The sequence below is a fragment of the Lutjanus erythropterus genome, chromosome 24 (genome assembly GCF_056507025.1).
Source record: "Lutjanus erythropterus isolate fLutEry1 chromosome 24, fLutEry1.hap2, whole genome shotgun sequence".
Lineage (NCBI taxonomy): Eukaryota > Metazoa > Chordata > Actinopteri > Lutjaniformes > Lutjanidae > Lutjanus > Lutjanus erythropterus.
This window is the reverse complement of record NC_139340.1, coordinates 1,356,037-1,428,125: the sequence shown is the minus strand read 5'-3', so window position 1 is coordinate 1,428,125 and position 72,089 is coordinate 1,356,037. Positions and strand designations below refer to the sequence as shown.

Genomic DNA, 72,089 nt, shown 5'->3' with positions numbered 1-72,089 from the left:
AAAAAAACATTAGGCAGGTGATTGGATGAACCATCTGTCTGTTATATCTAACCTGTGCTAACTTAAACCAGTCAAATCAAACTCATTCACTCTCCTGTTCTGATATAACTGATGCTATCACAGTATCTATGCTAACATCTTCAGTGCTTAAGTGCTGCTAACTGTAGCCGCCATTAGCTAGTTAGCTCACTTATCCACGCAGCTAGCTGACACAGTCTGGACCAGAAAGGCAGCTTGAAGCGCTGCAGGACACCGGTGGAACTAGTCAGACATACAACGGAGGACCAGGACTACAAAATAAAACAGGAAATACGTAACAAAAAAAACCAAACCATTGCATTTCTGTTCTCTTGACTTCCTGCCTTTCTTTTCCCTCCGTTTTTGATTACTGATTTTTTCCCACCCGTTCCAAATTGCCCTCATCTGGGTCTTATTTCATTACCTTTTCTGGACTTTTTATATCTCTCCTGTTGGAACTATTGGTTGCCTTTGTTTGCCCTTTTGCCAGCTGCGTAGGTTTTTGTGATTTGTATTTTTATTAAACTTTTGAACTTCACCACTCTTGTTGCAGTCTGCATTTGGGTCTGTTCACCTGCTTCCTCATTGACAAATTAACAGTTCTGGACCTACAAGGTTTCTGCCCAGCAGTGACAGTAAGTAATGTAATCACAAGAAATGCACGTGTACAGCTGTCCTTAAATTATGGCAGCCCTGTATAAGCCAACTGTGCTGAGAAACTGTACCACAAAAAGTACTTACATTATGTAAATTCTTACATAATGTTGCTTTAACTGTAATCCAGAAATAGAGAGAGCATAATGGGATACACTCACTGTTGGAAGGCAGGGAGGTAGCTGTAGAAGGAGGTGGCACTGAGGTTGTAGACAAACGGCAGGTGTTTACTGATGTCTTCCACTGACCAGCTGCTGAAGAAGCTGTTCAACAGACCCTGGTCCCCTCCTATCAGAAACCAATACAGCGAAAATAACAATTTGTAAAACTACTACTGTAAAGACCAGACCAGACCTCCGCCAAATGTCCTATCTGGCAACGTTAACGAAAAAGAAAAATAATCAGCTCCAAAATGTAATGGGTTCTTCCTTGGCTCATGCTGCACCCTTCCACCAATTTTCATGTAAATCAGGCCAGTAGTTTTTTTCCTAATCCTGCTGAAAAATAACCGGCACAGAAAATATAACCTCCATGGTGGAGGTAAGAACTACCATTCTCTCCTTAAAGGAGCAGTTTGCTGTTTTTCATCCACACAGACGTGTCTATATGTTCTGTCAATTAAAAAAACGATCACATATGATTCCATCAGGATTTGTTCATGTTATGTGGCTCAAGTCCTGCTTCCAACATGGTGAAATCAAATCAACATAACAAACTCAGCTGTGTTTTGTGATGCTGTTTTTATTAGTAGAACCTATGGACATAGGATGACTGAGTGGAGCATCTTATTATGCCCCATATTTATGGACTCTTGTGGTCTTTGACTTTATGAAGGAGCAGTTTAAAGAGTGAGGATGTCCATGTGGGTAGGAATAGGTGGGGTGAATGGATGCGTTAAACACAGGACTTGTGTCCTGTGTGAAACTTAACATTGACTTATTTAAAGTTTGAAGTTATTCAAGTTAAGGTACATCGTTTGTGACAGGTGAATAATGTAACGTAACATAATTTAAATTAATATAGTTGTTTTATCCCAATCCATAATATTTTCTAAACCTAACCAAGTAGTTTTTGTGTCCAAACCTAACCAACCTATGATGGTTTCACAACATTAAGCATGTTTAACATCACATGATTTGTGTCATGTGACTTATGTAACATATGTAATTTATGGTACACCTGTCGCTGGCACTCTACAATGGTCATATATGTGGTTTTAGGAATAATTGGCAATCTACCTACTCTGTCATTTATTTATGAGGATGTGTTGCTTTTAGCTCTGGTTTGGTGTCCACCAACTCCTGATGGAAATATCTGGCTGTTTACCTGCTAAATGTTGTCTACCAGCAACTACTTGGCTAGGTGTAGAAATCATAACTACTTTGTCAGGTTCAGGCACCGAAAACACTTAGTTCAGTTTGGGGAAAGATCACAATTTTGACTTTTATTATTTACCTCATGTGACTTAAGTAACATGATAAATTATTTGAACCCAAACCATATTCTTTTAATATAATTTTAAAGGAATATGTCAACATTTCCAGATCAGGTAGGCGAGAGACCAATGACAGGCTGGTGAGAGTGTTTGATTTATACAGCTGACTGACAAAAATACACCACAGTGACGGAGGGAGGATTAAGAGCCTATGAGCTGATTAATCAATCAGTAATATTCATTTATTTTTAGGTGTTATATGTTGCCAAATGAATGTCTGTACTAATCAATAGAGCATTTTCATTCATGTGAAAAGAGCACAAACACGTCTGTCCTCTTCTTTTAATCCAGTATGAATGTATTCAGTGGTGTTGTCAGTGTTGAGGACACACATCGCTCTCTGCTTGTTAGTCTGACATGCAGTCATGTGTTACCATCAAAGCTGCCGTGCTGCAGGGCGTGATCCAGCAGGCTGCTGTGGGTGTGGAGGGACGGTGTGAAGACAAACACGCCGGAGTTGAAGCAGTCGGGCCAGCCGGGATCAGGAGCCGCCGACAGCTCGTCTCTCTCAAACAGATCGTCCACGTTACACAGGACCTGAGGGGGGACACGTCCACCACGGGTCACACAGGTTAATTCGAGAGCTGGACCGCTGGATGTGAAGGTGTGTGGGGGTGTTAGAGCAGGTAAATGCATTTTGAAGGCTTTTGATACACACATCTTTAGGTTGTGATGGACAAGAGACAAACTGACAGACTACTTTAAAGGGTTAGTTCACCTAAATTGCAGAAAAACAAAAGATTTATATATATTTACATTCAATTCATGAGAAAAGATGATGCTTCCAGACTTATCTTAATGTATTAAGATGTAATAAGTAATGTAGTAAGTATGATGTATTAGAAACACAAAAGAAGTTTTCATCACACATCTTAGCAGAGTTTTAACTCTGACACAATGCATGCTGGGAAGTGCATGTCCAAAGACTTCCTGTTAGAAGAACTCCTCAACATAAGTTCTATTTAAAAAAAAAAAAAAAAGCTTAAATAACTTGAATGAATGATGCTTGTTAAGTTAATGAGAAAAATTAAAATTAGTTGATTCCACTGAATTTCTGTATGATTTTTGGCTCATAGGTCACGTAGAAGAACCCCAAAGCAGAATTCGCTGAGGGACCCCAGGGGCATCAGGACCACTTTGCTCTTTTGTCATCAGAGGATATTTAACCTTGCACATCTTTAGTAGCTGTTACAATAATCTCAGAAAACCTTGTTATATTTACAGTTTGTTGAATGTTATTGATCAAAAGTTGTAGTCTGTGTGCACGCAGATGTGCAACCATGGTAACAACAGAGCCTCCTACATGACAAATCCCAGTTTAACCCCTGAGCAGACACATGTGCATCAGTGCAGGTTTGACCTCGAGGCTCTTTTCATGTGTGTTTACTGAGCTCAGTCCTCAAACACACACATAACATACATATCTACCAGAACATGTTTACACTGACTACACACAGAAACAACCTGTCGTAACATCACGCTTCAAACATGTTACATGATGTCGATAAGAACATGTTTGATCTTACTGACCTGCACTGAGAAGTTGGCCAACAGTTCAGATCGTGTATGGATGACCGTTGAAAAAGTCAACACAGTACGTTGACTTACACAGATAGTTATAGATCGTAACAGATAGAGATGAACAGTTTGATCAGTGACAGTGTGAATATAGTGTGCAGTGTATGTGTTGGTGTAGTATCACTCTGCTAGTGTTTCTAGGATTTATTCCTTTGAGTAGTGACCAAAGCTGGTTTAAAATATGTAAAACAAAGATTTTTAGACACATGAAACCTGTTAGACATTGTTATTCTCCTGGAGTGATACTGGAGGTCCTTGAACAGTTCTGGTAAAACACTTATAATAAGGTCAAGTGCAGTGTAATTACTATACTTTGGTAATTACAGGCATAAAATAGCTTGTGACTATTGAGCTGATTCTGATTCTGTTTCTTTTGAAATATCTGGAATAGAATACAAGGAATACATGTCCTACTGCACACACAACACAGTTAGTGTTCCATCAAACAGAAAATAAGAAGTATTTGCTTTGCATTAGCACTTTAAATCTGAGAATCTATCTTTGGCTGAAGCTACAAGCTGCCATTAGCTTTGTTAGCCGTGTAGCTAGGAGCGCCAACAGGGAGTATTTGTGTTTGCACTGTGGGTAACGGAACAAGGCTCAGCAGCATTTCAGTGGACTGAACGCAACCATCTAAAACTATAAAGGGATCAAACTCCCACCTCTTCAAGCACAAAATGGTTTCTAACAAGACAGCTGGTTAGCATGCTAAATTTAGTAGGTGTCTCTGCAACACAATAGTCTATGTAAACGTCTTGGACATGATGTCCAAACTGTTGCTTCTTCACACTGTGTCTTTTGATTGTTACAAACTGAAATTCTGGGCGTATCTTACAAACTTTAACAGCTCCAAGGTGTTTGTAGTACAGTGGCCAGTTTGCAAAAAATCTGTTTGATGAAAGTAAGAACAAGAAAACAGCAGCCAAACTCCAAACAGCAGAGATTCAGGTACAAACAACATGGCTGGGGTTGGGATCCCAACTTAAATCTAGGCAGGTGGTTTTAACCTTGCTCGGGGAGGGAGCAAGATTCTGGGATTAAGCTAGTTGGAGTCAACAAATGAAACTTAAAAATTGATTAAAGCAGATTTTTTAAAGGAAAACATGGCAAGTCTGACATTTGGACAAATTTTCATAAAAATTTATTTGAAGGGATGTGCATTAGACTGTAATTACACTGCCATAGTCTTGTCATGACACATGTCATGAACATGAAAGAGTCTTTGTTGGCATCACAGGGCATAGTCAGCTATTTAGGTGGCTAGTGCTAACTGAGCTACCTAGGTAATGCCAACGACAGACAGGGGTTGGCCTTATTTTACTTTACAGCTGGCCTGATAACATAATAACTTCTTCATATAAAGTCTAAATGGTAACACTTTATTTAAAGACCAGAAAATTATTCATCACACTGTAAAATAAAAGGGAGTCACATCTTTATGTGTATCTTCATAAGTCCAAAATGTGTCACTTTACTTGAGGTTGAGGAAAACATTCATAACACACTTATAAAGGTCTCATGACAGCCAGTGTCAAAACCAACCACATATGACAGCTTCATGCCATGATAAATCTAAAATGAAACAGTTGCTTGAGTTTGATCAAGTCCAGTTGTCATGATAAAGACACTGATGGTGATGCTCTCTTGGTTAATGGTAACTTGTCATAATAAAGACAACTTTGCATTAAAAATGACAAAAGTGACCAAACGATACAAACGACAACAGTCACAAACATTCATGGTTATGACAGTGTAATACCTGTCTTATGCACACTCTCAAAAAAGTGTCTCCCAAATTTCTCAGTTGTCATGTGTGGTGCTTTACTTTAACTTGACATCAACATATTTTCTTTTATGCTCTATTTAATTGAATAACTACGAATGCTACATGATTACCAACAGGTATGCATCTCATTATTAATGTCACAGGGAAAAAAAAGCGTATTCTCTTTTTCCCTGCAGGAAAATCAATGTAACTCTATTATTGTACAGGGGTAAATGGTCAGAATGTTTGTGGGAGGGAGCAGGCACACACTGTAAATAAAAAGTTGAATTTCAAGGCAACACGCTGCAATAGATTTTTGAGTTTTGAGCCCAACTCAAACTCTTAAGCTCTGAAATAAACTTTAAAAAGTTTTGCTGATCTATAATCTTTAATTGAGATAATTTACTTTTCTTCTTTAGATAAACATGAATCTTTGAGTTTTAGAAACACTGAGCTGCAAACCTGATTTGTCTTTTTTAGTGCCTGAAAAAGTTTTAACATTTACTTTCACTTCAATGATTTTACTCAATATTTTTTTTAAATACAGTCCTAAAAACTGCTGCTAATAATTATTATAATAATGATATACAGAATTTGGCCATAAGCAAACACCATGATTGCAGTCACAAAAACCTTATGTCTTCAGAATAATCTGAAACACTCACAAAGAAATTCTGGGATAGTGAACATACTGTGTGTCTGTGTGCGTTCAGTGGACTCACCAGTGTGTCCGCATCCAGGAAGACACATTTACTGTACTGGGTCAGAGTCCAGCAGTGGATCTTGGTGAAGGTGATGCCAAGCTCAGGACGTCCCAGCAGGGACAGGTGGAGACGGTCCTCACTGTCCATCACATCCACCGTGATAACCTCGTCAAACACATTCTGAAGGGCAAGCCTGATGAGGTATCAAGGTAGTTAGAGGCTGGTGACACAGCCGCCACTCTGGGAACAACATTAAAGAGAAGGGACGAATCACCCACCTGCACTGCTGTGACACGTTTGGTGTGACCATGACGACGATGCTGCGAGTCGTCCCGTGACGCCGTAGACTTCTAGCCACCACTGTAGCTCCCATGCAGTATGAGTCTGTGGTGGCCAGAGTGACGAAGGCCTCACCAGCTAGAGGATGGTCACATGACAAGTGATTCACTGGATCAGATTGCACCAATACAACTTTTTTAAGAAATGACTTAGCAAAGATTTTAGGGATGTGCAAATCAATTGCTTGGAGACATCTGTCCAATCAAGGAAACTAAGAAGGAATAGCTAATCAAGATTCTGGAATAAGACTTTGGTGCCAGTTCTGTTGAAGTTTATGGGAGAAGCACACTTAAACCCAACATATCTACATCTTTGATGAAGAAATGCCTGTAAAAAATGAAAGAACACACTTCAGAGAACAGCATTCTGACTGATTTATCAAACGTGTGCATTCATCGTTTGCTGTTGGTCTTCTGTAGGCCAGATAGCACAAGTGACAGTGCATCTCCCACAAAGAATCTTTGTTAGTGATGTAATGACCCTTCCTCCTTTTTTAATTTCCTTGCGTCCAATAAAGAGCAATCAACTATATAAATGACTAGTCATTCCCTGGCAATGCAAGCTAGCATAATTCCCAAAAATGACAGTTTTACAGGTATAGATTCTTCATATCTTTTGTAAACATAGACTTATAAGATCACACATGTTGTAAATCTGTGTTAAAGGGTTAATACTATTCATAATGTTTAGAATGAGCGGGATGTACTTGATTATGCTAATCTAACAGACAAGTTTGCTCATTTAGTTGAATGCTAATGACATAAAGTTTCATAATTTGAGGCTTGTTGTGTTACTTTATGCAATGTCATTCAAAACTTCACATAATTTATCATGGTTCAATTCAAATATGTTGTCTGCACTCCATATTACCTCTTTTACTCTTCATTTTAAACAGGTCAGATATTAGCACGCTAACTTTGATTCATTTCATTTGATTCGTTTATTTGCTGATCTTTTGTTTGCCAAATAGACCAAATAGAATGACTGACGCTGCATCTCCCGAAAGCTTCGACAGAACAGACACTGAAGACTGTAGTATAGAGTGATATGAATGAGTTATGTAATTGCCCTTCCGTCTTTTTTAGTTTCCTTGCTTCAGCTAAAGAACAATCAACTATGTAAACAGGAAGTCATTCACTGTGCTAGCAAGTCCCAAAAATTACAGTTCTAGAGGTACAGATTATATCTTTTGTAAATGTGGGTATATTGCATTGCAAACATCAGTAAATTTGTTTTATAGAGTTAGTGCTATTCAAATGGTTTAGAATGAGCAGGAAATACCTGATTATGCTAACCCAGTTGACATTTTGCACATTTAGTCAAATGCTGATGATACAGAGTTTTATAATTTGAAGCTTGTTGTCTTTTTTTATGAACTGTCATTCAAAAACTTCAAGAGTCACATCATTTATCATGTTTCAAGTCAAATATGTTGTCTGTACTTTTATGTTTTTCTCCTCTGGTGAGATTTTCTAAACTGGTGAGATATTAGCATGCTAACTTTAGCTTTGTCAGTTGGTTCAGTTAGCTACACAACCATTACAAGGGGGAGAGATGAATCTTTCAGAACTTAAAAACATGTTGTTCTGCACCTATAATTAGCAATGGTGCACAATACTGAATCACACTAACACTGACGACACACTGATGGACAGCAGTAGTTATATTTTAATATCTTGGTCAAAATTATTGCCAGGGACAATTCAGTACGGCTCACTTTTCATTGGAAGTCATGAGTAAAAACACAAGTGGAACTAATGACATCAGTGATGGCTCCATTCCAACATTGCAGGAATTCATGTTATCAGTTGCAAACGTCACAAGTTAAACTGTCTGCTGAAAAAGAAAACAACATTGAACTTCAGTTTTACTCCATTTTTTTTCTTGCACCTGATTCCCAGTTTGGCAACCACTGCTTTATCCACTGGTCATAATAACACTGGTTAAGTTTAGTTAAGCATGCTGATCAGGTAGAATAGGACACTAATCCATTGATATCTCACTTAATTGTAATGCGTTTGCAGTTCAGTCTTTTCCTCCTGGATATTTTTGACCTCAAAACAGAATTCGATTTTATTCCCTTTACTACAAGAAAACTCTTGATAATAAAAGCAGCTCTCAAAAGTCCACATTAGTCCAAACCTACATGATCTAAAGGGTCTTTAACTTCACACACTAACCAATTTTGCTCTTTGAACAATGACTTCCCAAAAGGTCGCTCTTTTAAAGCACGTATTTCCAATATATTAAACCAGTTTTACATGGAGCATTAAGTGTGTAGTCTGGACATTTCCTTTTCCTGGCCTGCAGTCAGATGCAGAAGCATGTAACCTTTTGTCTGCTGCCATCTCTGGTTTCTGCTTTCTGTTGGCACAGTTTGAGCAGAGTGTGGAGGGGCGCATGGTCTATTCTGACTTCAAGTCAAACTGGGTCACTACACTGTGTTCTATATAATTTAACAAGCAGAGAGAATTACTATTCTGCTCCCAAGACTCAGAGCTGAAACCGTGGGGCTATTTAGTAGAGCTGGTCTTTGATTTATTAATCTGTGCAGAGAAGGTCAACCAGCAAACCTTTAACGCCTCAATAGAACTCAACTATTAGGGAGTGATTTTATACTTTTTCAGATCATTTATGTGAAATAAAGTCACCTACCTGACATTGTTGATGTTTTTCTGCCACGTAACTTGACTTATCCACGAAGGTGATCAGGACTTTGATGCAGATGTCCTCTCATACATGCGACTGTGGCATCTTTGGACCAGCTGATACCGGAACCTTAAATACTGAGAGGATGAAATACTGTCCAACGAAGCACGAGGAAGTCACATCCCATTCTGTTTTTATCTGCAGAGTAAAGAGTGGAGCGGAGGCCCGCTGCGTCTGCCCATCTGTTTGTTCAACTGGTCATTCAACTAGCAGGAAAGTGTTGAGCAACAGGGTCAGCCTTCACAAGCTGCCCTCCTGTCCCTCTGTGACGCAATGTGCTAACTTTCACTTTCCACATATCAGTGTACCAGCACCATACACAACACCGAACACTCCTGGAAACCCTTACAATACAGGTGTGTCCTCAAAGTTTTCCTCAGTGAACCATCCGGAGACAGCACACAGCACATTCTTCATTCAATGACACAAATAATCAGATAATCAGACAGGACATCAACATAGAACAAAGACACAAAGTGTCCTTTACAACAATAAATGAGACAAAGTCAATTTTATTTCTATAGCACAAATTCCCCTTGAATTTTAAAGAAAAGACGACTCAAAAAACTCTTTAACAGGGAGGAAATGGAAGAGCAACAGATCCCTCTTTAAGGACAGAGAGGGATGCTATATGTGTGTGTACAGAATACACCAACATTGTAAAATTACAGTATAGAATAGTCAAATTAAAGTATTATAGATCCATAATAAGCAAATATAAACACTACAGGTACAACAGGACTTCATGTAAATCCAGGTGCAGTAACTACAGGTAGGACCCAGTGGTGAACTGTGATATTAGAGCTGAGACTTCAGTTTGGCCAAAACTCAGTCGGAAACACCACAAACGCGTCAAAATGGAAAAAGTTTTCGCTGGAATAAGCAGCAGGCAGCAGGTAGCTTGTGACGTGTGTTTGTAGTGTGTAGTTCTCAGCAAACACCACACAATGATAGCAGAATAAGTAACGTTTTGTCTAGAGTTTCTGTACTTAAACTTGTATTAAACAGTAGATAACTGACCCTTCAGGAAGCCCCACCCTCCTTAGTTACTAGTTAGTTACTATTGAGAAAGAGCTCATGTCTGTCCTTCAGATTATTTATAGCTCCACCCACTGTAAACCAAATGTGATTGGTTAATTCACCTGTCACTTCTAAACAAACACACAGGCTGTGGCCTTCTGTCCCAGTGATGAAGTCCTGACCAATTAGTGAGCCAGCTCTAACCTTTCTCTGCCCAGCAACAACAATAAAAAAATCTGATTGGATAACTCTATTTTGCTGTTTTGAGGACAGTAACCCTTTCCTTTATGAAGCAAAGTTGATAGAAAATTAGGTTGAATTAGAAGACAATATTCTTATATATACAATATAATATAATATATCTAAACATTACATGTGAAATACTGATATGTTAGACTTCTTAAGGCCTAGAAGGCCCTCAGGGTTCCCCTCTAAGACACACAACCACCTCTCTGCTATGAACTAATTACAACTGCAATATCAGTTTGACTTTATTGTCAAACTGATATTTAACTGATATCTACTTTATTCTGAAGGATTGTATTTCAACTGTATTTTCAACATTTCAGCTTTATCCTCAAAATGTTTTTCAACTTTGCTCTCAACCTTGACATTTCTACTTTATTCTTGAAGTACTTTCCAACTTTATTCTCAACATTACTACTTTATTCTCAAAATGGTTTCAGCTTTATTACTGACACATCAACTTTATCGTCGCCATTTCAGCTTTTATTCTTTATGTAAAATTGTTTAATTTTTTCCCTTATGCCTGGCCCTAATAATCCTCCATAGTTACCACAGTTAGGTGGTTTAAGGTTTAGACCTTAAATTGAGATTATTTGGTCATACTCTGATCTCAGGATCAAGAATGAGCTTCCATCCTTGACTGAAATGACTAAATACAAAGCAGGCGATGACAAAGTGACAAAAAGCAGAAAAACTGTACAACGCCACTTTATTGAAAACATGTACACACACCTTAAATCCACTCACAAAAGTAACATTGATCCAATAATTAGATGTAATATACCCAGATTATGTCTATATTTGTAAAACGGAGACAAGTTTGATTACAAAAATACACTTTAAACTGAGATCACTGCAGCAACAAGCCTAAAGCAATAGTCAGCAGGCATCTATACACATTATTCTCAAGTATTTACAGCTCATTTTAATGTTTCAGCAATAACAACAACTCCAACCAGAATCCCCTAATGTATAGTTCTGATTTCATCATACTTTATGTGCTCATTGGGGTAAGTCTGAAGGAAGTGACATGAATAACGTAACACAGAGAACTTGCTGATGATCATAATTGCAGAAGGAGTACATCAGCAAGGCCTCAGAGTGCTGCTGCTCTGCTACGGCAAGCAAGAAGAGCGTCAAAGCTGAGTAATAAATCGGATACAATTAACAGATTGCATCTCATCAGGTCATTTGTGTCTGTGACTGATTCCTAAAATCTTATTTTCTTAAAACATGCAAAAAAAAAATTATTCATTCATATCATTTGAACACTAGGGGGCAGTAGAAAAACATATTTAACCATATAAAGTTGATATGGCAAAAATAATAATAATAATAATAATACATTTCTTCTACTAATTTGGTTTATGTCCACCACTTCCTGATAAAAATATCTGGTACAATGATTGGTGCAGATTTAAGAAAATAAGACTTAATAAGACTCAAAGGACAGACAAAAATGAATTTTGCAGTGCACAAACTTAGGATCAATCTCCAACAAACTGTATGTTACATTTTTATATGTGATACAAAAAATCCTAAGTAATTTCACTTACAATGACACGTCACTAAACTGTGTACACTTAAAGGATGTATACATGTAGTAGGTTTCTGCTTTGTGTTTCATAACCTCCATCAGCTCACACCACAATCAGCATTTTATATTAAAAAGCTCCTTCTGCTGAATTTACATCCAGTTACATGATGATTACGCCATGACATGTTTGTGTTATGCTGTAAAAAGGATAACTGTAAATTCTCAAACAGCAGCCAGAAACATTATTTACCTTGGTGGCAGGAAGGCCTTTATTTGAAGCAGGCCTTAATTTGTAATCGCTCGTCTTTTATAATGTTATTTTACCATTTTTAAATGATCTGCTGTTGATGTTGCGTTCTGTTCATGCAGACTTAATTTCCTTGATGAATTGTACATTTCCACAACACTAATTCAATCAGTACAACAACAATTAATTCAGTTTCTATTCTGTAATAAAATTGTTTTTATGTATTATGTCAAATTGCTTACATTTTACTCTTGTTCTGTAAATTTTTGTTAAGGTGCCATCAATGAAACTGAATACTTCCTGAAACATACATTTCACATTAAAAGCCTCCCAGAAGGTGAAAGGTCAACAGCCCTCCTGTTCCTGGTAGGCTTTTAGTTTGAAACATCTGCAGGAAGTCTTGAGTTTCACACACTATTTGGAAATTTACACCCTAATAGTGAAAATGTTAAGTATGTAAATACCCAACACAGCATTGTTGCCTGGGTTACCCTCAGGTATAAATAGCCACATTGGCCTTGGATGCAAATAGCACTGACTGCTATGGGTGCTCGTCTCTGCTGTGTTAGGCTACACTCGGGTGTAAATAGCCACACTGGCTAATCAACCCAGGGTGTAAAGAGCACTGTTAGCTACTGGCACCTGGGTGCAAACAGCATCTGCCAAAAAAACAAAACAGAAAAAACACAAAACCAATGTTTTCTTGTCAGCCTTAATTAGAGACCCCAGCATTTATTTGTTGGTGCTGGCTCGCCCCTTGTTGTTATTTGAATATCAGCTTTTATTTGAACATTTATGGAAGTCTATATAGTTTAGGCAGACTGTGAGGTGTGCTTTAAAGGGTCGATTCACAAAAACAATGGTGGAGGCAGAAATCGCATAAGAAAAAAACAATGACTAGGTTTAAGGTGCTAAAGAAAATACTCTACATTCTGAACCAAACAGATAAAAAAAACACCTAAGCTTTGTTCGATCCTTCTGAGATGCCAGCTGCAGGGGGGTTAGTTTAACATCTTTTCTGAAACAAACACCTGATTTGAGTTGTATGATGCTGTAACCCCCTACCACATAGCACCTATGTTAAACTAAACACATGTATTTGCAGGTTGAAAAAACATGTAAAGAAAACAAACCAATGTATTCATGTGTACAGTAGTTACACAAAGACAAAGCACAAAAACACAAAGCTCTGTGCAAAACCACCATCTGCTGAAATCATCACTGAAGTAATCAACACAGCTCCACTGACAACACGGATTAGTGAACACAAAAAGAAATGACACTCGACTAACTGGATTTTCAGTTTTCAAATTAACAGACTACAAAAGACCCAGGTGACAAAAGACAAATTGATTGAAAGTTGACGAGTTTGTAGAGAAGGCCACTGACTTGTCCTGCTCATGTGCAGGCGGTGTCTTAGGAAGTCCTGAGCAGGTTGCTGAACACTGAAAATTAAAAGCAAAAAACAGTTAATGCAAAGAGTCGGAGTGGATTCCAGAAACCAGCAATCCCAAGTTTGTCTTTTCACTACCTGCTGTTGACCACTAGATGTCAGCCTACACACACATTTGGTTTGGTTACTTTGCACTTCAGGTACTAGTTTCTCTGGATGATATGTTATTAAAATAAATATCTTTTAAATTCTCATCTCACTGATAGAATGATGCTTACACATGTGTGCATCAATAATGCTAAACATTGAATAATATATTTATCACAGACATCTAATCTGATTAATAAGTACTTTTACATATGATCAGAGGTGGACGTGGATCTCTTACTTAAATAAAAGCAGTAATACCACAGTGTAAAAAATATTCTGTTTAATGTAAAAGTCTTGCATTCAGAAACTTACTGAGGTAAAGGCTCACAAATATTAGTATTTAAATATACTTATTTCACTTTAATCAATTTTAAATGAATTGTCTGTCTGTTTATGAGTTTATGAAATCATTCATAATCTTGTAAATGCTCCTAACTTTTAAATGGCAGGCTGTTAGAGTGTGTATTTTCATTTATTCTAAGAGACACAGGCAAGACAAAGGCGAGATCTTATTTTGAACTTTTCCTTTCCTGCTGGGTGCTGGTTAAATTTACTTTGCTACTTTACTTTTACTTTGTGCTTGTTCTTTCCATATTCTTCAGGAGAACAGCATTCTTATCTTTTTTTGTTTTGTTTCTCTTTGCTGTCCATTTTAGAGAAGCTAGATATCACAATCATGGTACCTGAAGCACACATGTGCAGTATTATGATAGTAACTGCCATGAAAGCCTTCGTCTAAATACTTAAACTTATATTTGAAACTTATTTAAGTAAGGTTTTAAATGCTGGACTTTTACTTGTAATGATGGATTATCTATATCGTGGCCTTACTATTTTTACTTAACAAAATTAAAGTTTTACAGGAAGCATCCTGATGATTTTTTATTTAATTTGAATAAAGAAAGAAACGTACATTGATTATCATTCTGACCACCTTGACGGCCTTTCCCCATCTCTGGATCTGCTCCTCCTGGAAATAAACAACAGCTCATCAGTGATAATAGATACTCTGAGAACACGATTAGAATAAATTAATTTGTGAATCTATTATTGTCTATATTATTGTATATACATGGCATTCTAACATATATAAACTATGTAACTGCATAACAGTATTCGTACCTCCCTGCAGCTTGAAGCAGAGTTTCTTCTTCTGGTAAGCAATGTAACTGGATGCTGCTCCCAGCAGGGCGACTCCTACAGCGCTGACAATTCCTGCGATCTGTCCAGATCCTCCAGCTTCTGGACGAGAAGAAACAAAACCACACACAGTGTTAGAGCAGTCAGAAAGGGACACTAAGACCCCGTTTACACCTGCTATTAACATGTGATCTGTATCCACATACATTATCCAGACTGTTGTATAGATTGTGTTTACACCTGCATAAGATCCAAACACAATACGAGCCGGATTACCTCCAGATATGGCTAGACAGATTCTGTATTAAGACATTTTGCAAAGGAAGAAAAAGAAGGAGAAAGAGGAGGAAGATGAAAAAAAAAGAAGAGGAGGAACACAATGAAGAAATAGAGGGCCACACTAACAGTGATGCAACCAGCAGGGCTGGCAGCTCTTCATGCATGTTCAGACAAATACAGTCTGCACTCTCGAGTACTGAAAAGTAAGTAGTGTGATATACATACTATGTGAGTATAGAACATCCCGACACGGTCGCTGCCAGTTCAGCTACAGCGTTACAGAAACTAATCAAACAAGTTTTTCCTCGTTCATCCACTTTAATCCACAACGTTTTGTGTAGTGGTATACTGGATCAATCATGCATAGGTGGCTCAAAATCCCAAGACACACCTGGACTCAGCACACCATTTGGGAACCACTGCTTTCCATTGACTGCAGTTTCACAATTATACAATTCAGAATATTGTCAAAAATATTGGAGATTTATTTAGTGAGAATCTGCAGTTGCTGTTTCCTGTAAAACATTTTGAAGTACTGTGGCCCCATGTTTTGATCATTCACAGATCTGTCTGGAGGCCCCTGTCCATCTGTTCCAGGCCTGTTTTAGACACATACTGATCACCTCATCAAGACCTGATCAAGACCACCTGCCTAGTACTGCAATACTGTGCAGGTCTCCCTCTAACTGACTGAGGTCTGGACTTCACAGACCTCTGGAGGTGTCCTGTGGTATCTGGCACCAAGACGTAAAGCAGCAGCAGTTCCTTAAATCCTGTAAGTTTGAAGGTGGGATCAGATTTGTTGTTCCAACACATCTCACAAATGCTCAATCAGATTGAGGTCTGGAGAATCTGGAGACCAAGTCAACACAATGTCAACATCAGAACATCTTCTTCTAATGTTCCATCGTCCAGTTCTAATGCTCACATGCCAACCGAGGGCACTGTCACTGGTGGACAGGGGTCAGCATGGGCATCCTGACTTAACTTTTTCAACAGTCGGCGCCCATGACCTTGTCACCAGTTCACAGGTTGCACTTTCTTGGACCACTTTTGCCAGGTACTAACCACTGCATACTGGGAACATCCTAAACAGACCTGCTGTTTCTGCTCGGACGCAGCGTCAGTTTAAATGCATAAAACAAGAAAACTATATCACTACTTAGCTATTAGGAGGCCAAATTCTCTGGCCAGTCAGCACCCTGAGCTGAAAGGAATGGAAATTTAATTAGTGTCATTAGTAACCTGGTTCATGTCTATATGGCTGAGGTGAAAAAGGACCATTTGACCCTTGTCAATGTCACTTAGATCCTCACACTGCTGTCATAAACTGTCATAACCTCAGTTCTCCACAAGGTGGAGGTCAATAACTTTTGATGACAGACAGAATCTACTTGCACTAGTAAAAAGTTCCCAAAACTTCAACTATTGTAAAAGAAAATTGCAGTGAACATGTATTTCAGTCAAAAACAGGATGTAAGCAACACAAAAGCATAATGTGTGGATGTAAACAAATTAAATAACAGAGACAACAGGTCCAGAGAGTGGGATTAAAAGTTAAGAGTGTTAAAAGTGAACACACCCCGGTTCCAGGGCAGGGTGGGGCAACACACACGCAGCACACGAAGGGATAATGACACACACATGCAGCGCGCGCACACACACACACACACACACACAGTCTGCATGAATAATAGAGCTGCTCTTCTGTTAGCTGGCATGACTTTGAACCACAGTGAGTCATGAGGCAGAGGTGTGTCTTGTGATGCTGCAGTGTACTAAAACAGGGCGTTGCCTCCACAGAAAAAAGCAACAGAGGAGAGGAGCCGACAGCATGACTTACTGCTGGAAAATGCTGAGCATGTGGGCACTGAGTTTTCCCACACGTGTCTGCTTCTATTTGGATCAGTGTCAGATTAACCCTGGATCCTATCCCACCTGATGTTTGTAATAAAGTGTGATCACACACTTTATTAACCTGTTCTCGCTCAGCTTTCACTCCTTTTATCCCCACAGATTAGTTACTTCTTAGTGGTACTTCAAGTGGCCTGTACCATGTTTTATAGAGAAATGGGTTTTCTGACTGTATGTTTTCTACACAGCACACATTTTTGCATTAGTTTGCATATTAGTTTCAATACTTAGCTCAGTGTTGAGCATTGTAACAAGAATTAAACCTGCACCTGAATTGTTATTATTGTGTTTTTATTAGTGCTGTCAATCGATTACAATATATAATCATGATTAATCACATGACTGTCTGTAGTTAACTGTGATTAATCATAAATTAATCACATATTTATTTGTTCAAAATGTAGCTTTAAGGGATATTTTTCAAGTGTTTAAAATGTAATTCAAACCTAACTATTACATAAAATACATTAACCAAAAACAATGACAAATATTGTCCAGAAACACTCAAAGGCACTACAATTGGCATTAAGAATATGTTTATATAATAAAATGACAAACCCATCAGTCCATCAGGCACAGATGAGCATATTGACCTGCTCAATTTAACATTAAGGACAAAACGCACTAAAAGCTTCATGAGAAAAGTCAATAGAAGCTTCTATGGTTCACTGCAGGCTTCAGATTTAAAATTCAATTCCTCCCTCCTCTCTGCAGCTCGCCTCTCCTCCCTCGCTGTTGTGATCAAATTGTGATTAGAGTTGACATTTTCCATTTTTTCATTTCAAAATACACATTTTTAAACCATGATTCTTATTTAGCTTTGTTTTAGAAGGACTATGGAGCTGACAGGAGACACAGATAGAAATATTATTGAATGAATGTGTCTGAAAATAGAAAGTTTACTAGGGCTTGAGCAGTAGTGAGACAGGGGTCCTTAAGGTATAGCTGACCCTTTTATGCCTGATGATTGACAGAAATCTGTGGCACAACTATGAAGGACCAACATTTTTATTAAAAAATGACTTAAAATAAAGACAATTACAACAGCACGTTTATACCTGTGTTATCAGTAGGGACTGTTAGTTTCAGATTTTGAAGGCTTTTAACATATTTTTGTTTGTAGTTGTGAATTCTTGTCTGGGACGTGTTCACCAAAAAAATGGAAATAAAGTATTGGTATGAATAATACATTTTTTAGGATATAACTAGTTCCTATCCTCAAGAATCAGACATATACTTCATCAGGGCTGACAGATTATGGACTCTGATATTCAGCATGTTTTATAATTATCAGAAGTGTTATTCTGACAGTCAGTGTCTGATGTTGTGAGGTGCGTTAGTGTCCCAGGCATCATGGGTATAGACCCATTAATGCTGAAGGTACATACAGAATTTGGAGAAACAAATGCTGCCATCCAGACAACATCTTTCTCAGAGACGTCCCTGCTTATTTCAGCAGGACAAGAACAGACACATTGTGCACATGTTCCAGCAGCTTAGCTTCACAGTAAAAGAGTTCAGGTACTAGACTGACCTGCCTGCAGTCCAGACCCGTCTCCCATTGAAAATGTGTGGTGCAACATGAAGCACAAAATACAACGACAGAGACCCCGGACTGTTGAGCAGCTGAAGTCGTATATCAAGCAAGAATGAGAAAGAATTTCATTTTCAAAACTTCCATAACACTGAGTGTGGTTAGAAGAAAAGGTGATGTATCACAGTGGTGAACATGCTCCTGTCCCAAGTTTTTGGGAAAGTGCTGCAGGCGTCAAATTCAGAACGAACACAAATCGTTTTTGATCCAATTGCTGATAAAATAAATTCATTTAAAAATGTGATACTTTGTCTCTGATGCAGCCATGATTTGATCACAAATCCTGATTAATAGCCTCTCAGCACTGAAAGCTACTTTGCTATGAACAAGTAAAAAGCCTGGTGGTCCATTGAGCGAGTAGAGTATTTTAAAGTGAAGGCAGCAGGTATTACTGAAGTTACCAAGCTTACACCGCTGAAAATTCACAGAAAATGCCTTAAGTTATAGTCAAAGCAATTTATGAAAAGCAGAGAAGACAAGTAACTCTGATCTCTGCAGTACAAACTTGTCCTGAACTGGGAGAACAAATTGCAGACAGAGGCTTTGAGAGAACATATATATATATTCATGGGTTTGGTCCCTCTGATTTTTAAGGAGCGACACTAAATTGTTTTTCATGCCCAGGACAATTTTGCTTTCATAACATGTTTTCTTGCAGACTAGTGGGAAGAAAACCTCCAAAATACACATGTAGGTGTTTATTTTACTACACTTTGTCTATTTGTCTGTAGATTTTTCCTCCAAATTCACCAAAAGTTAGCATTTGATAATGCTTCATTTGCATATTTACACATAATCTCAGAAGACTTGCACTGCAAAACATAATTGTCTGAAATGTTAATAACATTTTATTTGAAGGGAGACAACTTCATGACAACAGTCAAAAAACATTTGTTAAGATTTGTGCATGTTTATTTTATATATGATGTGATGTGTTATGTATTAGCCTAGTGCACACACCCTTAAATAATGAGTGACACTTAATGACAACAGTCATAAACATTCATAAAGACTCTCCTGCATGATCTATAAATTCCCCTACTTACCTGTAGGGTATATGTCAGTAATGCTTTTTTGTCATTACACTCTCATAACCATGTCATGACACCTGTCATGAACACGAAGATGCCTTAATGAATGTTCATAACTGATGTCATTTTTAATGTGAAGCTGACATTGTTTGAGATGTGTTGACAACTTTGCTATGCCATTGACAGATTATGCTGTCTTTACTAATGTCAAGTTGTCTTAACAAAGACATCTTAAACAATGTCAACTATGCATTAAAGATGACATAATGGACTGAATTACATTTAATGAAAACAGTCATAAACACTGATTAAGACTGCTGCATGTACATGTCAGGTGTCATGGCATGGTCATGACAGTCTTATGTATACCCCTTCAAATAAAGAGTCACCAGAGTGTATTTCATTTATTTGGGATGAATGACTTAGAACTGCAGTTCCCATCAAGAAGGTGACAGGATGAAAACAGGAAAACATACTGCTGCCACGCATGCTTGTTGTGGTCACTGTAACCATGGAAACAATTGAAGCTGAAGGAAATGGTCGCTATTCAGTAGATTTAAAGTTATAAGGTCTTTTTTTTCCAGAATTTCGACGCAGATTTCTACATGTTTATGTGCTGTTAGTGAGAAGTTTGGGCTGTGAGAGGAAAGGCTGTGATTTAAGACACAAATCAAATTCAAAGATGGTATTAAAGGTATTACAACATGGACTGGATGCAAATATCTGCTAAAAATTAGGAGCCACCTTAAGGCTCTTACCATGTTAAGGTTCTGTTGTGTGTTAGTCATGTATAATGCAGGTAAGAGGACCTGAGTTGCTCTGTTGTGTCTCCATCTTTGCACATGGATAATAAATCAAACACTTGGAACTGAACGTTTTTTTATTTGTTCTTCATTGCATGACGTTCTTATATTGTAGTCATTGCAGCAAAGGTACAAATTCCATAAAGACTCACGGCAAACAAAAGAAAAGCTTTAAGTTCAAAACCCCACTTAAATTAAATTATCCTGCCAGTCACCAAAGAAAAAAAAATACTCATGAGCTAAAAAGAACCAAAGGAAAAAAATATCATCTAATCAAATCTCCACAGTAAAATAAGAGGATTCTACATGAGAAGAAATTTTGAAGTTCTACAGCTCAACATATTGGATCTGTCAGTGCAGTGCAGTGAATGCTGGCTATGTAAAGAATGTGTGCAGACTGCTGCTGGATCCAAGGTGTTTGGACTGACCGTGAGAGCAGAAACCAGGCGTGTCTGAACATGAAGTGCTGACAGCCAAGAAACAGTCATTAACTAAGACCTTCCACAGATGCAAACCTAGTGTAAAGCAAGATCCCTAAGATATATTTGTTTTGGTGTCTTGTGCTCATCTTCAGTCAGAGCACTCTATTCACCTTCAAGTCAAATGCTTCACTTCTAGTCATATGAGCTTATTTACTGCATAATATGAGGACATCTGTGACCTATGAGCATCAAAACAACCAACAAAAACTCAAAATGATTCTAATTTCAGAAAAATCCCTTAACCACTAATTAATGTATAGCAAGTTCTGTTCCACACATTCAGACTTCACTGCATTAATAATGCTGTCAGCTAACAAAAGTCAATGAGTCATGGCACTCAATGAACAGGAGAGCTGGGTGGAGAGTCAAAGAAAAAGGAATGTATGTACACACCCAAAGACTGGGTGTCTGCTCAGTCTGGAATCACAGGGTTAAAGCTGACACTATATCATTTCTCCCAGCTCTGCAGATTTAAACTGTCTGTGTGGTTCAGTGATGGAAGCATTTCTAATCTTAAGACCTGTCCACACCAAGAACCAGACCTATAACAATAATGACATGAGTATCCAACCTGAGGAACAATAATGGTGTGTAAACAGCGGCACCAAGAACTATGCATGCTCCAGTTGTGTTAACAGAAGTTGGATACTGATGAACTGTCGCTGCTGTACATTGCACTAAGAAACAAAAAGAAAACCAGAAGGATATGGGTTCATGAAGTTTAACGACAGAAAACTTTGACAAATCCAATGCAATGTTACAAGAGTTGTCGAATTTTGAAGAGAAATTTTATTCATACTTTTGATTAATTTGATGGCATTGTCCATGATCAACTGAACTTCAGGCAAAATGACTTCTTTTTTATGTCATTTGCAGTTGAGTATTAAAGTTCAGGTGGATTTCATGTTGGCTTTATGTTTCTATCATCCATCAAATCGCACTGAAAGTGATCCTATCATTTGTCACTGTAACTGGTGTTACAGTTGTGGTGTGGACTCAAGAGACTCAATAGTTCCCACCAAGAGCAAGCACTAAGGCGACAGTGGAGAGGAAAAACTTCCTTTTAACAGGGAGAGACCTCAAGCAGAGCCAGGCTTAGGGTGGGCAGCCATCCAGTTAATGGTCATTGTTATACTTCTGTTCAATCCAGCTTTATTGTCCCGGTTTGAATCATAATAGAGGTCAAAAACACAAACACAACATACAAGAGGACACGGGACATTAATCACAACAGTTACAAGAATTTAAGAAAGAATTTCTTTGGGTTTTTGTTATAGGCTAATTATTGTTCTCGGTGTGGACGGCCCTTTGGAGCTGTGTTTTTATTAAACAGTCGGATTCCCCTGGTCCGCGACAGTTCTAAGCCTGTTACATTTTATACCCATCAGACAGATTTTTCAGAAAAGCCAGAGGTCAAACCACACAGGAAATGCACTCCAGAGCAGAGTTTAGCCCCGCACATCAACAAAACAACTTTGAAAAACTCCATGGAAGTAAAATATCCCAATGATCACAATCTTGGCTTCATCCAGGAAAACGATTCCTCTCCGACTCTTGACTTTTCAAAAACGCTACTGTATATTTTATTCATGACCTTGTCAGACACTGAACCAAACATTTGTAAACCACTGTGTGCAATCTTAGACCTGAGAGCCAATCAGAACTGACTGACGGTTCACGGCATGGCTTGCAGCAGATCCAGGGCCCTCTCTAAGAGACGTTCTATGGTTTGCTTTAAGTTGGAAATCCACATATAGAATTCCTCTGGTATGTTAGCATTTAGCATCTTCAGGACTTGGCCCCACAGAAGGTCTGGATCTGCAACGACACACAATCGAAGCAGGGTTTTAGCCAAAAGAACCAGACCAGGGGTACCAATATGAAGAATGTAACAGTGTGGAACTGAAGCCAACTGTCAGTTAATCCTCAAAGACACCAGTTGTCTGGTGGAATGAAACTGATCAAATAGCCAAAGTCTTAACGATCTAGCTGACAAGTCTTATGTCAAGATGATACGAAGAGAGTTTGACAATTACAATGAGCGTCTTTCAACCACGAGCATACAAATCAACATGCGGCATGTATTAAACACTAACAAAACAACTGTTGGATCAGAAACCGAACAGAAGCAGTGATCATGGCTTCCTTTAGACCAGAAAACAGGAAATTCCAAACAAGAGCTCACGGACTAGATAGCGCTGCAGGAAGACAATTATGATGCCCAGACTGACACCGACAGAACACAGGAACAAAGACAGGAAGTATATCAAAGCTAAATACGGATTTACCTTGAGGCTGATCAGCACCACCTGTCAGAAAAATAGACAGCAAATCAATCAACAATATTCACGATAGTCAGATATATTTTAAAGCTAAGTTGACTATGCAAAACTAAAACTATCAAAATACAAGATTTACACTGTTCAGACTCGAATTCAGGCCAATGACATAAGCATCTGTATCAAGTCTCAGTGTGCTGCAGGGAGGGTTTCTAAAAACCCAGAAATGTTAGCATATTAGCACTTCTGGTTCCCTTGCCTCAAGGACAGTAGGATTTTAGAATGGAGTTTTGTTAGATGCCTAAAATAAGGTCTGTGATTGACACAAGCTGAAGAGACGATTTGTTCTACAACATTAAATCAATATTTCAAACTTTTACATCTTTCAAAAAAGGCAGTACTAACACATGGCTAAATGAACTACACAGGTTGTCAGGGACATTATACACAATGTAACTTAACTGTATAGCTATAGCTTTTATTCATTTTAATTTGGGCAAGCAAGCATCTCCATTTTGATTAAACTTTACATCAAACAGGGATTAGTTTTTAACTTTAATCATTAACAGAGCTGTAGTTCTTTTGGTTTTGCTAAACTGATTAGAACTAATCTTTGACTAAATTCATCTTTGTTGGTGCAACACAGTCATTATATTTACAGTGTTTACCACCATCTTAAGTTGAAGTTGATGGTAATGTTGTTAGGTTTGTAGATACAATATTGGATAAATTAAAATTCTGATTTCATAATGGCATTAGATAAGAAGTCAGAGGATCACCAAAGTTCTTAGTCACAGAAAGCATTATACAACTGTTTTCACAGTGGTTCTCCTCATGACTGCTTTCTATAAATGAAAACTAAAGCGCTTTTTTATGATTCAGTCATAAAGAAAAATACAAGAAGAAAAACATACCATGGGAATCGTGGCCAGAGTCCGTTGGATGGCCTGAATTCAAAAGAAAAAGGAGAAAAGTCAAGCGAGAAAAACTAATGCGTTTCTTCTTCCCTCACTTCAACGGCAGAGTGCTGAGAGGAAGCAGGAGTAAAACTCTGGGTTTTACTGTCCAAACAGAAATGGACGCAACAGAAGGTCAGTCTTACTTTGTCCTCACTGTGCTTCCTCTTATATAAGTTGATTTTATTCAGTAACATTCCAGCTGTGTGTGCAGTAATCTGCAGTTAATAACAGGTTAGTGTAGTCGCTGCTTCATGTATACGATCAGGCAGAATCACAACTGAAAACCAAGCATGTGGCTCTAATTACACTGCAGGACTGTGGCTTTTTATTCCTTTTTCTTTCTTTGGGAGAACAACTAATTACTTCCATCCTCCGACTAAACAACAGTATAGAGACAAAGACAGGACCTTCCAAAACAAGAGTCAGGCAGTGTCTTTGTCTCACTATCATGATTACATTTAGAAAAATGAACAATAGGCCTCTTTTTGACAACCCATGCATATCACAAGTGTTACACATGTGTGCAATTACTGAGCATGAATGGAACAGAACGTTTGAAGTGTAATATTAATATCCAGAACTCATCATTTACTGTATTTGTATTGAGAGGTGTAGTGCTGTTTGTTTAAATAGTGCACCTATGACATGCATCCATGTGTAGCATTAAATTTTATATTAAATTTTAGAGCACACAATCAAATGTTGGACTGACTTTATATATTTTCTGACTTTATAAACAGTTTGATCATGTTGGGAATATCATGCTGGGAATATCATGCAGCTGAGTGCTCTGTCTCTCTGCTACGTCTGCAGGAAATAGCTGGAAAAAGACACCTCTGACTAAAACATTTGTTTCTCTTTCTTGCAAGAAATGAATGAGATTCTTATTTTAAACTTATTTAAGCCTCATCTGTTTTTCCAAAACTCCACCAAAAGGAGCAACAAAAGAAAAGCAGGAAATCTCTTGCTAAGCTCAGAGGTGTCTCAGACGTTCCTCCTTGATGACTGAATGGAGCAAAAAGACTTTAAGAAATAAATTTAAGATCTCATTTAAGATAAGAGTTTTCCTTTAGACATTACTGTTTCTCAAGAGCTGATTATTTAAGACAGGGTAGTGAGACAAAACAAATTAAGCTCAAATTAGTCTCAGGCTGAGACAAGACAAAGTATGAGAAAATGGTCAAAGTCTCATATTGGTCTTTGAGCTCATTTATGAGGCACAGGCAAGACAAAGATCTTGTTTTGAACTTGTCTGATCGGGACAGTTCACTTTATGCCTCCGTCACACCAGAAGACTTCAGTCTGACACCGTCTCATGTCTAAACACAATTTGTCAGAAGCAAAGACTGTGGATCTTATTATTTTGCTCATGTATTTTTTGATGAGATTATTTATTATTATTATTATTATTATTATTATTATTATTATTATTATTATTATTATTATTATTCATTGATTCTGAATTTTCACTTTCCTATGATAATAGGTATTGTTTTTAAAAATATTTCCTCTAAAACAAAATACTATGGTATCAAATTGATCCTATTAAATTGCAGATTCTCATATCCATAAATCTAAACTGTCCAATCAAAAACCATCTTTTTCATTTTTGCAAATGAGGTGAACAAATGCATTCAATTAGGAACTTATATTCCTTTTATAACATTTATACATCATGAGCTGATTAAAGATTTGTCTTTTCTGATCCTTTGGCATGATTCATTTCTGTTTTTTTCATGTCAATATTGCTGTTTGTCAATAAAATGTTTTTAAAATAATTCAATGAATAAATAGATAAATCAGTTAATCAATTACCATAATTTCTGGACTATAAGCCGCCACTGTTTTCACACCCTTTGAACCCTGTGGCCTAAACAATGATGCGGCTAATCTATAGATTTTTACGGGCTAACAGCCTCCAGGGGGCGCTCTAGCAGGACGTGCAAGAGCGAGACAGACAGGTCGAAGAGATAATGCGCTGAGGAAGATGCTAGTTTGATTGTGTTTTGAAAAGTCATCCTCATCATGGAAAACACATGAAAAAAACTGCATCATATGCATTTCAAGTTGAAGGCAATCGATCTGGCTGTCGAAGAAGGAAATAGAGCTGCTGCACATAAGCTTGGCATTTTTTTAACCAGCCGTTTTACTGTCATTTTACTGCCGTGTTACTGCTGTGTTACAGGCACTGTTCAGAAAAAAAACATTTAATTAAAAATTTAAAAAAAATCCTTCTGTGTACCATCTTTCTGTGTAAATATCTCATGTTACAACGTGGACACCTGTGGCTTATAGACAAGTGTGGCCTATATATATGTACAAACATGTTTCTTTTTAAATTTAGTTGGTGCAGCTTATATTCAGGTGTGCTCAACTGTCCAAACATTACGGTAATCAATCTTATGTTAGTTACAGTGACAGATCAGCAGCAGTGCAAAGACAGAATAATTTAGTTAAATGATCACAAACTCACTACAGCAAAATCAAATATTTAGTAAAATAAAATCTACAAAGGGAGGGAGGTTAAATTAACTATTTACACATTTACAAGATCAAAATAACTATTCAAATATTTATAATATCAAACTAATTATTTCCACATTTATTTTTTTATTCTTTTACAGATGTGTTCATTTTTTATGACACTCCTGTGACTCCATACAGAACCACGGGAGCAGAAATGAACTATTTATATTTAGACATTTACAAGCTGAAGCCATCCTAGTGATGACTGGATCTTCAAGACCTTAAAAAAACAGATTATGCAAATAATAATTAAGATATTTTCTCACTTGGAGAAAAAAAAAAATGACGTGTTGAGTGTCCAGCAGCTCTACACCTGTGTTTATATTCTTCAGGATACGGCTGATCAAATGCCTCTAATCTTTAAAGATTATATGGTTGCCACGGTAACTGACCTCCAGATCAGTATTCAAATGCTGCAAAGGAAGGAGACGTTGTAAATAGAGGCAAAAAAAAATCAAACTCCTCTCAAAACCAGCTCACATAAAAAGCAGATGAACATGTGATACAGTCACAGAAGTGTATCCACGCATGGGAGAATTTCTGCTCCAAAGACAGCCCGACTTCAGAGGCCCTCGAGGGCCATATGGTAAAAATCTGTTGTCATGTGGCAGAATAACAAACTGTGTGAACAGACACACTGAGCTGTTTGGGGGATATTCTGAAGTGCAGTAAAGCTCCCAGAACTTTCATCTGGTATTTAGAATAAAAGCAGAGAATCAAAGGTCTTTAAACAAATGTTTTTAACTAATGTAATGCTGGATGTGCTTGTTATATCAGCTGAATGAACGCACCAGAACCGTTTTAGACATTGTACAAATCCTGATTGTAAAAGCATAATGCATCACTACTCTGATTGGCTGATGGTCAGGTGTTTCTCAAACCAGTTATTCCCTGCTTTCATTACATTACAAATAAACTACTTCTGCTTTTATTCTGAAGGTCAAGTTAAAAAAAAAGAACATTTTGGTTTTAATCTGTTTCTGTTTAATTGTGAATATTAAATGATGCAGACTGCAAAGCCCTCGCCTCACCCTCTCCTTCCAAGCAAATCCACACTTTGTACACAAGTACAGCTGAAACAAAGGATGCTTCAGTTTTTATTGTGTGTTCACACTGCCTTCACCGTCTTCAGTCATGTGACTCAGTTTTGTTTCTATGGGGAATCTGTATGTGGTTTACAGTGGTAAGACAAATACCACACACCACACCATCATCATCCTGAGCTCTGACTCCTTCTGCTCTCTGCACACTTCGCTCTTTAACAAATCTCCTTACTGGCAAACTATTTTCACTCCTCTTGAGGCAACATTAATAAATGATCAAAAAGTGTCATGTGACCAACAGTATATGCATAAACAGTCAGATCAGAATTTGTCATTGTTGCCATGGCATTAAATAAATGTTGTGCCATCCTCTAGAGACTGTCAGTTTGGCTGAGTCAGCGGTAGTGAAGGACAACAAGACACAACAAAGCAGAGGAGGAGATCTGGGGAGACACCAACATTCAGGAATGGGGCAAAAAGTACACATCATCAGTCTCGAGAATTGGGACAAAACTGCATTTTGGGGACGTTTTGATTTTAACTCTTCAATTATGCCTGAAAATATATTTAAATTCTGCTTCTAAGAAAGAGCCTCGGTCTGGTCTCAGTCTGAGACTGATATTGTCTGTTATTTTTGTGCACAGCACAAACATGACCATAACAGTGAGAGGTCAAAGAAAACCCTTAAATGAGATCTCAGATTCATTTCAGTGGTCAAATTAAAGTCTTGTTGCTCCACACTGTCATCAAGGAGAAACCTCTGAAACACCCATGAGATCATTTAAAAATCTCCTGCTTTTCTTTTGTTTTGCTCATTTTTTCTCCAAAGTTGGAGGGAGGAGTGACAGACAAAATTTTCCTCTGGTGTTTCACTTCCTGTCTGTAAAGTACATTCATTTGTTGCAGAGCTTCAACAGCACAGTAACCAGGGTGTCATTTTGGGATGCTGTAATAAATCAGACGATGTATATTTAAGCATGGAGGCCTGCAGTCAAGCCGCTGGCAAAACAAGAATAAAAAGAGCAGAGATGGAACTGAAAACAAAATAGAGCAACGTTGAGGGTGGGACTGACTGACCTCCTCCCCCTGAGCGACCTCCATCAGGCTTGTAGTCCCCACCACCACCGGCAATATCAAACAAGTCCGAGTCACTTATACTTCCACCACCTTTAAGAAAATAACAACAAAAAAAGCAATCAGTCCATCATCACAGGCCTTGTCCTTTAATGTCCATGTACAATGTAAATGAAGAAGTCAAAAGCTGAAATATAAAAAACTTACCTCCTCCACTTGGTGGTGGATTGACAGCAGGTTTGTCAGGTTTGGGGTTGAGGTCTGTGGGTACAAATATATTATCAGCATTTATGTTTAAGTAAACACAGGAAGAAAGACATAAGACAAATATGATATAATATATGTACAAGGACACCATCAAAAAACATAAGACACAAGAAACAACATAAAGACGAAACAAAAATAATGTTGAAGTTTTTTGTTAGTTTAGGTACTCCGTCTGTGGCCCACCAGCCACGAGGCTGGACTGTGACGGTGCAAAAGACGTAAGGCTTACAGGAATCCCTGCTCAGTGAGCACAGTAACTCATACCCCTGAACTATCCTGCTCTGTGGCAGGCTAACTGTCAAGCTTAATTTAGCCATGTGTCAGAGAAATCCAACATGGGGCAGAAACAGAATGTAAAATAGACAGTTCTATCAAGTGTCTTTTGTTCAGACCTTTTTCTATGTGATCAAGCATGAATTTAAATGTTACTTATGTTTTACATTTTTCTGCTTCATGTCCAGTTTCTGACTTTGAATGCCAATGAGCAGGTGATGCCTGTAAATCAAATGGACATCCTATGAATGAGAGAATGTTTTATAGAGCAGCTGATTATGTAGTTGGTAAAATCAGTATGAACAGTTATGGACTAACCTGCAGCAGGTTAGACATTTATTATCAAATACAAAGAAAATAATAAGTAGACCTGGATATCTTTTCAAAAGTAATTGCTGTAGCTTTTTGTGTTTTTTGCTGAAGACAGGAAAAGGAGGAATGAGAGAGGATGAGATGAAGGTTGGCCTCAAGTTGGAATTGAACCCATGTGGCTGTTGAGGCCTCAGCACACGAGGTGGACGCTCTACTAAGTGAGCGAAAGGTGCAGGGCGCCGCACAACAGAATCCCATCGTTTTCACATTTATTTTCTTCCCAAGATACTGGTATCATTTTATAATTGTGGTAATATCGGTCTTTTTTCATGATGTACCCTTTACAATTCCTTATATAATTTGATTTTCAAAGCTTGGTTTGCAGCAGAGAAGAAAACCACTCATTTTTTCTTCTTTTTGTGACATCTTATCCTCTTTTTGACAATCAGCTGTTCTGGGCTACCTCAGTTCTCTGTGCACGCTCTTAAAGCAAGCTCGTTTTAGCCTGGCTTGAGTTAGCATTGACTACACTATGCTAAATTAACTTAAGCCTTGAGTGGAAGTTGAAGTTAATTCAGGCCAGGCTTTTTCACTTAAGCGCAGACTTGGTTATCACCCTTGATGGAACACACCCCAGACAGCAACCAAGGCAGCTCTGGCGTAACATCAATAATCCTTGAATCTAAATGTAAGTAAGCTTTGCTAAGCGTTGCACTTTTTTTTCACTTTATCATTGGCATAAACTGTGACACCACAAAATAATGCAGTATAAAATGTCCCTAGCATTGGAAGTAACACTAGGTTGCAACTCTAATAGCAAACTAGTTAGCTCAACATGCTAATGTTCACAGCTTATATTACACTAGATGTTAGATTAGTTTTTGAGATGGTTTAAAAAAATAACCCCTTCCAAACTCCTTGAATAGTAGGGGTGGAGGAAATATTTGATTCTTAGATGAATCACGATGCAGAACTAGAAGATTCTGAATTGATTCAGAAAAGTCAAAATTTGATTTTCAAAATGTCAATTAACATGATGTTGACAGAGTAAAAAACTCAGCTGTGAGTAAAGCGCAGCAGACCATCTACAGCACACACTCTAGAGTTATCAGCAGTTAACAGGGAGATGTATTCTCAAAAGGCAGCGATTGCAATTATGTTTTAATTTAGCATCTAAATAAAGTACCATCCATTTACCCATCGCCCAGAGACGTTAAGTCAGTCATGGAGCAGAGCAGTGATCAGCTGTAACAAACAAGAGTGGCTGAGCGACGCGCACTGCAGCATTTTACAACTTCAGCCAAATCTGTGGTGAGGACAATCACTCTCTACTCAGTCTGATTCACCATAAAAAACTGTATCTGTATCAGTGTCAGTCAGAATCTGGTCAGGCCTGCCATGCAGAGTTACAGTTACTAAGCTATAATTAAACAATCATTGCTTGGGGAAGGGATTCACACAATATGTCAACTGATACAGGTAAAAATTAAGTACGTTTTGAATAATAAAACATGAACACTCTTGGTCAGATCTCAATATTCATATCAGAGACTTTTCCAACAGGTTTACCTGGGCCAAGTGCATCCCCCAAATCAAGTTCACCACCTGTAATACACAAATACACACGTGTTAGTAGGATACAGTCATTGCTGATTTGTCTCTGAACATGGGATTTGTTGGAGAAAAAGGTAGAGAATATAACCTGTAAAAACAATAAATGAGCTGAAATATTTGTTGACTCACCTCCTCCACTTGGTGGTGGCTTAACAGCAGGTTTGTCAGGTTTAGGGGTGGGATCTAGATTTAGGGGACAAAGATATCATCAGAAAGCTTACAGACAGACTAAACACAGCAGTACTAATAGTTGTGGGTGCAGTGTACCTCAAGCAATCAGCCATCAATTAGTTAGTGAAAAGAATTCTCCATCCACATGGGATATATTTAAAAGCTGCACAGACCACCACCATCTACAACGCTGCCTCTGCTTTTGATTGATACATTACAACCTCCAGCAGCATTGACATGTTTGTTGTCAGAAACTTTTGACTTTTCTTCTTGTCCACTGAGGCAACTTTTGAATCCACAGTGGCTGTATCGCTTAACATCTACGCCAAGGATGCATGGAAGTATGTGGGCAGTGACAGTTGCATTGTTTGAAACTGACGTTTCCACTTCCAAATGGGGCATAAATTAGAAATAAGCCTCAGATTGTTAACACAATCTTTACAGAAGACCCAGGAACACAAAAGGCAGAAAGGGGAAAAAATGGAAATTTAGGACTAAATGGAAGCAAGAGTTTGAGTAGCTAGAATTTGACACGTCTAAGGACATAATGTACTGCAGTGTGTGCTGCCAGTTTCCTCCACTATCCAAGAAGTCTTGCTTGTTTTTCATCAGAAACAATGCCCTCAGGAAAAACTACAACACAACTCATGGGAAAGGTGGACAACATGCGTCACAGTTAAGGTTTTGCAATAACTTGCCTATTCATTTTCCATACATTTACATTTGGGCTCCCAAAAACGTACTCAGGCAAATGTAGGGGCTTGGTGGTGCCTGGGGTCTATGTTTGCACAAAATAATGTAATATGAAATGACTTTTACACTTGTATGTTTGGTTTCAGAAATAAGAACACAATAAGGAAACCCCATCCAAATTCTTTAAATGCTAAGTATCACTGTTTCTACAGCTCCATAGGTCTACATACCATTTCACAGACCCTGCCCTGGGTCTGTGAAATGGTATGTAGACCTATGGACGCTGCCCTGCATACTTACTAAGCTATAACTGGACAAACACGGCTTAGAGGAGTTATTTGGCAAGCTGTCAACTGACATCAGGAAAAAATAAGTATGCTTTGAAGTAATAAAAACATGAAATCAGACACTGAAACTTCATACCTGGACTAAGAGCATCGAACAAATCAAGTCCAGAGTCACCTGTAATACACAAACACATACTTGTTAGTGGCATGCATTCATTGTTGGTTTGCACATGGGATTTATTGATTTATTATTATTATTTATTTATTGATTCAAAATTAAGCTCGTAAGTTACTTTCAGTACTTTGGTTTATGATCTAACTGTCATGGTTTTGGATTTTGTTGGTTATTTCCTGTTTTATTTTGGTAGTTTCTGGTCCTTCCTCGTCTGTTATGGTTCAACTGGTGGAGGACCCAAATGCAGACAACTGAGAGAGCAGAGCAGTTCCAAGGAATTTAATGAATAACAAAAGACCAGCAAAGGCTTACAAATAATGCAGGAGAGTCCAGAGTCCAGGCAGGGGGATAAAACCAAAAATCCATCCAAGGGAGAACCAAAAACACAAGGAAACCGAAAGCCACAAAGAAACACAGACAAGAGACGAGTAAAGACGAGTATGAACCAACAACCAAGGAGGACAAGACAGGATTAAATACACGAGGGAGGGGGAGTAAAACAAGACACAGGTCAAAGACAGGTGAAAATAATTAGTGATCACAAAGGGCGGGAAAACAGACAAAGACAGGAAGTAAAACCAAAACACACGAGGCAGGACCAGAAACTACCAAAATAAAACAGGAAATAACCAACAAAATCCAAAACCATGACACTAATACCTGCAAAACTAATGATATTCCCATCTGCCTCAGTACAAAGTAGCAAACTAAAATGGTGACCACGGTAAACATTACACCTGATTTTATCAGTGTCAGTCAAGTCAATTCAATGAAGTGAAGTCAATTTTATTTTATTTGTATTTATTCATTTGTTTAGTTAAATTGAGAAAAGTACTAATTTCATAGTATTATTCAACTGTTAAAGAGTACTGAGACTTACATCACCTTCATTAGCATAGAGTTAACTCTGCTCGATTGAACATCAGATGGATTTGACGTCTTACAGAGTTGACATTATGTTACATTTTTTCATCACGGTCGTAGTGGGAAGCCTGGTACTTCTTGTGAAAGTACAGTAACACCTGAAAGTTTTTACAGGCCAGAAGCATGTTGAAACAAATCAGGGATGACATGTTCAGATATTTCTGGTTACACTATCACTGTGTTTCTCTAATCCTTAGACTGTGTAATGTTTTGACCACAGCTTCCTTTTAGGGTTATGCAGAAAGGACACTCAGGGATCAGCGCTTTCAAGAAATGAAATCTTGTTAGAGCTAAAATAAATCTTATCAGGCAACAGGACACAAGCCATGGGTTAAGCATGAGTATAACTTCCAAATGTTTTTTTTTTTAAATACTATCCCCGAATAGGCTTGACTTGTTTGTTTGTTCGCTTGTTTGTTTTTAATAATTCTTCTAATATTATTTTATAACAGGTAAAAGCATACAAACCCGTATCAGTTTTTGGCTTCTCTGGGACCTTTGGTTTTGGAGGGGTCGGTTCTAAGGAACAAAGAGAATTGAGCAGAGTTACTATCTGACAACAAGTTAACATTTCTACATAACGTCCCCTTGAGCCTTAATGTTCTTCATGAATTTCTCCTCAAAGGTTCCAGACATGATTCTGGAGAACTCTCATTCCCAGGTTACCTACATTTTGGGTTGGTGGCTCAGTCAAGTCAAAGTTTTGGTTTTGTCTCAGTGTAGGTATTTGACTAAGTCTGAACCACCACCTCAAAGCATTAGTATTTGACTTGGCATTGGTATTTGATTTCTACCATTCCACTAACCAAAAACAATAGTACTTGACTCAGCATTGAAATTTAACCCAGTCCAACCCATTAACTTAAAGTATTGGTATTTGACTCTGAATTGGTATTGGACTCGGTCCAAATCACCAACACAAATCTTTGGCATTTGATTCTGTACAAGACTCAGTCAGCCCCAACAAAGCAAAGTATTGGTATATAACTCTAAGTTGGCATTTGACTCTGCTTTGAAACTTGACTTTGTCCAAATCACCAACCCAAAGAATTGTTACTTGACTCACTGTTTATATTTGACTCTGTCCTAGCCATCAAAGTGCTATTTCACTGAGGGGATTTCACTTGGTACAAGCCATCTACCCAAAACACTGGTATTTGACTAAATGTTGCTATTTAACCCAGTGCAACCAACCATTGCAAACCATTGGTACTTCATTCGGCACTTGTATTTGATTCATACCAAGCGACTAAACAAAAGCACTGGTGTTTGACTCAGCATAGATATCTAACTTAGTCCGAGGTCCCAACTTAAAGCATTGGTATTTGACTCTGCGTTGGGATTTGATTTAGTCCAAATCACCAAACCAACTGCTTGACTAAGTCAGCGCCACCAAGTCAAAGTGTTGGTATTTGACTCTGAGCTGGTGTCTCTACATTGGTACTTGATTCACTGTCTGAGTCACCAACCCAAAACATTGGTATTTGACTCTGAGGTACAAATCCAATTGCCGCTGTGATCTTATTCAGTCATCAACCCAAAGCTCTTGTGTTTGACTCATTTCAAGCCATCAAGCAAATATGTTGATATTTCACTCAGCAATGGTATTTGACTTGGTCCAAGCTACCAATCCAAAACAATGATATTTGACTCAATCCACGCTACCAACCCAAAGCACTGGTGTTCAACTCAGTCCAAGCCATCAAGCCAAAGCGTTGGTATTTGACTCAGTCCAAACCACCAACCCAAAACACTAGTGTTCGACTCAGTCCAAGCCATTAAGCCAATGCTTTGCTATTTGATCAAGTAACGGTATCTGACTTGGACAAAGCCATCAGCCCAAAGCCTTGGTACTTGATCCAGTGTTGGTATTGGATTTGGCATTGGTATTTGATTTGGTCTGATCTGTCAACCAAAAGCCTTGGTATTTGACTCAGCCACCAACCTGAAGTGTATTTGACTAATGAGTGTTGGTATTTGAGTTGCTGACCTAGGAATGAGAGTCAACATACACTATCTCCAGATCGCAGTACCTTCAAATAATTTGACCAAAAGATAAATTTAAGGTCTGATTACTAGTTTTTTCTCACTGTCTTTTTCATCAAATAGAGAGTTTGCTACGTTATGATGGAGATAGATCAATATAACAAGTTGGAACATGAATGAAGTTCCATACTTAGGTCATAATGTTACAACATCTGAGCTATCTCCATCTGAGCAAAATCCACCCATTGAGGAGGATCATGAGAGTTAAATGAAAGCTCAGGAAAAAAGCTAATAAGTGATTTTGTTCTTCAAATTCTTCACTGAAGCTTACAGTTGTTAGCTTATATTGAACAAGTTAATTAACAATAAACTAACAATAGTGAGTAATACATAGATTATAAATAGACAACTAGAATTCAGACACTAATGAATCATCATCATTCTGCCCCATCACTCAGTTAGAGTTAGGGTTTAGAGTTAGGGAGGGTCACTCACCGAAGTCATCCAAAGCATCTCCCAGATCGAGCTCTGTAAGACATAAGGAACACCATCAACATGATAGCAACAACCAGCAGCCATGCTCTGTAGTTTTCTGTGTTTTCCCCTTGTAGTGGAAACACATGTGTTCTGTGTTTGGGTGTTGCAGTGAGTCGTACGGTATATTTGCTGGTTCCTATGGCAGCGCTTACTGACACACTGAGCAGCGCTGAAGCATGAGTCATTACTGAAACTAGTGAGATGTTCTCCTCAACTCTTTTTTGCCCAGGAGGCCGAAAACACACAGCAGATGGCCCACGTTACACTGGCCAATATTGTGAAATACAAACACACCCATAAAAGCCTTACTTAAGGGAAAGGGTAATCTTATATTAGTTTATGAAACATGCAATAACTGATTTTTTTCACCTGTTCACACCTGCTATTAACATGTTTCCTGAGTGATCCGATCACAAATGAACAGTTTGAAGTACTGGTGTGACCGCACCCAAGATCCTTTAAGATCCGATCATTCGGACCACATTCAGAGGTGGTCTGGGCCACATGAACACACTGGCAGATTTGCACCAACAAAGATTAATGTTTAAGCCTGATTAAATTGTGGTTTAAATTATGTTGCACAAACTTTAAAACTAACTTAAAATTAAAATTTTCGTCTAACCTCACTTTAGTACTTCCTCTACACCTACATTAAAAATTTATTTCTGTCGCACAAAAACTCCAAAATAATTAACATAGCTGCCTTTTTGAGATGGATTGAGCAAAACAATCGCATTCCTCAAAAAAAGTCAAGGGACAGTTTTATGATGCATCTTGTCTTACTTTCATTTCACTTAATCCAATCCATCATTTTGTTAACCTTTTAGCTAGCAAACATTGTTATTTTTTGTTAACTTTTCAGTTAGTTAGAAAACAATGTAACACTCTGTTGACTTTAGTTTGCTTGAAAACATGGCAAAGTTTTGTTAACTCATTTAGTTATTGAGCAAACAATGTAATATTTTGTTAACTTTTTGCTTGCTAAAAAACAATGAAAAGTTTTGTTTTAACTTTTTAGTTAGCCTGTAAACTAGGGATGTTCCTGCCGGCTAATTTCCCTGTCGATTAAATGCAAAATTTAATTTAGACTAGTTGACTAGTCTAACACTAAGAAAACACTCAGAAAGCAGTTACAATTTAGCAGAATATGAGCTTATTCTGTCACAGTCTACATTCATCTGTCTGACTTTGCTGATATAAACATCCGGTGTTGCCAGGGCGATCGGTTCATACGCGCTGGGCGAGAGGAGCTGCCGTCTGACAGAGCTGCAGCCCCGACTAGTGGCGAGCAGCTGCATAAAATCTTAAAGACAACAGATAACTGCCATCGTGCATGAATGAAATATCGGTAAATATTTTAAACGACTAGTATTTCTGGTGCCGACTGGCGTGGGTGCAGACATTTAATCGCATAGTCAACTAATCACGCACATCCCTACTGTAAACAAAGCATTGTTTTGTTAACCTTTTAGCTAGCTAGCAAGGGATGTCACATTTTGTTAGTACAGAGCAGCCAAAAGTCAATGCCCCCCCCATTATACTCACTGACAGCATTCAGTTTTATTTTTTATTTAAGCAAACATCTCTATACTGATTAATCTCTAAACTTTATTTATTCTGTTATTTATTTATTTATGTATTTAATTATTTTATTCTGTTTATTTTGAGCAGAGCTCTGTTTAATTTTAAATTTGGATTCAGTCATTTTAAACCTAGTTTCTCTTTCCTACCTTTCCTTACCTATCTTTGTTCAAATTTTAATTTTTGGGCCCACAGCATTAAATGTAATACATGGAATTGTTTCTGTCCTTGTAAAAAAAAAAAAAAAACAGTCAGTTTGTAGCACTGCTGTGCTGGTGTCTTAAGTGTGCCTACCTGCCAACATCTTTATTAGCTGTTTGAACACTGTTTCAACTGATTTCACCGTTTCCCCAAAATTTATGAATGAAAACAATATCTAAGTTCGCCATACTTAATTTGAAAAAGTTCTACAATTTTGTAAACTTTACAAAATACAACAAAGTTTTAATTATTAAATTATCAAACGCTTGTTCACTGAAAACAGACGTTACAATGATCACTTACAGTAAGTCCTGACTGTGAACAAGTGCTTTCCTCTTGAGTCACATAGATCTGTATTTCCATTGTTCTCATGCTTTCTTCTAATGTTCCTAATTGAAACCACTGTTTTATGTGTCATTCTACTTGATCAAATATTAATGTGGATTGGCTTTATGAGGTTACAAGGCCCTAATGTTCAATATTTCCATTTCATCCTCAGGCTATGAGATGGACTAACAAAGTAGCAGTGTGCATGCAGTGTATTCAAGTGCTGTCATCCCATCTAATATTATTACTTCCTTTTTCCTTTCCACAGAGAAACCTGAAAAAAAAAAAACTTCTCTGTTTGTGGGTTTCCGCATTCATAATGGGTTGCAGATGCTGCTAACAAAACAAAAATCTCACTGTCAAATTAAGAATAACAAAGTATGAGTACAGTCACATACAGTTCATATAGATATGAAATCTCTGCTATCACCATCAGCCATGACTGAGCTAGAAAACATCAGTCTAACCTACTTTAGAGCAGACAGTGAAGCGTGACATCTACTTCTCATTTGCATGCTTGTGGTTTACTCTGCAGGTCTCATATACAGGAAGGAGGGTACACAGAGTGCTAGGAGTGTAACTCTTAACTGTCAGTATTATGTTAGTGTAGCAGCAGAGAGAGAGTAATTCTCAAGTCCTGTTTGCAGAATTTCTGTGCATGTGTACTTACTTAAAATAAGATAGACAATGGGTTTTTGTCTTTTAGCTGGCTGTATTTATCACATGGCGGTCACATGGCTTTTTAGATGACGTGTTTAAGAGTACACTATATTTAGAATATTTTTATTGCTTTACTTTGCCGTCAGACACCATTTCCTGGCACAAAAAACGCTGTTATATAAGCCAAATACCACTCTCTAAAGCCACCAAACTCCACTAACAGAATCAGCAATTTTACCTCTCAGAACACAGGAGCTTCTTCTCTACTGCTACCTCAATCACAGTTACTTAGTTTGTGTTATTGTGTGACTTCTGTGTTTTAAAGAACAACAAAAACAATAACACAATCAAACTAGCAGATTGAGGCAGTGGTAGACCAACAACTCCTATGTTCTGTGAGGTAAAATTTATGTTTTTGACAAGTGAAGTTTGGTTGGATTGGAGAGAGTGACAATATTCTAAATATAGCATATGTTACACTATATGGCCAAAAGTATGTGGACAGCTGAATGTATGTCTTGCTTGCTTGCTAAGTGCTTCCACTTAGAAATATCAGCATTAGAGGGGTCCTACATGAATGTTGGCTGAGAAGACCTGACCCACGGCCTGTGTTCTAGTTCATTCCAAAGGTCAGTCAAGGTCTTACAGACCAAACTATGCTAACTTTTCCTTCTGGAGCTGGCTTTGTGACGCTGATGCAGGAAAGGGACTTCCCCAAGCTGTCGCCACAAAGTTCTAAGAACAGTGATGCTGAAATGATTGTATCTTGCAGCATTAGGTTTTCCCTTGACTGGAAATGAGGGAGTCCAACCTAGGAAAATCTCCAGACTGAATGTGACACAGGAGCATGTGGACAGTTTGTGTTTGCATACTTTTTCCATATGTGTTCATTATATTTTATGTTAAAGGACCAGTGTGTGGGATCTGGTGATATCTTTTCAAATTTATATGTGCAATAAGTTAGAAAGGTCAGAATGATGCTGTTGATAGCCGTTGTTGTAGTTGTGGAACTGTACAGATTTGATCAGAATTTTCTGATATTGGATAGACCATTTTATTTAGTTATTTATAGTTATTTATAATTATTAAAATTACCAGTGACAGTTTATTATTTTGGCGCCCTAATGTATTTTGTATTTTATATATATGTATATACAAATATATATCAGCCCCAAAAATGGAGTATGGCTTGGCCCCCATCATATTCCACCTCTGTCTCATTTCATCTCATGATCTTATCTTATTAAAATCTCTTCTCCACAGTTAACCTAAACTTTTATTCAGTTGTAAAAAAAAACATCATCTGTATAAAACACCACACAATACTTCTTCAGACTACTCTTCTTAGCTATATTAGCTATATTACAGCCAATAATTAACTTCCTCTTACCCTTATTGAACATGAACAATATTATTTATGTTCATTATTTGTCATGAATGTGTTGCTAAGGATCCTGTTTGTCTTTTTTCTTTTTTATAGCTTGTTTTTATTTTGTTTGTGTTACTTTAAAATGTTCAATAAACTTCAAACTCAACTCCACATTATATTTAACCAGGAATTTGTACAGATCAGTGAAGATCAGTAATTAAACTGTAATGGTTACTAGGGTTGGGCGATTGGAGGAATATATCGTCAGTCCATTGCCGATTGATTTTTTGACTTTTGGATTTTTAGGGCGGTGTTTGTCATTTTATTCTGCTAATGTAACAGTCAGCAGAGTGACAGCCTCTGGTCTGCACCGCTCTCTCACTCAGCTGACCATGAGTGAGCTAAGCTGGGTGAGGAGTGAGAGGAAAACAGCGTTTTACATGTTTTTCTGTCCAGTTTGAATTGAACAACCCTTATATTGAACAGACTTCTCTTATGTAACTATATACTAACGCTGCAACCATCTTATTACATCTTATGATCTCATCATGTTCAAATTGTCATGGTTTTGGTATTTGTTGATTTCCTGTTTTATTTTGGTAGTCTTGCTTCTCCCTCATGTGTCCAGTTTTTACTTCCTGTCTTTGTTCTTTTCCCCGCTCTTTTTGACTGCGATGCGTTTCACCTGTTTACCCTCCTGTCTCATTAGTTCTCCCTGTTTAGTCCCTGTGTTCCTCAGTGTCTTTGTCAGTTCGTGGTTGTTCTTGATGTCTGTCTGCTTGCATCCCTCCTGTGATTCTTCTGTGTTTTTTTTTCCCCCTGGATTGTTTTTTTGAGTTTGCCTTTTTGGACCCTGTTTTCTTGGACTTTGGAGTTTACCTCCATGTATTCAGTGTAAGCCTTTGTTTCTTTGTTTCTGTTTTATTTAATTAAACCTTTTTTTTTAACTGCTCTCCTCCATCTTGCGTCATCGTCATTTGGGTCCTCCTTGTTAAACCACAACACAAATCTCTTTTCCACAGGCAACAAAATCTGGATGAACAAGATCTGTTCCAGTCTCTTTGCACACGACTAGTTGTTTCCACATTTGGCAAATATATTCAAATATAATCTAAATGAGAGGAACAAGTCCTGCAAATCTGTTTTATTCCAACAACTGACCAAAAATCCCCAAAAAAGGACCATACAGCCAACAGTGAGGACATTATGTCATGCCATCCGTCTTATTTCACAAGGTATTTGTTTTTGTTTTTTTAGCTGCCGTCAGGGAGTTTAAACATTTTTATATTATATTTTATACGATAAAGAACACGTGGTATCCTTCTCAGCCTGGGGATTTTTTTTATTTTTTTGTGTTTGTGGGTGTTGTGACAGTTTGCAAACAGCATGTTGGGGCTTTAGGAGACTTGGATTACACCAGACGAGCAGAATGGAGGCTTTTTTTTCGGTTCTTTTGTCCATTGGAACACTGGTCACCATTCACTTCCATTGTCTGGGAGATTGTACAACACTGTTTTCCTGTGAAACTCCAGCAGTGTTTTGTGGACTAACAAAATAACCCTGATCTTCAATCAGCACAAGGGTGAGTAGATGATGACTGAATTTTCATTTTAGGGTGAACTATCCCTTTAATGTGTGATTTGAATAAGTCTATGTATAATTTATTTGTACTTCTGGTACTTTCATATGTTGTTACCGCCAAAAAACAGGATGAGACTGAAAACCAGGATACTAGTGAGCATGTTGACTCATCATATGATTGGTCCGCCTGTTTTACCCAACTCATCCAACAAAAAAGAACCACACAGCCTGCATCTACTCCGCCCACAGCAGCCCTCTGAATAAAGAAACCAAGTACATTTACTCAAGTACTGTACAGAAGTACAGTTGTGAGGTAGTTTTACTACTACTAGTTTTACTACTATAGTATCAGTGTATATGTTGTACAGATGAACTTTTTCTTTTTTTTACAGAACATAATGCATGTTTTTTTTTGTTTTTTTTTTCATTTTGTAGTCTGTAGGCAGAATTTAAGAATACTTGACCACTTTTCTTAATTCAGTAAGAGTTGAAACTACAGTCGGCATTACCCTTCATATTCTGAGCAAATGCACTTGAAAATTTACTTGTTGCAAAATTTACTTTTTGTAATATAAAATAGCAAATGTCACAAATTACTCAGTCCAGCACTCAGCATGATGGGAAATGAGGCTGTATTATAAGACTAGAGAATGTTGTTTTTACACTCCATCGCCTGTAACAGTGATCTTAAACATACTGTGTGTCACTTCCCTCCACATCTATTTTGATTTGTGCCCAAAAGAGAGAGCATTATTTATTTTTCTTTTTTCAGATAATCAATAGATATCACAATAGTGTTGTTGAAGTTGAATTTTGAAATTTATTTACTCCCTAAAAAACTGCTTCCTCTGGGCATAAGACTCAAAAATCCAGGGTCAAGAAGGCCAAATATAAAATACTATGTATTGTTTTACATTTTACTGCAACAATTGTGATAATCTAATGCTATAAGTTATTATAAAGAGACAAAGACAGAGCACATTTTGCCTACATAGTGAGTACTTTCATTTTTGTGATTTCAGTACATTTTCTTATTTTTAGATTTTTAGAGGAGCAACAATTACTCAGGTAACTGATTAATCAGTTGGGGGGATGTTCATAAAAAAGTCTAAATTCTCTGATTTCAGCTTTTTAAATGTGAATAGTTTCTGGTTTCTGTAAAGAAATTTGAGGACGTCATCTTGGACAGTAATCAACATGTTTTTTTTAAACCATTTTCGTTTGTTATTGTTGTTGTCAATCAAAAAAAGTGATTTATCAATTCTTTGCAGCCTGAAAGATTTTGAATGCAGGACATTTACTTGATAGAGCATTTTTTCAGCACAGTGTTGCTACTTTTACTGAAGTAAAAAACCTTAATAGTTCTTCCACTGCTGCCTGTGTGTAAGATAAAGCTCTGAACTAAAAAACTTTTATTTCAACATCAAATCAAAGGACTTTTCAGTCTGACTGAGTTTATATATTAGATTACAACTCCATGATGTCCTCTAATCACATCTGTCCTGTTCACACCGTGTCCTGGTGGATCCTCAGTGGACACAGAGCTGGACTCTGAGCACATGATGGAAAATTGGACAGGGTTCACCATCATGACTAATAAGAGCTCAGAGCTGCTGATTTATAGCAACAAAAGTTAAAGTCTCAGGCTCATACAGATGTCTTTGGTTAGATAACAGCTCTCCTGTGGCCGCCAGACAAACTTTGGAGACTTGAAAACTGAAATTAGCCTTAAGACTTTCCTTAAAAGGCAATGCCAGCTTAAAACATACCATGACCCTAATGTAATCATTACATAACCTATAATTACTGATTATAATTCCCAAAACAAGCTTACCTTGTGTTAATGCTCCAGAAACAAGGAAAACAAGTAAAACTATCCTCAGACAGAACTTCATGTTGACTCCGACTTTTCTTTTTTCCCGTTCTTGTAACTTTTTGTCCCCTTTTAAACTGTGTAAACTGTCCCAGTGTCTGTCTCCGTGTTCAGTTTGCCAGACGAGTATTTGTGGACACAGCTTTCGTGAGCAGACTGCACAGCAGACCCCGTCTGCTGGTGTCCTGTTACAACTTATTATGAGTCACCGTGCCTGAAGGAGTGACTGGGTGTGGCAGCCTGCAGAGGGGCGGTACAGGCAGCAAAATATACACAACATTTCACTAGACCGTAAACAACTGTACGGAAGCCCATTAATGCCAGAATAGTTACAAAATAATAATAATAACAATAACAACAATAATAATAATAATAATAATAATGCAATAGCACGCAATATAATGAGAATGTTTTTGTAGTTTTTACGTGGTTAGAAAACAATACATTTTGAAAACTTTTAGCTAGCTCATTAACAGTGTAACTGTTTAGCTAGCTATCAAACAATATTATTTAGAAAGGCCGTTTTGTTTGTTTTTCTTTCTTTTTTTGCTAGCTAGCAAACAGTGTATTATTTTGTTAACATTTTAGCAAGCTTACAAACAATTTTCTAATGATGTAATGTTTTATTTTTTAGCTAGTTTGCAAACAATGTACCATTTTATGTACTTTTCAAGCTAGCAAGCAGTGTAATGTTTTATTTTTTACCTTGTTAGCAAACAATGTAACTTTTTATATGCTTTTTAAGCTGGCAAACAATGTAACATGTTAAGTTTTTAGCAAGCTCACAAACAATTTTCTAACAATGTAATTTATTTTATTTTTTTAAGCTAATTAGTAAACACTGTACCATTTCATATACAATGTAACATCTTATTAACTTTTTAGTTAGCTAGCAAACAGTTTAGCATTTCATTAACGTATTTAGCTAGCTAGTAAACAATGTAACTTTTTGTTAACTTCTTAGCTGGCTAACAAACAATAAAATGTTTTTTTTATTATTCTTTTGCAAGCTTGCAATCACAACATTTAACTTTTTTTTTTTTTTTTTTTTTTTTTTTAAGGTAGCTAGTAGACAATGTAACTTTTTGTTATTTTTTAGCTTCCTATCAAACATTGTAATGCTGGGTTAAATTTTTAATTTTGGTTTACAGCAATAATTCTGGAATCTTAAAGCTGGAATGATCATGTTAAACCTAGTTTTGCTAAACTCTTATTAGAACTAATACAGTAAATCAAGCTTTGGCAGTGAAACCCAGTGTAAGTCATTATTTTGAGATACTAAGTCATTATTTTCAGAAAGTTTTTTTTTCTTTTTTTCCCCATCACATTGGTAGAAATGGGCTATAGGAGCAAAACATTGTAACAACAAAATGGCATACAAGTAAAGTGAAGTAAAGAGTTTTAATTGTGTTGAAAATGCTACTCAGTGGAGTAAATGATATAGTTGTTAAGCTGAACTCAGCACTACATCCTCCTCTTTAGTCTTGGTGCAGACTAGTGCTACAAAAGAAAGCATGACTTTTAACTGAGAGGTTAAGAATCCTTAAGTAGACTTGGTGACCTAGTTCTGAATGAGGTTCATTCATTCACTGATCTTTCTAGAATTAAAAATTGCCATAGGAAGAATGAATAGCATCAGACAAATCTTTTCATTCACAGGGTCTGAAACTAAAGATGCTGCCTCAACCTATCAGATTGTTCCTTCATGTGAAAAGTGAGTAGGAGGAGTTCCTGGATTGAAGGCAGCAGCCCATGGGTGTGGACTGGAGCGATGCCCAGCTGACCCAGCATGAACCAACAGTTTCTACTGCAACTTGTGTGCCACCTGGTGTACACACACATATATACACACACACACACACACACACACATATATATACAGTATCTCACAAAAGTGAGTCTTTTCATGGGACCACACTGAAGAAATGACACTTTGATACAATGTAAAGTAGTCAGTGTACAGCTTGTATAACAGTGTAATTTTACTGTCCCCTCAAAATAACTCAACACACAGGCATTAATGTCTAAACCGCTGGCAACAAAAGTGAGTACACCCCTAGGTGAAAATGTCCAAATTGGGCCCAGTTAGCCATTTTCCCTCCCCGGTGTCATGTGACTCTTAGTGTTACAAGGTCTCAGGTGTGAATGGGGAGCAGGTGTGTTAAATTTGGTGTCATCGCTCTCACACTCTCTCGTACTGGTCACTAGAAGTTCAACATGGTACCTCACATATATATATGTACACACAGACACACACACAGGACACACACAGTCCTGAGGACACATTAATATGTTCCCTTCTCCAACACACCTGATTCAAATGACCTTGAGTCTCACAGTGTGTATTTGAATCAGGTGTGTGTGTGAGTGCAAGGTGAGAAACCACAGAGGTCTTCTACTTCTAATGACTGAGGCAGTAAGAAGGGCTGCATGTATGAGGCAGGGGGTGAAGGAGGATGAGGTGAATGAGGAGGTGGAAGATGAAGATGATGATTAGGTGAAAGATAATGATGAGGAGGAGGACGAGGAGGTGGAGGATGAAGAGACAGACGATGATGACATGGAGGATGTGGCAGATGATATGGAAGAAGATGAAGAGGATGATGTGGAAGATGATGAAGAGAAAGACAATGACGTGGAGGATGAAGAAGTGAATGATGATGAGGAGGAGGTGGAGGATGATGATGAAGATGATAAGGGGAATGATGATGTGGAGGTTGTTGCTATTTTTGTTTTTGCTGTTCCTGTTGTTGTTGTTACTGATGCACTCCAGACTGTTCTGTCAGAGCTGAGTTGGCACCACCCACTTTTCAAGTTTTCAACTGCACCCACAGTTGCAGAGGAGGAGGAAGAGGAGGAGGAAGAACTGGATGAGGAGGAGGCAAGTTAAACGTTTTCTTCAGATTTAGTTTCACACTTTCCTCCCTCCTGCAGTGACTCTGTGTTCCACCAGGGGGAGGCATCACCTCAGTTTAGATGTTTCTGCCTTTATTGCAGCATATTAACCTGCCCTTTAAATCATACTTTTGGTGAAATATTATTATTTTGACCACATTGCATGAAAACAATAAAATAATTTTCTAACTAAATGTATCTTGACAGTGTCTTCAACAGGACAGACACTCAGTACAGCTGCTGATTTGAAAAGAATTAGACAGGAGGTCACTGTGTTTCATCCAATAACAAAGAGCTGAGTCAGTGTTTTTCTCAGGGAGGACCACAGGATGAAAGAGCTGGAGCTCAACGATAACCTCCATAACCTCATAACTTTTAGTGTTCAAACAGACAAATGTCTCAACAGCTATTCTCAACACAAAGCAAAGTGTTTTGTTTTTTTTTATGTTCAACTTTTCATTCCAAACTGTGAGGTACAGCTGTCCTCTGTAAGGATTATATACACATTAGTGTAACCTGAAGTAGAAATGGACATTTACAGACATTGCAAGGAAGTATTGTCATGATTATTGTATAATTGTAAGCATATTTATATGTAGATCACTGCAAAAAATAAATCATGTACATCTGATGATAAGCTTTTTTTTAACAGTTAATGTCCACATTTCAGTCAGCTTCGTTTATTGGCCAGGAATTAATGCAGACACTGACAGGTGATTTCAAGCTGTGAGACCTGTTTGAAGCATTAAATGAGACCCAGTTTCTTCAGTTTTATTAGAAACATTACACACGGCTCATTTGGAAAGCTTCAAATCGCTCCTTTTCATCCTCCAGCGAAGCTGCCGCTCTGGTCTGGTCTTTGTTATGTGACGGCGTCCTTACGCTTGAAAACAGAGCAGTGGCATAGGGGGAAATTCACTTCATTGCAATCTGCATTCTGACCACTAGATGTCACTGAAAATTACACACTTTTCCTTTAACCAAATAATCTGCTTTAATATTCAGCTTCACACAGATGAATTTATACAGAAGTTTGATGATGATGTTTATGGATACACCAAAAATCTAAACACAGTTTCCTCCTCAGCTTGACATCAGTGTCTCTGTCTCTGTGTAGTAGATTAATATTCTGACAGAATGAAGTTAGAATCAATACATAGAGGACATGTTTTTTTTTTTAATGAATGTTTATTGATCAGTAAAAGAAGTTCAGGCATACTGAGGAAGGTGTCATCATCCAAGCCGTCCACTTCATGTCTGAAAACACAATCAAGGTTCAGTCAGTAAGACATGTGTTTGCTGGACAGATCTGCTGAAGACACAGGAAGTGTTTTGTTTTATGAAAAAATGGATCATGCATGTGGAATAATGTGAATTTTCTGCTCACCAATGTCTTCCTGCATCTCCACACTCCAGCACATTAATCCAAAAGGTCTACAAGCAAGGAGAACACCTTCTTCAGAAACTCCTCAGTCGTCCAACCTGAGGACGAGTTTAGACAAGAGTCATTTATGTGGTCACAGGAAGAGACTGCAATACTTTCAAAACACTGGTAGTTTCATTTCAAATTAGAAACAGAAACATGGACATTGAACAAACAAGTCATATTCTGCTCTTACTCTGTAAATTTGGTTGCAGTTGTACAAGTATGTCAAAACATGTCAAGTCCACATATATGCACATTTTGGTGAAGACTGAATGAAAATTAGAGACAAAAATGAAAAAAATGTGAATTTGTTTGGGCAGAAATGTGTGTGATGATTCTTCACACCAGGATCAGGATGTGGTTGTGAGCTCAAACATTGTTTCTGTACATAGATACATGGTCCACCTCAAAATAAAATCACTTGTTCTTTGGCCCAAATGTCCTCCAATCACCTCAACCTCAATCAATCAAACTATACTTTTAAATACAGGTTACTGTAATTCAACGTGCTTAAGAGACAACTGACAAGCCAATCATAAAACAGAACAAGTTTAGATCATAATAGAGGGAAACCTTTAAAAGACAGATAGATAGATATAAAAGATGGAAGGGAATAAAAGGACAAAACAGATATGAAAGCAAATGAAACGAATAAAAAGAATAAAATATATTACCCATTCTTAAGAATTGGGACAAATCAACCAAAACTCTAAGTCTAGTTTTGGGGGTGAAATGGTATTCTTTATGGATTTATTTGTATGAAATATGTGTGATTTCTGAAAAGTTTTGGTTTGCTTTCATTGTTTTAATTTCTAAACTGACTGGAAACAGCTTGTCTCACACGAGAATTCACAACTTCACAACACAATACCTACTGATAACAGAGGTATAAACATGGGCTATTATAATCATCTTTGTTTTAAAATGTATGTATGAAAATGTAGGCTCTTTAAAATTGTGTCCCAGATATCCACTATCAGATTTTTACAAAAACCTGATTTAATCAGGCATAAATAGGGTCAGCTATAGGGTCCCTACAGGGCCCTTGTCTCACTTCCTGGTTTCAAAAAGGGGAAAATACTGCTCAAACATTGTAAAACTTTATAATTTTTAGACAAATTCATTCAATAACATTGCTATCAGATGATATCAGATTTCTTTTTTTATTTCTTTATTTATTTTCCTCTGTATTACCAAATTCATGATGTCCTCCCTTAGTTATCAGTCCAGCAGTAGAGGCTCCTGTGACACAGACATGTGTAAATACAACAACTCACACATACAATATAAAATTATGTATTTATTCATTTATTTGCTTATTTCTTACCAGTGATGAGACCAGATTCTCCTACGGGTGCTACAGCGGAGGCTCCTGTAATATAGAGGTGCATAAATAGAGGAACTCACATATAGAATACAGAATATAAAAGACATTTATTTAAGTATGTATGTGTTTATGTATTAATGTTTTTATTCATTTAACTCTGTATTACCAGTGTCATAATAAATGTAATTTCCTAATTCTGAGCTTTCCTTGAGACAGACATTAAATAACATTTTAAAACATGAGATTAACACCCATTTACATAAAGATCCACTCCCTGCTTCAACTGCAACAGGCAACATTTAGTTTCACAATGTTGTGAAAGATTTGGGGATTTATGGTTGGAAAAAAAATAGTTTATCTTTATACTCCTGCTCAGACCTGATGTTGGTCTCAATAAAAGGGTCATGCATGCATTGTATACAGCAGGACATGCATTGCAGTTTCTCATTATTTAGATATTAAGTCATTATTTTGACAAAGTTTCTTATTATTTTGACAAAATTTGTCATTATCATGACTTGCAGGATCTTTTTTTTCACCACATTGGCAGCAATGGGCTTCCACAGTGAGACAGCATATATAGCAGACACATTCAAAGACAGATCTTGCTGTTTGTCAGTGATAACAGAGGCTGCAGTCTGCAGTGTAAATCTCAGAATTGTAGAGTGAGGCTTCATGGTCAAAGAAAGTTTATTTTACGTCAGCACTTCTGTGAAATTCCTGCCTTGGTAGCAACAGTTTAGAGCGACATGAAAACATGAAAGTTGTGACTAATATAAACTGTAATTGGTACTGTCCATTTCTTTCCTTCAATCTGTGGCCTGTGTCTGTACAACTAACATGTGTTCAGTGTTAGAATGTTACATATGTTTTCTATGGAGCGCTGACTTACACTTTGAGCGGCTTTGGACAACATAAGTCACTGGAAGGTTGTTTCCCAACAGAAAAGCCTTTATGCTATTACTTCTTGATCAAAACAGTAGAAAAGTCCATTTTATTTCAAGTCAGTTTGGTTGTATAGCACCAAATCATAACGGAAGGTATCTCAGGACACTTGAACATTATTTACATAGATCCAACAATTCCCACCATGAAGAAGCGCTCAGGCACAGTAGTAGAAAAAACTGCCTTTTAACAAGCAGAAACCTCAAGCAGAACCAGGCTCTAGGGTTGGCCACTATCTGACTGTTGCAAAGTTCTGTATCACAACTAAAACAGGGAATTTTGTGAGATAAAGACCAATAACGCTGTCTTCAGACAACAACTGACATGCTAATCTTATGTTTTACACCATTAAGCGCAAGTAAACCTGCTAAAAATAGAAAAAATGGACTACTTTCCCAGTGCCAGTAGATAAGTTTGCCTTTCTGTTATTTTGTATTGTTTTATTTTGTCATCACAAACCTGCCAGAAAACAAGACTTTAAACTAATTATTCAACATAAATTAATTTAACTTACATTTTTAAGTTAAACCAGCTCAAATTTATTTACAGTGCAAATCAAAAGTTTTGTGTGCAAGCTGTTTAAAGTGAATTCTTAAGTAGAGTAAGTGAGTTGAAACTTAGTTGTAAATAATTCTGTTGAATTACCCGTTATTGGGTAATTGTATAATATATTCATACCATCACCAGGCAAAAATCAAAAGTACCAGCTTTTGACAATAGGTCTTTAACATGGTCCTCTTACTTCTCATTGTCACTGTTCCAACCAGAAGCAGAAGGAAAGAAATCCTCAAACCAAACTTCATTTTGATCGCCAACTCTTCCAGCTACTTCAGACAAACTGATGCTGTAGAACGTGCAGACGCAGCTCTTCTGTGCAGCTGTGGTCCTGAGTCCTGCCTTTTAAAGAACACATTGGGTGTGACCATATTACGGGGCCGTTTTAAAACGTGTATTGGGAAAAACAGGATCAGCAAACAAAACCAGATTAGATAAAACAACAAACAGTGACTGCAGAATACACCACCATGTATTATAGAGGGATTAATGCATGCATGTATTGACTGGTTTTATATTGTGGAGAGAAATAACTGGATCATTGTTTGTTTGGTCAGTATATTCATGCACTATAGTCTAAACTCAAACCCAGACAATAAGAAAAATAAAGATGTTATAGGTGTTTTAGATTGAACACAGTCATGTGTAACGTGTGTGTGTGCCATGTGGTGACAAAATTGAGTCTTTACAAATTATTGTATGGTGTCAAATGAAGTGTTTCATTTTGCAAAGGCTCTGAGGTGTTCTACTACTTGTGTGTGGGGTTGTGTGAATTGTCTGTAGTGTTCTGACAAAATGAGCCCCGTTTTCAAAATCATGCTGAAGCAGACTGTAATGAAATTGTCCATTTGATCTGCCTGTAATGTCTCTGTGCTCCACCAGGGGGAGTTTTCTGGCACACCAGAAACCAAATATGATATACAACTTTACACAGATGAATCTTTAGACAAGTTTACCACTTATGATCATCTTTATTGATTCACCAAAAGTGAAGTATGTTTACACAGAGTTTCCTTCACCTTGTGTATCATAACTTGAACATTTGAAGCACAGTAGATTCATATACTGAAAGGAAAAGTTATAAAGTTTTACAAGTGTTTAGTGATCCGGAAAAGAGGTTCAGGCATATTTAGGAAGGTGTCATGGTCCAAGCTGTCCTCTTCAAGACTGAAAAAAAAAAAAAGCAAGGATCAGTCAGTAAGACTTTGTGTGTGGCATCTGTTAAAGCCACGGGAAATGTTTCAGGTCATGAAAATGTGAAAAAATGTTATTCTCACAAAGGACAAGGTGTATCTCCACACTCGAGCATATAGAAATTTAATTAAAGCGAGAAGAACGTTGGTCACAATTAGCCTTCAGTAGCTTCACAGCCTCCTCCAGCTTTTGGATCACATCATTGTTGCAATCTGAGGAAAAGTTCACAGTCAGAAGAAAGAGACCACATTTCTGTCAAAGTACAACAGGTCATTTCATTTCAAATTAGAAACATCTTTAAAATGGTAGAATATTTCAGGAAATTAATGACCATGTTTAATAAAAGGAGAGGGAGGTAACTGAAGTAACTGACCCCTTTAAGTCCCACCCCTTTTTGGAACTTTTCCTTTCCCGCTTCCTGTAGGCTTACTTAGATACACTGTGTGCTAGACTCATCTATGTTGAAAAGAAACCCAGTTTGAAAAGATGATAAAAAGATGTTGCTGGCTGTGAAATCCACTTTAGTTACATTTTAAGTTAATTAATCTTCACAAAATGCTAGCTAGCCAGCTAATCTACAGCAATTATTTGCTGGCGAGTTACATCCAATAGTTAATGCAAAACACTAGGTATCTAGTTAGCTAATCTAAATCATTTGTTTGATAAGTAGTCAGCCACAGTTTTGCTAATATTAGCTAACTTAACGTGAATATATGTTGCTTTTACAGGACCATCTTCAAAATCTAGTTTTACTTACGTACGTTTTTCTTTTTTTTTTCACTTTTTAAACTTACTTTTCAAAATAGATGTCTCTGATTGGCTAGAATTCATTACCTTCATTGGTTTGTGTCATTTGGGTTGGGTAGGTAACCTCACAAGGAGTAAGATTTGGTAGGGTTTGGGTGAGAATATCAGGGTATATTAGGCCAATCAGAGGCAGAGTCGGGCTGGTCCTACCTTTGCAATTCAGGGAAACAAATATGACATACAGGAAATGAGAGAGGAGGACGATGACTGAGGTTCCATCAGGTAACCATATATGTAGATGCCACCATTTTGGTCAGGTTAAGCCTGACTTTTGAATAATTAGAAATTAGAGACTCATGTTAATGAGTTCTAAATGGTTCTAAAAATACTAGAACTTTAAAGTTCAATATCATCTGCAAAAAGCAGAGATGAAATCCTGTGGTCCCCGAACCGGAATCCCTCTGGCCCCTGGCTGCGCCTAGAAATTCTGTCCATACAAACCTTAAACCAAGACCTTAAAAAAACAGATTATGCAAATAATAATGTAAGATATTTTCTCACTTGGAGAAAAAAAAATGACGTGTTGAGTGTCCAGCAGCTCTACACCTGTGTTTATATTCTTCAGTATATGGCTGATCAAATGCCTCTAATCTTTAAAGATTATATGGTTGCCACGGTAACCGACCTCCAAATCAGTACTCAAATGCTGCAAAGGAAGGAGACGTTGCAAATAGAGGCAAAAAAAAATCAAACTCCTCTCAAAACAAGCTCACGTAAAAAGCAGATGAACATGTGATACAGTCACACAGAACTGTATTCACACATGGGAGAATTTCTGCTCCAAAGACAGCCCGACTTCAGAGGCCCTCGAGGGCCATATGGTAAAAATCTGTTGTCATGTGGCAGAATAACAAACTGTGTGAACAGACACACTGAGCTCATGTTTGGGGGATATTCTGAAGTGCAGTAAAGCTCCCACAACTTTCATCTGGTATTTAGAATAAGCAGAGAATCAAAGGTCTTTAAACAAATGTTTTTAACTAATGTAATGCTGGATGTGCTTGTTATATCAGCTGAATGAACGCACCAGAACCATTTTAGACATTGTACAAATCCTGATTGTAAAAGCATAATGCATCACTGCTCTGATTGGCTGATGGTCAAGTGTTTCTTAAACCAGTTATTCCCTGCTTTCATTACATTACAAATAAACTACTTCTGCTTTTATTCTGAAGGTCAAGTTAAAAAAAAAGAACATTTTGGATTTAATCTGTTTATCTGTTTAATTGTGAATATTAAATGATGCAGACTGCAAAGCCCTCGCCTCACCCTCTCCTTCCAAGCAAATCCACACTTTGTACACAAGTACAGCTGAAACAAAGGATGCTTCAGTTTTTATTGTGTGTTCACACTGCCTTCACTGTCTTCAGTCATGTGACTCAGTTTTGTTTCTATGGGGAATCTGTATGTGGTTTACAGTGGTAAGACAAATACCACACACCACACCATCATCATCCTGAGCTCCGACTCCTTCTGCTCTCTGCACACTTCGCTCTTTAACAAATCTCCTTACTGGCAAACTATTTTCACTTCTCTTGAGGCAACATTAATAAATGATCAAAAAGTGGCATGTGACCAACAGTAGATGCATAAACAGTCAGATCAGAATTTGTCATCGTTGCCATGGCATTCAATAAATGTTGTGCCATCCTCTAGAGACTGTCAGTTTGGCTGAGTCAGCGGTAGTGAAGGACAACAAGACACAACAAAGCAGAGGAGGAGATCTAGGAAGATACCAACATTAAAAACAAATTAAAGTCTTGTTGCTCCACAGTGTCATCAAGGAGAAACCTCTGAAACACCCATGAGGTCATTTAAAAATCTCCTGCTTTTGTTTTGTTTTACTCATTTTTTCTCCAAAGTTGGAGGGAGGGGTGACAGACGAAATTTTCCTCTGGTGTTTCACTTCCTGTCTCTAAAGTACATTAATTTGTTGTATACAGACGGCCAAAACAGTGCAGAGCTTCAACAGCACAGTGACCGGGGTGTCATTTTGGGATGCTGCAATAAATCAGACGATGTATATTTAAGGCCTGCAGTGTGAATGCAGTCAAGCAGCTGGCAAAACAAGAATAAAAAGAGCAGAGATGGAACTGAAAACAAAATGGAGCAACGTTGAGGGTGGGACTGACTGACCTCCTCCCCCTGAGCGACCTCCATCAGGCTTGTAGTGCCCACCACCAATATCAAACAAGTCCGAGTCACCTAAACTTCCACCACCTTTAAGAAAATAACAACAAAAACAATCAGTCCATCATCACAGGCCTTGTCCTTTAATGTCCATGTACAATGTAAATGAAGAAGTCAAAAGCTGAAATATAAAAAACTTACCTCCTCCACTTGGTGGTGGATTGACAGCAGATTTGTCAGGGTTACTGGGGGGATCTAGATTTAGGGGACAAAGATATCATCAGAAAGCTTACAGACAGACTAAACACAGCAGTACTAATAGTTGTGGGTGCAGTGTACCTCAAGCAATCAGTCATCAATTAGTTAGTGAAAAGAATTCTCCATCCACATGGGATATATTTAAAAGCTGCACAGACCACCACCATCTACAACGCTGCCTCTGCTTTTGATTGATACATTACAACCTCCAGCAGCATTGACATGTTTGTTGTCAGAACCTTTTGACTTTTCTTCTTGTCCACTGAGGCAACTTTTGAATCCACAGTGGCTGTATCACTTAACATCTACGCCAAGGATGCATGGAAGTATGTGGGCAGTGACAGTTGCATTGTTTGAAACGTTTCCACTTCCAAATGGGGCATAAGTTAGAAATAAGCCTCAGACTGTTAACACAATCTTTACAGAAGACCCAGGAACACAAAAGGCAGACAATGAAAAAATGAAAGGGGAAAAAATGGAAATTTAGGACTAAATGGAAGCAAGAGTTTGAGTAGCTAGAATTTGACATGTCTAAGGATATAATGTACTGCAGTGTGTGCTGCCAGTTTCCTCCACTATCCAAGAAGTCTTGCTTGTTTTTCATCAGAAACAATGCCCTCAGGAAAAACCATTTCCATACCATTTCACAGACCCTGCCCTGGGTCTGTGAAATGGTATGTAGACCTATGGACGCTGCCCTGCATACTTACTAAGCTATAACTGGACAAACACGGCTTAGAGGAGTTATTTGGCAAGCTGTCAACTGACATCAGGAAAAAATAAGTATGATTTGAAGTAATAAAAACATGAAATCAGACACTGAAACTTCATACCTGGACCAAGAACATCTAACAAATCAAGTCCAGAGTCATCTGTAATACACAAACACATACTTGTTAGTGGCATACATTCATTGTTGGTTTGCACATGGGATTTATTGATTTATTATTATTATTTATTGATTGATTGAAAATTAAGCTCATAAGTTACTTTCAATACTTTGGTTTATGATCTAACTGTCATGGTTTTGGATTTTGTTGGTTATTTCCTGTTTTATTTTGGTAGTTTCTGGTCCTTCCTCATCTGTTATGGTTCAACTGGTGGAGGACCCAAATGCAGACAACTGAGAGAGCAGAGCAGTTCCAAGGAATTTAATGAATAACAAAAGACCAGCAAAGGCTTACAAATAATGCAGGAGAGTCCAGAGTCCAGGCAGGGGGATAAAACCAAAAATCCATCCAAGGGAGAACCAAAAACACAAGGAAACCGAATGCCACAAAGTTTGTTGATTCATTCATGTAACCAGAGCCAGATAACCACAAGAAGCTTTGTTGGCCTGACAGCATGTGGGCCATGGTGTTACGCTGGCTGACACTACACAAGTAACAGTCTGACTGGTGCAGTCTGTATGGTGTGTTGTGGGGTTGTTGTAGACCACAGTTACTGGGTTTACGTACTACTTATATGCTGGTACTTCTTGTGAAAGTACAGTAACACCTGAAAGTTTTTACAGGCCAGAAACATGTTGAAACAAATCAGGGATGACATGTTCAGATATTTCTGGTTACACTATCACTGTGTTTCTCTAATCTCTAGACTGTGTAATGTTTTGACCACAGCTTCCTTTTAGGGTTATGCAGAAAGGACACTCAGGGATCAGCGCTTTCAAGAAATGAAATTTTGTTAGAGCTAAAATAAATCTTATCAGGCAACAGGACACAAGCCATGGGTTAAGCATGAGTATAACTTCCAAATGTTTTTTTTTTTTTTTTTAAATACTATCCCCGAATAGGCTTGACTTGTCTGTTTGTTTGTTTGTTTGTTTGTTTGTTTTTAATAATTCTTCTAATATTATTTTATAACAGGTAAAAGCATACAAACCCGTATCAGGTTTTGGCTTCTCTGGGACCTTTGCTTTTGGAGGGGTCGGTTCTAAGGAACAAAGAGAATTGAGCAGAGTTACTATCTGACAACAAGTTAACATTTCTACATAACGTCCCCTTGAGCCTTAATGTTCCTCATTAATTTCTCCTCAAAGGTTCCAGACGTGAATCTGGAGAACTCTCATTCCCAGGTTACCTACATTTTGGGTTGGTGGCTCAGTCAATTCAAAGTTTTGGTTTTGTCTCGGTGTAGGTATTTGACTAAGTCTGAACCACCACCTCAATGCATTAGTATTTGACTTGGCATTGGTATTTGATTTATACCATTCCACTAACCAAAAACAATAGTATTTGACTCATTGCATAGCATTGGCATGTAACCCAGTCCAACCCATTAACTTAAAGTATTGGTATTTGACTCGGTCCAAATCACCAACACAAATCTTTGGCATTTGATTCTGTACAAGACTCAGTCAGCCCCAACAAAGCAAAGTATTGGAATATAACTCTAAGTTGGCATTTGACTCTGCTTTGAAACTTGACTTTGTCCAAATCACCAACCCAAAGAATTGTTATTTGACTCACTGTTTATATTTGACTCTGTCCTAGCCATCAAAGTGCTATTTCACTGAGGGGATTTCACTTGGTACAAGCCATCTACCCAAAACACTGGTATTTGACTAAATGTTGCTATTTAACCCAGTGCAACCAACCATTGCAAACCATTGGTACTTTACTCTGCATTGGTATTTGATTCATACCAAGCGACCAAACAAAAGCACTGGTGTTTGACTCAGCATAGATATCTAACTTAGTCTGAGGTCGCAACTTAAAGCATTGGTATTTGACTCTGCGTTGGGATTTCATTCAGTCCAAATCACCAAACCAACTGCTTGACTAAGTCAGCGCCACCAAGTCAAAGTGTTGGTATTTGACTCTGAGCTGGTGTCTCTGCATTGGTACTTGATTCACTGTCTGAGTCACCAACCCAAAACATTGGTATTTGACTCTGAGGTATAAATCCAATTGACCCTGGGATCTCATTCAGTCATCAACCCAAAACACTTGTGTTTGACTCATTTCAAGCCATCAAGCAAACATGTTGATATTTCACTCAGCAATGGTATTTGACTTGGTCCAAGCTACCAATCCAAAACAATGATATCTGACTCAATCCACGCTACCAACCCAAAGCACCGGTGTTCAACTCAGTCCAAGCCATCAAGCCAAAGCGTTGGTATTTGACTCAGTCCAAACCACAAACCCAAAACACTAGTGTTCGACTCAGTCCAAGCCAATGCTTTGCAGATTGACCAAGTAACGGTATCTGACTTGGACAAAGCCATCAGCCCAAAGCCTTGGTACTTGATCCAGTGTTGGTATTGGATTTGGCATTGGTATTTGATTTGGTCTGATCTGTCAACCAAAAGCCTTGGTATCTGACTCAGCCACCAACCTGAAGTGTATTTGACTAATGAGTGTTGGTATTTGAGTTGCTGATCTAGGAATGAGAGTCAACATACACTATCTCCAGATCGCAGTACCTTCAAATAATTTGACCAAAAGATAAATTTAAGGTCTGATTACTAGTTCTTTTCTCACTGTCTTCTTCATCAAATAGAGAGTTTGCTACGTTATGATGGAGATAGATCAATATAACAAGTTGGAGCATTGAATGAAGTTCCATACTTAGGTCATAATGTTACAACAGCTGAGCTATCTCCATCTGAGCAAAATCCACCCATTGAGGAGGATCATGAGAGTTAAATGAAAGCTCAGGAAAAAAGCTAATAAGTGATTTTGTTCTTCAAATTCTTCATTGAAGCTTACAGTTGTTAGCTTATATTGAACAAGTTAATTAACAATAAACTTCTGACTTTTTGGGTTTCAAGCAGGAGGTGTCCGAAAAGTTACCACAGGGATAACTGGCTTGTGGCGGCCAAGCGTTCATAGGTCTGATAGTGAGTAATACATAGATTATAAATAGACAAATAGAATTCAGACACTAATGAATCATCATCATTCTGCCCCATCACTCGGTTAGAGTTAGGGTTTAGAGTTAGGGAGGGTCACTCACCGACGTCATCCAAAAAATCTCCCAGATCGAGGTCTGTAAGACATAAGGAACACCATCAACATGATAGCAACAACCAGCAGCCATGCTCTGTAGTTTTCTGTGTTTTCCCCTTGCAGTGGAAACACGTGTTCTGTGTTTGGGTGTTGCAGTGAGTCGTACGGTATTTTTGCTGGTTCCTATGGCAGCGCTTACTGACACACTGAGCAGCGTTGAAGCATGAGTCATTACTGAAACTATTGAATTGTTCTGCTCAACTCTTTTTTGCCCAGGAGGCCGAAAACACACAGCAGATGGCTCACGTTACACTGGCCAATATTGTGAAATACAAACACACCCATAAAAGCCTTACTTCAGGGAAAGGGTAATCTTCTATGTACATTGTTGAACATGGATATTATTAACTGTTTTTACAGTGAAATTATTCATTTCAGTCTTGAAGTGCTTTTACATATCATTTAACTAAAAAGATAGAAAATTAGAATAATTTCTAAAACTGAAAAGCATTCAAATCACATGACATATAACACCAGAGAGAAAATGAACAATATCCCTACCATACTAATGCATACATGCTATTCTGATATTAGTTTATGAAACATGCAATAACTGATTTTTTTCACCTGTTCACACCTGCTATTAACATGTTTCCTGAGTGATCCGATCACAAATGAACAGTTTGAAGTACAGGTGTGACCGCACCCAAGAACCTTTTAGATCCGATCATCCGGACCACATTTAGAGGTGGTCTGGGCCACATGAACACGCTGGCAGATTTGCACCAACAAAGATTAATGTTTAAGCCTGATTAAATCGTGGTTTAACTTTAAATTATGTTGCATAAACTTTAAAACTAACTTAAAAAGAAGAAAGATTCCATTTAAAAATCTCGTCTAACCTCACTTTAGTACTTCCTCTACACCTACATTAAAAATTTATTTCACCAAAACTCCAAAATAATTAACATAGCTGCCTTTTTGAGATGGACTGAGCAAAACAATCACATTCCTCAAAAAAAGTCAAGGGACAGTTTTATGACGCATCTCATCTTATTTTCATTTCAGTTAATCCAATACAACAGCCTGCCAGTTACTGCCAGGCGTCTCGTTTTTCTTCTTGTTTCCTTTCTTTTAATTTTCTTCTATTATTTGGCCATATTGCTCTATTAATTCAGACAACAAGAAGAAATTATAACTTCTCTACCAAGCCATCATGAGTAAACTAACTAGGCTAACTAATTTTTAGGCAGCTAGCAAACAATGTAACATTTTATTAACTCTGTGGCTAGCTAGGAAATGATGCAACATTTTGTTACATTTTTAGGCAACTAGGAAAAAAAAAAGCTAATTTTGTTGACTTATTAGTTAACTTGCAAACAACAGTCATCATTTTGTTAACCTTTTAGCTAGCTAGCAAACAATGTTATATTTTGTTAACTTTTTAGTTAGTTAGAAAACAATGTAACACTCCGTTGACTTTAGTTTGCTTGATAACATGGCAAAGTTTTGTTTAGTTATTTATATGTAACCAGTGGAGTCTAGTGTTGTCTGCATTGTGTTGATATGAACAGACCCAAACTGCAGATATGTTTGGAGGCGGTCTCCGTTTATTTTTGACAGCTAATAGTAAGAAGTAAAAACAAAATCCTTCAGAGGTGTTGGAACGGATGAGCTCCCAGTACTTGTCATCAGATTTCATCCTCTGTATCATGGGCCTGATAACATTGCTTCCAATGATGAGTTCGTCACTCTGCCCTGGATCAAGGACAGTCGGAACAATAAACTTGGATCCATAAATCTCAATGTCAAGGTCATAGATACATTTGGGTTCTGTTGTAAGGCCACCGCAGCCAACTAGGACCACCTTATCGGGCACAGGCTGAGGACTCGGGAGAAGACCAGCGGCCCTAAACTTGGACTCTGCCTCCACACTGAGCGTGCACGACATGCTAGCTTTGCCTATTAGCCTTGACAGATCATACATTTCAGAATGAGTGTCACATTTAACCCTATTCAAGTAACATTTCATCACGTCTTCCCATTCATGAACTGAGAATGTATCAGCATGGTCACACCTGAAGTAAGGTGGAGGTTTGCTGTCAGACTGCACAACGACCTTCATCTGTGACAAACTAGCATTGCTGGATGACTGATTGGTAGGAGATTGAGGTTGGACCGTACTGGACTGGTGCATCGTGCTGAGGTTGGCTGATATGTTTTCCCCAATCTGTTTGGCCAGATCAGTAATCATGTCTCCAAGAGCTTCAACAGAGATGACTTGTGTAGGCTTAGGGGTTGATTGGGTAAATGGCATAGAACTAGCAGAGGGGGCCAATGGTGGGTCAACAACTGACTGATCAACTGCTGGCCCCTCCCCACCCCAAAGGTGATATCACATCCACGACCAGCCATAGTATGGACTGCAAACGTGTCTCCCCCTGACATTACAAATACTGAGCAATATTAGCAGAGAGAAAACAAATTCCTCGAACCTGACCACACTGTGAACACTTGTGTACAATTCAATAGTGTGAACTTAGCATGACGTAGTATTTACAAAGTGCATAAAAACCCCAAATGGCAACTAAAATTAAGTGTGCAACGAAGATGAAAGGGAAAATGTTGCAATACTGGCTTGAAATAAAGGAATACTCGATTAATAAAGATAAAAAGTCCATCAACACATATTCAGTTGGAATATCATGCCCTCTCAGACATATACAGTGTCTTTTAATATTTTTTAAATGTCCCCTTTAAATTACCAAAGTGTCCCCTTTAATCAGATATTGACCAATAAAATAAGACAAAATGAGTCCTTTTTTTTTTTCAAAAAAAGTAAATCAACCTTTCCTCATTTCAATCATTAAGTCATCTCTCTCTCATACAGCTTTTTTGTTTGTTTTTTTTGTTTTTTTGTTTTTTTTTAATGACCAAAGCGTCCCCTTAATGCACCACACAATACTTCTTCAGACTACTCTTCTTAGCTATATTAGCTATATTACAGCCAATAATTAACTTCCTCTTACCCTTATTGAACATGAACAATATTATTTATGTTCATTATTTGTTCATTATTACCTTAAAATATTGAATGGAGGAATGGAGGCTTTTTTTTTTTAGTTCTTTTGTCCATTGGAACACTGGTCACCATTCACTTCCACTGTCTGGGAGATTGTACAACACTGTTTTCCTGTGAAACTCCAGCAGTGTTTTGTGAACTAACAAAATAACCCCCAACTTCAATCAGCATAAGGGTGAGTAGATGATGACTGAATTTTCATTTTAGACTATCCCTTTAATTTGTGATTTGAATTTTGCTTTAATGTGTCGACACATCAGTGTTTTTATTTTGGGTCTTATCCTGAGAATAAGTCTATATGTATAATTTAATATAACCCAACTCATCCAACAAAAAAGAACCACACAGCCTGCATCTACTCTGCCCACAGCAGCCCTCTGAATAAAGAAACCAAGTACATTTACTCAAGTACTGTACAGATTTGTGCCCAAAAAAAGAGAGCATTATTTATTTTTCTTTTTTCAGATAATCAATAAATATCACAATAGTGTTGTTGAAGTTAAATTTTGAAATTTATGTATTCCCTAAAAAACTGCTTCCTCTGGGCATAAGACTCAAAAATCCAGGGTCAATAAGACCAAATATAAAATACTATGTATTGTTTTACATTTTACTGCAACAATTGTGATAATCTAATGCTATAAGTTATTATAAAGAGACAAAGACAGAGCACATTTTGCCTGATTTTTAGAGGAGCAACAATTACTTAGGAAATCGTTGATTAAATTAATCAGCAACTTTTTAGGTAACATGTTTTTTTTTAAACCATTTTCATTTGTTATTGTTGTTGTCATTAATCAAAAAAAGTGATTTATCAATTCTTTGCAGCCTGAAAGATTTTGAATGCAGGACATTTACTTGATAGAGCATTTTTTCAGCACAGTGTTGCTACTTTTACTGAAGTAAAAAACCTTAATAGTTCTTCCACTGCTGCCTGTGTGTAAGATAAAGCTCTGAACTAAAAACTTTTATTTCAACATGAAATCAAAGGACTTTTCAGTCTGACTGAGTTTATATATTAGATTACAACTCCATGATGTCCTCTAATCACATCTGTCCTGTTCACACCGTGTCCTGGTGGATCCTCAGTGGACACAGAGCTGGACTCTGAGCACATGATGGAAAATCATGACTAATAAGAGCTCAGAGCTGCTGATTTATAGCAACAAAAGTTAAAGTCTCAGGCTCATACAGATGTCTTTGGTTAGATAACAGCTCTCCTGTGGCCGCCAGACAAACTTTGGAGACTTGAAAATTTAACTTAGCCTTAAGACTTTCCTTAAAAGGCAATGCCAGCATAAAACATACCATGACCCTAATGTAATCATTACATAACCTATAATTACTGATTATAATTCCCAAAACAAGCTTACCTTGTGTTAATGTTCCAGAAACAAGGAAAACAAGTAAAACTATCCTCAGACAGAACTTCATGTTGACTCCGACTTTTCTTTTTCCCGTTCTTGTAACTTTTTGTCCCCTTTTAAACTGTGTAAACTGTCCCAGTGTCTGTCTCCGTGTTCAGTTTGCCAGACGAGTATTTGTGGACACTGCTTTCGTGAGCAGACTGCACAGCAAACCCCGCCTGCTGGTGATGACCTGTTACAACTTATTATGAGTCACCGTGCCTGAAGGAGTGACATTTCACTAGACCGTAAACAACTGTTCGGAAAGCCCATTAATCCCAGAATAGTTTTTTTTTTTTTTTTTTTTAATATATACATTGTTTGCCAGTTAGCCATTTTCCCTCCCTAGTGTCATGTGACTCTTAGTGTTACAAGGTCTCAGGTGTGAATGGGGAGCAGGTGTGTTAAATTTGGTGTCATCGCTCTCACACTCTTTCATACTGGTCACTGGAAGTTCAACATGGTACCTCACGGCAAAGAACTGAAAAAAAAATGTGAAAAAAAGAATTGTTGCTCTATATAAAGATGGCCTAGGCTATAAGACCATACCCCACACACTGCATCATATTTGTCTGCATGGCTGTCGTACCAGAAGGAAGCCTCTTCTAAAGACGATGCACATGAAAGCCCGCAAACAGTTTGCTAAAAACAAGCAGACTAAGGTCATGGATTATTGGAACCATGTCCTGTGGTCTGATGAGACCAAGATAAACTTATGTGGTTCAGATGGTGTCAAGCATGTATGGCGGCAACCAGGTGAGGAGTACAAAGACAAGTGTGTCTTGCCTATAGTCAAGCATGGTGGTGGGAGTGTGATGGTCTGGGGCTGCATGAGTGCTGCCGGCACTGGGGAGCTACAGTTCATTGAGGGAACCATGAATGCCAACATGTACTGTGACATACTGAAACAGAGCATGACCCCCCCCCTTCGGAAACTGGGCCGCAGGCCAGTATTCCAACATGATAACGACCCCAAACACACCTCCAAGACGACCACTGCCTTGCTAAAGAAGCTGAGGGTAAAGGTGATGGACTGGCCAAGCATGTCTCCAGACCTAAACCCTATTGAGCATCTGTGGGGCATCTTCAAACTGAAGGTGGAGGAGCGCAAGGTCTCTAACATCCACCAGGTCAGTGATGTCATCATGGAGGAGTGGAAGAGGATTCCAGTAACAACCTGTGAAGCTCTGGTGAACTCCACGCCCAAGAGGGTTAAGGCAGTGCTGGAAAATAATGGTGGCCACACAAAATATTGACACTTTGGGTCCAATTTGGACATTTTCACCTAGGGGTGTACTCACTTTTGTTGCCAGTGGTTTAGACATTAATGGCTGTGAGTTGAGTTATTTTGAGGGGACAGTAAATTTACACTGTTATACAAGTTGTACACTGACTACTTTACATTGTATCAAAGTGTCATTTCTTCAGTGTGGTCCCATGAAAAGATATAATTAAATATTTGCAGAAATGTGAGGGGTGTACTCACTTTTGTGAGATACTGTATGTCCCTTCTCCAACACACCTGATTCAAATGACCTTGAGTCTCACAGTGTGTATTTGAATCAGGTGTGTGTGTGAGTGCAAGGTGAGAAACCACAGAGGTCTTCTACTTCTTCTGACTGAGGCAGTAAGAAGGGCTGCATGTATGAGGCAGGGGGTGAAGGACAATGAGGTGGATGAGGAGGTGGAAGATGAAGATGTGGATGATGATTAGGTGAAAGATAATGATGAGGAGGATGACGAGGAGGTGGAGGATGAAGATGTGGATGATGATTAGGTGAAAGATAATGATGAGGAGGAGGACGAGGAGGTGGAGGATGAAGAGACAGACGATGATGAGATGGAGGATGTGGCAGATGATATGGAAGAAGATGAAGAGGATGATGTGGAAGATGATGAAGAGAAAGACAATGACGTGGAGGATGAAGAAGTGAATGATGATGAGGTGGAGGATGATGATGAGGAGGAGGTGGAGGATGATGATGAAGATGATAAGGGGAATGATGATGTGGAGGTTGTTGCTATTTTTGTTTTTGCTGTTCCTGTTGTTGTTGTTGTTGTTGTTGTTGTTGTTGTTGTTGTTACTGATGCACTCCAGACTGTTCTGTCAGAGCTGAGTTGGCACCACCCACTTTTCAACTTTTCAACTGCACCCACAGTTGCAGAGGAGGAGGAAGAGGAGGAGGAAGAACTGGATGAGGAGGAGGCAAGTTAAACGTTTTCTTCAGATTTAGTTTCACACTTTCCTCCCTCCTGCAGTGACTCTGTGTTCCACCAGGGGGAGGCATCACCTCAGTTTAGATGTTTCTGCCTTTATTGTAGCATATTAACCTGCCCTTTAAATCATACTTTTGGTGAAATATTATTATTTTGACCACATTGCATTGAAACAATAAAATAATTTTCTAACTAAATGTATCTTGACAGTGTCTTCAACAGGACAGACACTCAGTACAGCTGCTGATTTGGGAATGAATTAGACAGGAGGTCACCGTATTTCATCCAACAACAAAGAGCTGAGTCAGTGTTTTTCTCAGGGAGGACCACAGGATGAAAGAGCTGGAGCTCAATGATAACCTCCATAACCTCATAACTTTTAGTGTTCAAACAGACAAATGTCTCATCAGCTTCTTCTGTCTTTACCCAAGTCAACTCTGATGAGGACAGAATAAGTTGCAGAAATGTTTGTCTGTTTGAACACTAAAAGATGCAAGTTTATGATTGTCAGACAGCATTTCTTCTTGTATTATCAAGACTAACAGGGATGACCAAGACTGTTTGTATAAATAATTTATATTGCTGATGTCATTATTGTCAGTGGTGTTTTTTTTAGATTAATCTTTGTATGAAATTGTAAGGTACAGCTGACCAATGTAATGATAATATACATTACTAAAACCTGAAGTAGTAATGAAAATATACCGACAATGCAGGAAAGAACTTAATATAAAAGTAAATTTTTATATGTGTATAATTGCAATAAATAAAGTAGGTATATGTAATTATCATCTTTTATTATCGCACTTACAGTTCATCATTCATTCATTCAAGAAAAATATAAAAAATTGATAAAGTTTTGCAATACATAAATAAATAATCTATATAATCTACAACAAATAAAACTTTTTTTTGGTCTATCAACCAAATTAATGTAAACTTCATCTGGAGAAATAAACCACATTATATAAAGAGAAGTGACATAGATAAAGAAACAAAGGATGGAGGTCTAAAAATTATTGACTTTGATTGCCTTAATGGAACCCTGAAAATTGGAGGCTTGAGATTTCTCCTTACAGCAGATTACACTATTGATAAATAAATTATTATTTTGTTGTCAGAATTTTATAAACAAATGTTGTCATACTGGAAATTGTTATATGTACACAACATTTCACCCCATAATAGTACATTGTGGAATAATAAATATATTTTGTACAGGAGCAAATCCCTGTTTTATGTGGATTGGTGGATTTGTGGATCTTCTATTCATCTATTCTTGATTAAAACTATGTATTTTTTTTATATTGATGGTTCTATGTACGCTGTTCCCTCTGGCAGTCACCTTGTGTTGTTCACGATATGTGATGAATTACTGCCACCATGTTTGTTTTGTATATTTTTAATAAAACATTAAAAAAAACATTTAAAAAATACTCTCGTTATAAGTTGCACATGTGCAGTTTGATCCTCTCAATACAAGAACACATCTTAAAGCAGGTACTTTATATAAACCTGTCAAAGACATTTACATCTCTCAGAGAGAATTTATGTTCAAAAAGTACATTTTAAGAGATGGCAATTTTTAATTAGTCACTGAGACCAGAGATTCTGAAAAGGCTGCATGAGGGGCACCTTGGTATGGAAAAATGCAAGAGGAGGTCCAGAACAGCCGTTTATTGGCCAGGAATTAATGCAGACACTGACAGGTGATTTCAAGCTGTGAGACCTGTTTGAAGCATTAAATGACACCCAGTTTCTTCAGTTTTATTAGAAACATTACACACGGCTCATTTGGAAAGCTTCAAATCGCTCCTTTTCATCCTCCAGCGAAGCTGCCGCTCTGGTCTGGTCTTTGTTATGTGACGGCGTCCTTACGCTTGAAAACAGAGCAGTGGCATAGGGGGAAATTCACTTCATTGCAATCTGCATTCTGACCACTAAATGTCACTGAAAATTACACACTTTTCCTTTAACCAAATAATCTGCTTTAATATTCAGCTTCACACAGATGAATTTATACAGAAGTTTGATGATGATGTTTATGGATACACCAAAAATCTAAACACAGTTTCCTCCTCAGCTTGACATCAGTGTCTCTGTCTCTGTGTAGTAGATTAATATTCTGACAGAATGAAGTTAGAATCAATACATAGAGGACATGTTTTTTTTAAATGAATGTTTATTGATCAGTAAAAGAAGTTCAGGCATACTGAGGAAGGTGTCATCATCCAAGCCGTCCACTTCATGTCTGAAAACACAATCAAGGTTCAGTCAGTAAGACGTGTGTTTGCTGGACAGATCTGCTGAAGACACAGGAAGTGTTTTGTTTTATGAAAAAATGGATCATGCATGTGGAAAAATGTGAATTTTCTGCTCACCAATGTCTTCCTGCATCTCCACACTCCAGCACATTAATCCAAAAGCTCTGCAAGCAAGGAGAACACCTTCTTCAGAAACTCCTCATGCGTCCAACCTGAGGACGAGTTTAGACAAGAGTCATTTATGTGGTCACAGGAAGAGACTGCAATACTTTCAAAATAAAACACTGGTAGTTTCATTTCAAATTAGAAACAGAAACATGGACATTGAACAAACAATTCATATTATGCTCTTACTCTGTAAATTTGGTTGCAGTTGTACAAGTATGTCAAAACATGTCAAGTCCACATATATTCACATTTTGGTGAAGACTGAATGAAAATTAAAGACAAAAATGAAAAAAATGTGAATTTGTTTGGGCAGAAATGTGTGTGATGATTCTTCACACCAGGATCAGGATGTGGTTGTGAGCTCAAACATTGTTTCTGTACATAGATACATGGTCCACCTCAAAATAAAAACACTTGTTCTTTGGCCCAAATGTCCTCCAATCACCTCAACCTCAATCAATCAAACTATACTTTTAAATACAGGTTACTGTAATTCAACGTGCTTAAGAGACAACTGACAAGCCAATCATAAAACAGAACAAGTTTAGATCATAATAGAGGGAAACCTTTAAAAGATAGATAGATAGATAGATAGATAGATAGATATAAAAGATGGAAGGGAATAAAAGGACAAAACAGATATGAAAGCAAATTAAATGAATAAAAAGAATAAAATACTGCTCAAACGTAAAACAAAAAAAAGTTTTAGACAAATTCATTCAATAACATTGCTATCAGATGATATCAGATTTATTTATTTATTTATTTATTTATTTATTTATTTATGTATTTATTTATTTTCCTCTCTATTACCAAAGGGATGATCATGTTGTCCTCCATCGGTGGGGCTCAGTTCAGCAGTAGAGGCTCCTGTGACACAGACATGTGTAAATACAACAACTCACACATAAAATATAAAAGAAAAGTATTTACTTATTTGTGTATTTTTTTTTTTTACTTCATTCATTTATTTATTTCTACTCCTCTGTATTACCAGTGTCATAATCATAATGTCCTCCATCAGTGGGGCTCAGTCCAGCAGTAGAGGCTCCTGTGACACAGACATGTGTAAATACAACAACTCACACATACAATATAAAAGAAAATTATGTATTTATTCATTTATTTGCTTATTTTCCTCTTTCTTACCAGTGGTGAGACCAGAACCTCCTTTGTGTGCTACAGCGGAGGCTCCTGTGATATAGAGTAACTAAGTACAGTAAGTATGTTGAAACTTAGTTGTAAATAATTCTGTTGATATATTGATCAGATGTAACCCCCCTGTTATTGGGTAATTGTATAAAGCAGGGGTCCCTAACTAAATTATTAATAGATTTTAAATTTTGACGGGACGCTTCTATTTTAACTGGCGCAACTTTTCTAGTCTTTCCGGCGCTGGTTTATCTGATCAGGAAACACACAGACCAACTGCAGAGAAGATGTGTGTGGAGGAGACTGTTGTTAATGACGGAGTTTATTACAACAGAAACTAACGTGATGGTTAATGACATCATCACCAACCAGATGCACTTATAAAATTAAACAACTGTATAAGGAGACCTAAACGTAAAACAGGAGAGTCTGTGTTTCTCTGTGAGAAACTTTCAGATCTTCTCACAGCAGAGTGAACAGGTGAGGGAGGAGAGGAGGGCAGACTGATCACTAATCAATCACTGATACCGTCGTCCTCTCGAACTGATTAAAAAATAAAAATTCCAAAAAAAGGTCACAAACCAAACCTGGGTGTTCACATAAATAAAGTCTTTGTGTGAAACACTGCAGAGTTTAACATCGTGCTGTTTACAGACAGTCTGCTGTCTGTAGTTTGACAGAGACACAGAGAGGGTCGTGTCTAGAAGGGAACCCTAGACCCGCGAAAGATCGCGTGAGTTTGATTATTTTAGTAGAAATAACGGAAACAAATCTCGCGAGAGTTGTACAAATAAAGACACGAGCGAAAAAGATGCGCAGCTCCAAAAATAGAAAATCATGTCGTGGTGTCGATGTTTTTAATGTGGCGGGCCGCCATAAATAAAACACTATTCACTGAAACACTGATCACTGACCTGCTGTGATGGAAAAAATACTCACATTCTTTACTTAGGTATTTTTACATTGTGGTATTAGTGTTTTTATTTAATTACAAATTAAATGTTTTGCATGTTATTGTTTCCTTTTTTTGAAAAATCAACATTTTTATTGCTGTTGTTGTACTTTAATGGTATTCTTATTGGTATTTTTTTATGTAAAATTTCCATCTTCTGTTTGTGGTTTCTGCAGACATTACTACCTTTGCTTTTACCTTTGTACTGTAAAAAAGTAAAAAGTAAAGTAAATACAGAAAAAGTAAATCTACATTAAAAGTCAAGTTACTTTACTGAGTATTTTTACTTTCGCAATTTATAGTTCTTCATTTAATAGACCTGTCATATCTTCTCTTTTGTATATTACCATTGTTCTTAAATAAAGCAATGTAATAGAAAAAAATGCCGAACATGCAATATTTCTTATCTGATTACTTGATTAATCACCAGAATAATCGATAGATTATGCTTTAATTTTACTGGTCCGGCCCACTTTAGATCAAATTGGTCTGTATGTGGCCCCTGAACTAAAATGAGTTTGACGTTGATACAACTACTACACTACTTCAGTATATATCACTCTCATAACACAAGTTAGACATGATGATGTTCCGGAACTTTGCTTTAGGAAATTTTCTCTAACTGGACCTCGTTGAATTTTAGTTGAATACCCCTGGTATAAAGCCTCTGAATTTCATACCATCACCAGGCAAAAATCAAAAGTACCAGCTGTTGACAATAGGTCTTTAACATGGTCCTCTTACTTCTCATTGTCACTGTTCCAACCAGAAGCAGAAGGAAAGAAATCCTCAAACCAAACTTCATTTTGACCGCCAACTCTTCCAGCTACTTCAGACAAACTGATGCTGTAGAACGTGCAGACGCAGCTCTTCTGTGCAGCTGTGGTCCTGAGTCCTGCCTTTTAAAGAACACATTGGGTGTGACCATATTACGGGGCCGTTTTTAAAACGTGTATTGTGAAAAACAGGATCAGCAAACAAAACCAGATTAGGTAAAAAAAAACAGTGACTGCAGAATACACCACCATGTATTATAGAGGGATTAATGCATGCATGTATTCACTGGTTTTATATTGTGGAGAGAAATAACTGGATCATTGTTTGTTTGGTCAGTATATTCATGCACTATAGTCTAAACTCAAACCCAGACCTGCCTGTAATGTCTCTGTGCTCCACCAGGGGGACCTCCTTCCCTCAATTTAGAAGTTTCTGGCACACCAGAAACCAAATATGATGTTCAACTTTACACAGATGAATCTTTAGAGAAGTTTACCACTTATGATCATCTTTATTGTATGTTTACACAGAGTTTCCTCCACCTTCTGTATCATAACTTGAACATTTGAAGCACAGTAGATTCATGTACTGAAAGGAAAAGTTATACAGTTTTACAAGCGTTTATTGATCAGGAAAAGAGGTTCAGGCATATTTAGGAAGGTGTCATGGTCCAAGCCGTCCTCTTCAAGACTGAAAAAAAAAAAGCAAGGATCAGTCAGTAAGACTTTGTGTGTGGCATCTGTTAAAGCCACGGGAAATGTTTCGGGTCAT

At 37.7% G+C, this 72,089-nt stretch overlaps 2 protein-coding genes and 2 long non-coding RNA genes across 4 annotated transcripts in view; all 4 read right to left on the bottom strand.

Annotated features, from left to right (window-relative positions):
- Positions 1–9,518, bottom strand: part of gyg2 (glycogenin 2) — a 17,163-nt gene extending 7,645 nt beyond the window's left edge. The window contains exons 1-5 of the mRNA XM_084713964.1: positions 9,209–9,518; positions 6,493–6,631; positions 6,233–6,407; positions 2,542–2,704; positions 834–960 (exon numbers count right to left, since the gene is read on the bottom strand). Of these exons, the coding sequence (XP_084570090.1) occupies positions 834–960; positions 2,542–2,704; positions 6,233–6,407; positions 6,493–6,631; positions 9,209–9,215 (611 nt within the window). The 5' untranslated portion in view covers positions 9,216–9,518. The remainder of the gene's footprint in view (positions 1–833; positions 961–2,541; positions 2,705–6,232; positions 6,408–6,492; positions 6,632–9,208) is intronic.
- Positions 9,519–12,031: 2,513 nt separating this feature from the next.
- On the bottom strand, positions 12,032–32,603 carry LOC146304481 (uncharacterized). Its single transcript, XM_084714156.1, has 8 exons — positions 32,552–32,603; positions 31,575–31,628; positions 31,401–31,436; positions 29,187–29,240; positions 28,899–29,072; positions 14,978–15,298; positions 14,769–14,825; positions 12,032–13,757 (listed from the first exon to the last, which is right to left on the bottom strand). The coding sequence occupies exons 1-8, from the start codon at positions 32,601–32,603 to the stop codon at positions 13,729–13,731; spliced, it is 777 nt and encodes a 258-aa protein (XP_084570282.1). The 3' UTR covers positions 12,032–13,728.
- LOC146304482 (uncharacterized) lies at positions 22,603–23,790 on the bottom strand. Its single transcript, XR_014769262.1, has 2 exons — positions 23,387–23,790; positions 22,603–22,916 (listed from the first exon to the last, which is right to left on the bottom strand). It is a non-coding gene; the product is annotated as an uncharacterized LOC146304482 (long non-coding RNA).
- A 10-nt stretch (positions 32,604–32,613) lies between the features above and the next one.
- LOC146304480 (uncharacterized) lies at positions 32,614–63,890 on the bottom strand. Its single transcript, XR_014769261.1, has 4 exons — positions 63,756–63,890; positions 36,177–36,209; positions 34,164–34,214; positions 32,614–32,771 (listed from the first exon to the last, which is right to left on the bottom strand). It is a non-coding gene; the product is annotated as an uncharacterized LOC146304480 (long non-coding RNA).
- Positions 63,891–72,089: the final 8,199 nt, after the last annotated feature.

Bases quoted from the DNA above. Each gene is read 5' to 3' on its own strand.
- LOC146304481 (XM_084714156.1), bottom strand. From the start codon at position 32,603: ATGCAGGGCAGCGTCCATAGGTCTACATACCATTTCACAGACCCAGGG. The intron at 29,073-29,186 runs GTAAGTTTTTTA...ATTTTCTTAAAG, and splicing joins TCCACCACCAAGTGGAGGAG to GTGGTGGAAGTATAAGTGAC. The intron at 15,299-28,898 runs GACTGCAGGCCT...AAATGTCTTAAT, and splicing joins TCTTGTTTTGCCAGCGGCTT to ACAGAATCTGTCTAGCCATA.